The 69708-nt window shown below is 50.8% G+C and overlaps 1 protein-coding gene across 6 annotated transcripts; it reads left to right on the top strand.

Annotated features, from left to right (window-relative positions):
• The first annotated feature begins 607 nt into the window (after window positions 1-607).
• Window positions 608-40837, top strand: LOC112274513 (uncharacterized). 6 transcript variants are annotated; one of them, XM_090245673.1, is made up of 6 exons: window positions 608-1342; window positions 1635-2468; window positions 2626-3733; window positions 3975-4270; window positions 4434-40332; window positions 40506-40837. In XM_090245673.1, the coding sequence occupies exons 2-6, from the start codon at window positions 2292-2294 to the stop codon at window positions 40703-40705; spliced, it is 37680 nt and encodes a 12559-aa protein (XP_090101799.1). In that variant the 5' UTR covers window positions 608-1342; window positions 1635-2291; the 3' UTR covers window positions 40706-40837. The 6 variants fall into 6 exon arrangements, with proteins under 6 accessions (XP_090101799.1, XP_090101798.1, XP_090101801.1 ...); XM_090245676.1 differs by having other exon boundaries at window positions 609-2468; window positions 4434-9872; window positions 10617-40332; XM_090245677.1 differs by having other exon boundaries at window positions 609-2468; window positions 4434-7532; window positions 8277-40332.
• Window positions 40838-69708: the final 28871 nt, after the last annotated feature.

Genomic DNA, 69708 nt, shown 5'->3' on the forward strand with positions numbered 1-69708 from the left:
TCACAAGAAATGGGAATTAAATTACGAAGATTGGCCAATCGAAAGGCAGGCGCGAAGGTCGGAAAGGGAGGTCGTGTCCTGCGGCGCTGAAAACCGGAGGAAGCAGGAAAGATTGGGCGAGGGTTGGGAAGGGGGGAAACGATCGGGGAGTGAGGAGGGAAGGGTTTTGGGTCAGAGGGAAGGAGGAAGGTTGTGCGGGAGGAGACAATGTCAAGAGCAAGGTCGGAGGAGGAGGAGGGTACGGCAGGTCCCAACAAAAACGATGCTGGTGCATAAGAAAGTGGTGATGGCAGCTTGGGCGGTGAATAGTGACCCCACCGGGGCCACTATATTTGAGGAGATAGGATCTCCTCGCATAGGCCTTCGCCTTACACAGAGATAAGGAAGATTGAGGCCGTTGAAATGGACAACAAGAGCGAGGGAAGGGGCCTACAGCCTGACTCCGTCCTTGTTTACCATTCTACTCCACTCCAATAAAGGAGCCTCGCATATGACTTCCTCTTTGCAGACCGACAGCACCAGCACGGCCTGGGCGGCTGTCCAGCCTGGTTCATACGTACGTCGAAAGTTTCTAACCGAATTTATAAAATTTCCCCAACAATTTTACGAATTTACTCTGTAGCGGACCTTGTCTCGGACCCGGTTCCGAACCCTCCGAATCATCCCAGCATTCCATGCTTGGCCATTTTCTAAATCTTCAGAGCTACTGCAATAAAGCCCTCTGCCATCGATTCTGATGCATCCGTCATCTTTCTCTTTGCCATCTGCCATTGATTCAATCCACAAACTCAGATCATCTTTTGGATCCGCTAGTAATTGTGCTTTTAGGATCGATTCAGTCACCTGCAGTTGAGTGATCGATCGAGTGAACGAGTGGGTGCGTGAGTGAGTTCAATCTTCGCTTGCTGGCGCACTTGGATTATCTAAGCGCTTTGCATTTTTCTCCTTCTCGTGTGTCTGCATTGTGTAGGATTCATAACAGTTTATGATCTCCTTTCTCGAGTGTTTTATTGTTGGAGGATAGAGAGTGTTTTAAGAACTAGATCGAGCAGCTCTTAAGCTGACGATCGCCAGTTTTGTTCGTCGCCGGTTTTTTTACACCCAGTTTTTGCTTCATTTTAGTCTCGGAATCTGCTTTATGCACCGCATTGCTACTGACTGCGTTGAGGTATCGTGAGAAGCGAGGGTGACAAGATTTGTTAAGTTCCGAGTGGCGTGGTTCTAATCGCCATCTTCGTGCCTTGCTCCTATTTCTCTGGAAATCATCTGTTTGGACGTTCCTGTCGCAACAGGCTTGGATTTCAGATTTGTCTAGGATCGACAGGAGGGTATCCAAGCTTCTGTACGATTCGTAACCTAACTCTTCGAGTCTATTAATTGAAACATCTAACCGCACTAGTGAACCTTGCTCTTTTATTCACGCAAGCCTCTAGTAGCAGATCGCCGGTATTTGTGTCATCAATCGGCACCCTGCCCAAAACATCGTCTGTCTTGTGCGTCCATTTCGGCGATCATTAACATCCCCACTCCCTCCCCTCCTCTCTTTCCTTGTATCTGAAGAACTCATTACTTATTGATTTTAACAGCATCGTTCGGAAATTTATTGTGGAAACTGTCTATCTTTTGCGCAACAGATTCCTTGAGGGGTAGGGACGCAGCTGCAAGGAGTTGCGAGGATTGATTTCGTATTTTAGATCATTGCAAGCACTTCTACTTTTCATTAGTTGGTGGAAGCATTCTGGTTTCTGTCCAAGTCCGTTTCGCAGGTATTTCAATTGACAAGGTCCACCTAACATTTCGTTGTACATTACAGTCAATAATCCTGCTCATATAGAAACACAGTACCAGGTCTACTTTTTTATAAATTTGAATTGTCCCCTAATAAGGGAGCTAATTTCAGCTGATCGTAGGATCCTTTAACAGCAGCTACCACCCTTATAGTGAATTATAATTTAGTCTATCCAAACAATTTTCTCACTAATTATTAATTCGGATGACAGTCAAGTAGATTGTGTTTTTAACTTGGGAACCATTTCGTCGCCTCAGCCGATATAACTTTGTAGTATGTATTGATAATTCTCGACATTTCATGTCATGGTCTCGGGGTAGTTGCAAATTCAGCGCTCCTACCACTATTTATGCTGACGAAGTGCTACATCTACTCTATCAACCTTAATTTTCTGCATACTTACTCTTCAGCATTTGTTGACTATTATGGGCATTGTCCATAACTTTTAGCCGAAGGTAATTGTGTATACGAGTGTTGTTCTTTGTTAGAACATTTTTGCAGGATGGGGAAGGGAGGAGGGAAGTGTGCGAGTCGCGAACGTGACCTCGGAGCTTCATTGCGGACACCCAGGCTTCCTGCGCCCCGCCCATCTAGGGATTCCATCACTTCAAACAGGGCTTCTAGGGCTAAGGCTATCGAATCCTCTCGTTCGGGTATTAAGGAGCCATTGATCCCCAAGGTATGTTCAAGTTTCATGATCCTGTAGGGAATTGTCATCTGGTTTCAATATCTGAAAACAGCATTGCTTTCAGTTATTTTTACAGCAGAATTCTATATTAACCCGACTAATTACAACCTCGATGTTCTAATGACGTTATCCTGGTGCATCCCTCCAGAAGGAGGAGACATCAAAATCACCGGAAAAAACTCCATTGAAAGACGAGTCTGACAGCGACATCGACACCGATGTCGTATTTGACCAACCTGAGTCCAAGGGGCCAGGCAGTCCCCTGCCAATATCAACCTCATCGGCATCTGAAGGACAGCTGCTGGGATCAACTTCTACACCCACAAAATCTGTGCAGGATGAGTCAAAACCTGCAGCAGCAGAAACTACCACGCCACCTCCTTCCACAAAAGCCTCATTGCAAAGCAGCCCCATTTTAACGAGGCCAAGTGGAAGCGGTGAAGACGACTCAAGAATGCTTACTAGCAGTGCTAGCCACCCTGCTCCAATTCTGCCAGTGGCGGAGAAATCTGTTTCCGAATTTGCATTTGCCGATGTTAGTTCTGAAGTTGCTGGTGCAGTAGCTAGCACATCTGAATCACCTAATTCATTGCCTCTGCCTGTCGCAGGTGTTGCTGCTCAAGAGACGCCTAAGGAAATAACTTCTACACAGACTGGAGAAGCGAATTTGCAGTCATCTGCACCTGCTCAGAGAGAGCCAGTGACGATTCCGAAATCTAAGTATGGAGCTCCAGAGAGGTCTATATCGATTTCTGCAATCCAAGCGAAAACTCCCGAATCCGAATCTAGACGCCTTACACCAAGTGTTAGTCTTCCCCCCAAAACTCGTGCATCACAGACTGAATTACCGGGTTCAGGGACAGAATCGAGGAAACTTGATATGCCGGCTACCCCAATGAAATGTGAGGCCACAGCCACAGAACACATTGCTTCCGTTCCATTGGAAGAGCCAGTGAAGCCCATTTCTGCTGAACAGATTTCAGTGAAGGAGGAATCTTCGTCTTCCACTGTGCAGATTAAGAATCTTGATGTGGTACCGTCAGGGCTTTCTTCCGGAGTAGAGGAAGTGGTTCCTCTGATAGAATCACGAACTCACCCTAAGTCTGAACTTAAGGAGGGTTGGAGTTCGGAACAGGGACAGGTAGTTAAGGATAGTTCTGATTTCACTGATAACTGGGAGCTAGTGTCGAAGGAGCGATCAAGAAGCAATTCACCGGAGCTTGTTGTAGTGACTACGCCTGGGACAACCGTTTCAGGTATTCTGAACATGCTTACTCATTCAGTCTTTCCTGACATGTAGCAGGTGTGTTGATTCTCTTCAAATTGGGTTTGGGTCCTCCAGAGGCTTTGACAATGATGGCTCCATGCCTCAATATTAACCTCATATACTCCCGTACACATAATTATATCGAAACAATACAGGATTATGTAGTGTGAAATTTCTGTGACCACGGGTCCGTGAATGTAACTCTAACCGCTATAAAATGCAATTATTAGCAGAAGAGAGAAGCCTACAACCAACTCAGTCGACCACGGAGCCGGAAATCCAATCCGACGAAAGTGAAAAGAAGTCTCCTACATCACAAGGCGTGCTCGTTGGAGCCTCTGAGGCAGCAATATCTGACGAAGAGGGCGATACTGTGAGGTCACTGGGTAGTGACAACTCAGATGACATCGAAACACGTGATGTCGAGGGGGATGGAGGAGGCTATGTGCTCCTGGGAACACAAGCAAACGAGTCTTCACCAACAACAGAGATTTTCCCTGCAGGCGAATCTCAAGGCACAACTCAGGTACATAAATTATCTACCTACCTAAACGACAACGCTTTTTCATAGAATTCAAAGAAATCTTCATCTGCATTAAGACAAAATTTTAAGTTAATTACGTCTATTGAAGAAAACCATGTCACATCACAACCGAACAAATAACAACTCTTTTACTAACCATAAATAGATTCCACAGGTTGAGCACCCCGAATCACACCCTGCTGAAACACATACTCAACCCAAAACTCAAGAGAATCAAGAGCCGCATGCAGCACCACTGGAACCTAAACAACCTGACCTAAAACAAGCACCAGCTCCCGAATCGATCGACGACACTACAGCAGAGCAAGGCGTAACACCAGCAACCATCCAGAAAAACAGTCCAAACCAACCAAATAACTGGAGAGCTTGGATAGCGCAAGCGGAAACCCAAGCGAAAACAACACCAACAAAACTTGAAACCCAGACAACCAAGCCAACTGATCAAGACAATGAAGCACAATATTCTCAGCCGGAAAACCCTCAGACCAACGAAATCCCGGAAGAACCGCAGAAAAATAAAAAAACCGAGGACAAAACAGCTAAACCAGTTACGCCTACCCCTCCCCTTACAACTCCCCCCCAAGCCCAAGAAAATACCGAACCAAAAAAAATCCCCGACACTCCAAACCAAGGCCAACAAACGAAAACGCAAGAACCCGCTACCGCTGGGCGGGTCTGGAAAGAGCATCCCAAAACACAACCAACACAGACCGAAAACCCACCCCATCAAGAAATTCCGTCAACACTAACAAACGCTAAGCAGATCGCTACCCCAATGGTGGAGGAGGCGAAGCAGGCCGAGGTCGTGCCGGAGGTTGCAGAGCCAGAGGCCCCAGTGGCGGAGGCGGCTGCGCCCGAGGCAGCCGTCGCTGAGGAGGTGAAGGAGGCCGAGGCCGCCCCCGAGGTGGCCCCTGAGGTGGAGTCGCGCAAAGTGGAGCTGCCGGTGGCGAGCGAGGAGGTGGTACCAGAGGCTGTACCAGAAGCGGTACCAGAAGCCGTGGCTGAGGCGGAGGTGGCTGCCGCAAGTGCCGAGGTTGAGGAGGAGGCCGCCCCCGCACCCGTGGCGGAGGTGGAGGCCCCCAAGGCGGAGGTGGCTGCCGCAAGTGCCGAGGTTGAGGAGGAGGCCGCCCCCGCACCCGTGGCGGAGGTGGAGGCCCCCAAGGCGAAGGAGGCTGTGGTCGAAGAGGCCCCCGCAGTGGCGGTGGAAGAGGAGGCTGTCGCTGGGGAGGCCGCTGCCCCTGTGGTGGAGGAGGCGAAGGAGGCCGAGGTCGTGCCGGAGGTTGCAGAGCCAGAGGCCCCAGTGGCGGAGGCGGCTGCGCCCGAGGCAGCCGTCGCTGAGGAGGTGGAGGAGGCCGAGGCCGTCCCCGAGGTGGCCCATGAGGTGGAGTCGCGCGAGGTGGAGCTGCCGGTGGCTAGCGAGGAGGTGGTACCAGAGGCTGTACCAGAAGCCGTACCAGAAGCCGTTTCTGAGGCGGAGGTGGCTGCCGCAAGTGCCGAGGTTGAGGAGGACGCCTCCCCCGCATCCGTGGCGGAGGTGGAGGCCCCCAAGGCCGAGGAGGCTGTGGTCGAAGAGGCCCCCACAGTGGCGGTGGAAGAGGAGGCTGCTGCCACTGTGGTTGAGGAGGCGAAGGAGGCCGAGGTCGTGCCGGAGGTTGCAGAGCCAGACGCCCCAGTGGCGGAGGCGGCTGCGCCCGAGGCAGCCGTCGCTGAGGAGGTGGAGGAGGCCGAGGCCGTCCCCGAGGTGGCCCCTGCGGTGGAGTCGCGCGAGGTGGAGCTGCCGGTGGCGAGCGAGGAGGTGGTACCAGAGGCTGTACCAGAAGCGGTACCAGAAGCCGTGGCTGAGGCGGAGGTGGCTGCCGCAAGTGCCGAGGTTGAGGAGGAGGCCGCCCCCGCACCCGTGGCGGAGGTGGAGGCCCCCAAGGCCGAGGAGGCTGTGGTCGAAGAGGCCCCCGCAGTGGCGGTGGAAGAGGAGGCTGCTGCCACTGTGTTGGAGGAGGCGAAGGAGGCCGAGGTCGTGCCGGAGGTTGCAGAGCCAGAGGCCCCAGTGGCGGAGGCGGCTGCGCCCGAGGCAGCCGTCGCTGAGGAGGTGAAGGAGGCCGAGGCCGTCCCCGAGGTGGCCACTGAGGTGGAGTCTCGCGAGGTGGAGCTGCCGGTGGCGAGCGAGGATGTGGTACCAGAGGCTGTACCAGAAGCGGTACCAGAAGCCGTGGCTGAGGCGGAGGTGGCTGCCGCAAGTGCCGAGGTTGAGGAGGAGGCCGCCCCCGCACCCGTGGCGGAGGTGGAGGCCCCCAAGGCCGAGGAGGCTGTTGTCGAAGAGGCCCCCGCAGTGGCGGTGGAAGTGGAGGCTGCTGCCACTGTGGTGGAGGAGGCGAAGGAGGCCGAGGTCGTGCCGGAGGTTGCAGAGCCAGAGGCCCCAGTGGCGGAGGCGGCTGCGCCCGAGGCAGCCGTCGCTGAGGAGGTGAAGGAGGCCGAGGCCGCCCCCGAGGTGGCCCCTGAGGTGGAGTCGCGCGAGGTGGAGCTGCCGGTGGCTAGCGAGGAGGTGGTACCAGAGGCTGTACCAGCAGCCGTACCAGAAGCCGTTTCTGAGGCGGAGGTGGCTGCCGCAAGTGCCGAGGTTGAGGAGGACGCCTCCCCCGCATCCGTGGCGGAGGTGGAGGCCCCCAAAGCCGAGGAGGCTGTGGTCGAAGAGGCCCCCGCAGTGGCGGTGGAAGAGGAGGCTGCTGCCACTGTGGTTGAGGAGGCGAAGGAGGCCGAGGTCGTGCCGGAGGTTGCAGAGCCAGAGGCCCCAGTGGCGGAGGCGGCTGCGCCCGAGGCAGCCGTCGCTGAGGAAGTGGAGGAGGCCGAGGCCGTCCCCGAGGTGGCCCCTGAGGTGGAGTCGCGCGAGGTGGAGCTGCCGGTGGCGAGCGAGGAGGTGGTACCAGAGGCTGTACCAGAAGCGGTACCAGAAGCCGTGGCTGAGGCGGAGGTGGCTGCCGCAAGTGCCGAGGTTGAGGAGGACGCCGCCCCCGCACCCGTGGCGGAGGTGGAGGCCCCCAAGGCCGAGGAGGCTGTGGTCGAAGAGGCCCCCGCAGTGGCGATGGAAGAGGAGGCCGTGGCTGAGGAGGCCGCTGCCCCTGTGGTGGAGGAGGCGAAGGGGGCTGAGGTCGTGCCGGAGGTTGCAGATCTAGAGGCCCCAGTGGCGGAGGCGGCTGCGCCCGAGGCAGCCGTCGCTGAGGAGGTGGAGGAGGCCGAGGCCGTCCCCGAGGTGGCCCCTGAGGTGGAGTCTCGCGAGGTGGAGCTGCCGGTGGCGAGCGAGGATGTGGTACCAGAGGCTGTACCAGAAGCGGTACCAGAAGCCGTGGCTGAGGCGGAGGTGGCTGCCGCAAGTGCCGAGGTTGAGGAGGAGGCCGCCCCCGCACCCGTGGCGGAGGTGGAGGCCCCCAAGGCCGAGGAGGCTGTTGTCGAAGAGGCCCCCGCAGTGGCGGTGGAAGTGGAGGCTGCTGCCACTGTGGTGGAGGAGGCGAAGGAGGCCGAGGTCGTGCCGGAGGTTGCAGAGCCAGAGGCCCCAGTGGCGGAGGCGGCTGCGCCCGAGGCAGCCGTCGCTGAGGAGGTGAAGGAGGCCGAGGCCGCCCCCGAGGTGGCCCCTGAGGTGGAGTCGCGCGAGGTGGAGCTGCCGGTGGCTAGCGAGGAGGTGGTACCAGAGGCTGTACCAGCAGCCGTACCAGAAGCCGTTTCTGAGGCGGAGGTGGCTGCCGCAAGTGCCGAGGTTGAGGAGGACGCCTCCCCCGCATCCGTGGCGGAGGTGGAGGCCCCCAAGGCCGAGGAGGCTGTGGTCGAAGAGGCCCCCGCAGTGGCGGTGGAAGAGGAGGCTGCTGCCACTGTGGTTGAGGTGGCGAAGGAGGCCGAGGTCGTGCCGGAGGTTGCAGAGCCAGAGGCCCCAGTGGCGGAGGCGGCTGCGCCCGAGGCAGCCGTCGCTGAGGAAGTGGAGGAGGCCGAGGCCGTCCCCGAGGTGGCCCCTGAGGTGGAGTCGCGCGAGGTGGAGCTGCCGGTGGCGAGCGAGGAGGTGGTACCAGATGCTGTACCAGAAGCGGTACCAGAAGCCGTGGCTGAGGCGGAGGTGGCTGCCGCAAGTGCCGAGGTTGAGGAGGACGCCGCCCCCGCACCCGTGGCGGAGGTGGAGGCCCCCAAGGCCGAGGAGGCTGTGGTCGAAGAGGCCCCCGCAGTGGCGGTGGAAGAGGAGGCTGCTGCCACTGTGGTTGAGGAGGCGAAGGAGGCCGAGGTCGTGCCGGAGGTTGCAGTGCCAGAGGCCCCAGTGGCGGAGGCGGCTGCGCCCGAGGCAGCCGTCGCTGAGGAGGTGAAGGAGGCCGAGGCCGCCCCCGAGGTGGCCCCTGAGGTGGAGTCGCGCGAGGTGGAGCTGCCAATGGCTAGCGAGGAGGTGGTACCAGAGGCTGTACCAGAAGCCGTGGCTGAGGCGGAGGTAGCTGCCGCAAGTGCCGAGGTTGAGGAGGAGGCCGCCCCCGCACCCGTGGCGGAGGTGGAGGCCCCCAAGGCCGAGGAGGCTGTGGTCGAAGAGGCCCCCGCAGTGGCGGTGGAAGAGGAGGCCGTGGCTGAGGAGGCCGCTGCCCCTGTGGTGGAGGAGGCGAAGGAGGCCGAGGTCGTGCCGGAGGTTGCAGAGCCAGAGGCCCCAGTGGCGGAGGCGGCTGCGCCCGAGGCAGCCGTCGCTGAGGAGGTGGAGGAGGCCGAGGCCGTGCCGGAGGTTGCAGAGCGAGAGGCCCCAGTGGCGGAGGCGGCTGCGCCCGAGGCAGCCGTCGCTGAGGAGGTGAACGAGGGCGAGGCCGCCCCCGAGGTGGCCCCTGAGGTGGAGTCGCGCGAGGTGGAGCTGCCGGTGGCGAGCGAGGAGGTGGTACCAGAGGCTGTACCAGAAGCGGTACCAGAAACCGTGGCTGAGGCGGAGGTGGCTGCCGCAAGTGCCGAAGTTGAGGAGGAGGCCGCCCTCGCACCCGTGGCGGAGGTGGAGTCCCCCAAGGCCGAGGAGGCTGTGGTCGAAGAGGCCCCCGCAGTGGCGGTGGAAGAGGAGGCTGCTGCCACTGTGGTTGAGGAGGCGAAGGAGGCCGAGGTCGTGCCGGAGGTTGCAGAGCCAGAGGCCCCAGTGGCGGAGGCGGCTGCGCCCGAGGCAGCCGTCGCTGAGGAAGTGGAGGAGGCCGAGGCCGTCCCCGAGGTGGCCCCTGAGGTGGAGTCGCGCGAGGTGGAGCTGCCGGTGGCGAGCGAGGAGGTGGTACCAGAGGCTGTACCAGAAGCGGTACCAGAAGCCGTGGCTGAGGCGGAGGTGGCTGCCGCAAGTGCCGAGGTTGAGGAGGACGCCGCCCCCGCACCCGTGGCGGAGGTGGAGGCCCCCAAGGCCGAGGAGGCTGTGGTCGAAGAGGCCCCCGCAGTGGCGATGGAAGAGGAGGCCGTGGCTGAGGAGGCCGCTGCCCCTGTGGTGGAGGAGGCGAAGGGGGCTGAGGTCGTGCCGGAGGTTGCAGATCTAGAGGCCCCAGTGGCGGAGGCGGCTGCGCCCGAGGCAGCCGTCGCTGAGGAGGTGGAGGAGGCCGAGGCCGTCCCCGAGGTGGCCCCTGAGGTGGAGTCTCGCGTGGTGGAGCTGCCGGTGGCGAGCGAGGATGTGGTACCAGAGGCTGTACCAGAAGCGGTACCAGAAGCCGTGGCTGAGGCGGAGGTGGCTGCCGCAAGTGCCGAGGTTGAGGAGGAGGCCGCCCCCGCACCCGTGGCGGAGGTGGAGGCCCCCAAGGCCGAGGAGGCTGTTGTCGAAGAGGCCCCCGCAGTGGCGGTGGAAGTGGAGGCTGCTGCCACTGTGGTGGAGGAGGCGAAGGAGGCCGAGGTCGTGCCGGAGGTTGCAGAGCCAGAGGCCCCAGTGGCGGAGGCGGCTGCGCCCGAGGCAGCCGTCGCTGAGGAGGTGAAGGAGGCCGAGGCCGCCCCCGAGGTGGCCCCTGAGGTGGAGTCGCGCGAGGTGGAGCTGCCGGTGGCTAGCGAGGAGGTGGTACCAGAGGCTGTACCAGCAGCCGTACCAGAAGCCGTTTCTGAGGCGGAGGTGGCTGCCGCAAGTGCCGAGGTTGAGGAGGACGCCTCCCCCGCATCCGTGGCGGAGGTGGAGGCCCCCAAGGCCGAGGAGGCTGTGGTCGAAGAGGCCCCCGCAGTGGCGGTGGAAGAGGAGGCTGCTGCCACTGTGGTTGAGGTGGCGAAGGAGGCCGAGGTCGTGCCGGAGGTTGCAGAGCCAGAGGCCCCAGTGGCGGAGGCGGCTGCGCCCGAGGCAGCCGTCGCTGAGGAAGTGGAGGAGGCCGAGGCCGTCCCCGAGGTGGCCCCTGAGGTGGAGTCGCGCGAGGTGGAGCTGCCGGTGGCGAGCGAGGAGGTGGTACCAGATGCTGTACCAGAAGCGGTACCAGAAGCCGTGGCTGAGGCGGAGGTGGCTGCCGCAAGTGCCGAGGTTGAGGAGGACGCCGCCCCCGCACCCGTGGCGGAGGTGGAGGCCCCCAAGGCCGAGGAGGCTGTGGTCGAAGAGGCCCCCGCAGTGGCGGTGGAAGAGGAGGCTGCTGCCACTGTGGTTGAGGAGGCGAAGGAGGCCGAGGTCGTGCCGGAGGTTGCAGTGCCAGAGGCCCCAGTGGCGGAGGCGGCTGCGCCCGAGGCAGCCGTCGCTGAGGAGGTGAAGGAGGCCGAGGCCGCCCCCGAGGTGGCCCCTGAGGTGGAGTCGCGCGAGGTGGAGCTGCCAATGGCTAGCGAGGAGGTGGTACCAGAGGCTGTACCAGAAGCCGTGGCTGAGGCGGAGGTAGCTGCCGCAAGTGCCGAGGTTGAGGAGGAGGCCGCCCCCGCACCCGTGGCGGAGGTGGAGGCCCCCAAGGCCGAGGAGGCTGTGGTCGAAGAGGCCCCCGCAGTGGCGGTGGAAGAGGAGGCCGTGGCTGAGGAGGCCGCTGCCCCTGTGGTGGAGGAGGCGAAGGAGGCCGAGGTCGTGCCGGAGGTTGCAGAGCCAGAGGCCCCAGTGGCGGAGGCGGCTGCGCCCGAGGCAGCCGTCGCTGAGGAGGTGGAGGAGGCCGAGGCCGTGCCGGAGGTTGCAGAGCGAGAGGCCCCAGTGGCGGAGGCGGCTGCGCCCGAGGCAGCCGTCGCTGAGGAGGTGAACGAGGGCGAGGCCGCCCCCGAGGTGGCCCCTGAGGTGGAGTCGCGCGAGGTGGAGCTGCCGGTGGCGAGCGAGGAGGTGGTACCAGAGGCTGTACCAGAAGCGGTACCAGAAACCGTGGCTGAGGCGGAGGTGGCTGCCGCAAGTGCCGAGGTTGAGGAGGAGGCCGCCCTCGCACCCGTGGCGGAGGTGGAGTCCCCCAAGGCCGAGGAGGCTGTGGTCGAAGAGGCCCCCGCAGTGGCGATGGAAGAGGAGGCCGTGGCTGAGGAGGCCGCTGCCCCTGTGGTGGAGGAGGCGAAGGGGGCTGAGGTCGTGCCGGAGGTTGCAGATCTAGAGGCCCCAGTGGCGGAGGCGGCTGCGCCCGAAGCAGCCGTCGCTGAGGAGGTGGAGGAGGCCGAGGCCGTCCCCGAGGTGGCCCCTGAGGTGGAGTCTCGCGAGGTGGAGCTGCCGGTGGCGAGCGAGGATGTGGTACCAGAGGCTGTACCAGAAGCGGTACCAGAAGCCGTGGCTGAGGCGGAGGTGGCTGCCGCAAGTGCCGAGGTTGAGGAGGAGGCCGCCCCCGCACCCGTGGCGGAGGTGGAGGCCCCCAAGGCCGAGGAGGCTGTTGTCGAAGAGGCCCCCGCAGTGGCGGTGGAAGTGGAGGCTGCTGCCACTGTGGTGGAGGAGGCGAAGGAGGCCGAGGTCGTGCCGGAGGTTGCAGAGCCAGAGGCCCCAGTGGCGGAGGCGGCTGCGCCCGAGGCAGCCGTCGCTGAGGAGGTGAAGGAGGCCGAGGCCGCCCCCGAGGTGGCCCCTGAGGTGGAGTCGCGCGAGGTGGAGCTGCCGGTGGCTAGCGAGGAGGTGGTACCAGAGGCTGTACCAGCAGCCGTACCAGAAGCCGTGTCTGAGGCGGAGGTGGCTGCCGCAAGTGCCGAGGTTGAGGAGGACGCCTCCCCCGCATCCGTGGCGGAGGTGGAGGCCCCCAAGGCCGAGGAGGCTGTGGTCGAAGAGGCCCCCGCAGTGGCGGTGGAAGAGGAGGCTGCTGCCACTGTGGTTGAGGAGGCGAAGGAGGCCGAGGTCGTGCCGGAGGTTGCAGAGCCAGAGGCCCCAGTGGCGGAGGCGGCTGCGCCCGAGGCAGCCGTCGCTGAGGAGGTGGCGGAGGCCGAGGCCGTCCCCGAGGTGGCCCCTGAGGTGGAGTCGCGCGAGGTGGAGCTGCCGGTGGCGAGCGAGGAGGTGGTACCAGAGGCTGTACCAGAAGCGGTACCAGTAGCCGTGGCTGAGGCGGAGGTGGCTGCCGCAAGTGCCGAGGTTGAGGAGGAGGCCGCCCACGCACCCGTGGCGGAGGTGGAGGCCCCCAAGGCCGAGGAGGCTGTGGTCGAAGAGGCCCCCGCAGTGGCGGTGGAAGAGGAGGCTGCTGCCACTGTGGTTGAGGAGGCGAAGGAGGCCGAGGTCGTGCCGGAGGTTGCAGAGCCAGAGGCCCCAGTGGCGGAGGCGGCTGCGCCCGAGGCAGCCGTCGCTGAGGAGGTGAAGGAGGCCGAGGCCGCCCCCGAGGTGGCCCCTGAGGTGGAGTCGCGCGAGGTGGAGCTGCCAATGGCTAGCGAGGAGGTGGTACCAGAGGCTGTACCAGAAGCCGTGGCTGAGGCGGAGGTGGCTGCCGCAAGTGCCGAGGTTGAGGAGGAGGCTGCCCCCGCACCCGTGGCGGAGGTGGAGGCCCCCAAGGCCGAGGAGGCTGTGGTCGAAGAGGCCCCCGCAGTGGCGGTGGAAGAGGAGGCCGTGACTGAGGAGGCCGCTGCCCCTGTGGTGGAGGAGGCGAAGGAGGCCGAGGTCGTGCCGGAGGTTGCAGAGCCAGAGGCCCCAGTGGCGGAGGCGGCTGCGCCTGAGGCAGCCGTCGCTAAGGAGGTGAAGGAGGCCGAGGCCACCCCCGACGTGACCCCAGAGGTGGAGTCGCGCGAGGTGGAGCTGCCGGTGGCGAGCGAGGAGGTGGTACCAGAGGCTGTACCAGAAGCGGTACCAGAAGCCGTGGCTGAGGCGGAGGTTGCTGCCGCAAGTGCCGAGGTTGAGGATGAGGCCGCCCCCGCACCCGTGGCGGAGGTGGAGGCCCCCAAGGCCGAGGAGGCTGTGGTCGAAGAGGCCCCCGCAGTGGCGGTGGAAGAGGAGGCTGCTGCCACTGTGGTTGAGGAGGCGAAGGAGGCCGAGGTCGTGCCGGAGGTTGCAGAGCCAGAGGCCCCAGTGGCGGAGGCGGCTGCGCCCGAGGCAGCCGTCGCTGAGGAGGTGGAGGAGGCCGAGGCCGTCCCCGAGGTGGCCCCTGAGGTGGAGTCGCGCGAGGTGGAGCTGCCGGTGGCGAGCGAGGAGGTGGTACCAGAGGCTGTACCAGAAGCGGTACCAGAAGCCGTGGCTGAGCCGGAGGTGGCTGCCGCAAGTGCCGAGGTTGAGGAGGAGGCCGCCCCCGCACCCGTGGCGGAGGTGGAGGCCCCCAAGGCCGAGGAGGCTGTGGTCGAAGAGGCCCCCGCAGTGGCGGTGGAAGAGGAGGCTGCTGCCACTGTGTTGGAGGAGGCGAGGGAGGCCGAGGTCGTGCCAGAGGTTGCAGAGCCAGAGGCCCCAGTGGCGGAGGCGGCTGCGCCCGAGGCAGCCGTCGCTGAGGATGTGAAGGAGGCCGAGGCCGCCCCCGAGGTGGCCCCTGAGGTGGAGTCGCGCGAGGTGGAGCTGCCAATGGCTAGCGAGGAGGTGGTACCAGAGGCTGTACCAGAAGCCGTTTCTGAGGCGGAGGTGGCTGCCGCAAGTGCCGATGTTGAGGAGGAGGCCGCCCCCTCACCCGTGGCGGAGGTGGAGGCCCCCAAGGCCGAGGAGGCTGTGGTCGAAGAGGCCCCCGCAGTGGCGGTGGAAGAGGAGGCCGTGACTGAGGAGGCCGCTGCCCCTGTGGTGGAGGAGGCGAAGGAGGCCGAGGTCGTGCCGGAGGTTGCAGAGCCAGAGGCCCCTGTGGCGGAGGCGGCTGCGCCCGAGGCAGCCGTCGCTGAGGAGGTGAAGGAGGCCGAGGCCGCCCCCGAGGTGGCCCCTGAGGTGGAGTCGCGCGAGGTGGAGCTGCCGGTGGCGAGCGAGGAGGTGGTACCAGAGGCTGTACCAGAAGCCGTACCAGAAGCCGTTTCTGAGGCGGAGGTGGCTGCCGCAAGTGCCGAGGTTGAGGAGGACGCCGCCCCCGCATCCGTGGCGGAGGTGGAGGCCCCCAAGGCCGAGGAGGCTGTGGTCGAAGAGGCCCCCGCAGTGGCGGTGGAAGAGGAGGCTGCTGCCACTGTGGTTGAGGAGGCGAAGGAGGCCGAGGTCGTGCCGGAGGTTGCAGAGCCAGAGGCCCAAGTGGCGGAGGTGGCTGCGCACGAGGCAGCCGTCGCTGAGGAGTTGGAGGAGGCCGAGGCCGTCCCCGAGGTGGCCCCTGAGGTGGAGTCGCGCGAGGTGGAGCTGCCGGTGGCGAGCGAGGAGGTGGTACTAGAGGCTGTACCAGAAGCGGTACCAGAAACCGTGGCTGAGGCGGAGGTGGCTGCCGCAAGTGCCGAGGTTGAGGAGGAGGCCGCCCCCGCACCCGTGGCGGAGGTGGAGGCCCCCAAGGCCGAGGAGGCTGTGGTCGAAGAGGCCCCCGCAGTGGCGGTGGAAGAGGAGGCCGTGGCTGAGGAGGCCGCTGCCCCTGTGGTGGAGGAGGCGAAGGAGGCCGAGGTCGTGCCGGAGGTTGCAGAGCCAGAGGCACCAGTGGCGGAGGCGGCTGCGCCCGAGGCAGCCGTCGCTGAGGAGGTGGAGGAGGCCGAGGCCGTCCCCGAGGTGGCCCCTGAGGTGGAGTCGCGCAAGGTGGAGCTGCCGGTGGCGAGCGAGGAGGTGGTACCAGAGGCTGTACCAGAAGCGGTACCAGAAGCCGTGGCTGAGGCGGAGGTGGCTGCCGCAAGTGCCGAGGTTGAGGAGGAGGCCGCCCCCGCACCCGTGGCGGAGGTGGAGGCCCCCAAGGCCGAGGAGGCTGTGGTCGAAGAGGCCCCCGCAGTGGCGGTGGAAGAGAAGGCTGCTGCCACTGTGTTAGAGGAGGCGAAGGATGCCGAGGTCGTGCCGGAGGTTGCAGAGCCAGAGGCCCCAGTGGCGGAGGCGGCTGCGCCCGAGGCAACCGTCCCTGAGGAGGTGAACGAGGCCGAGGCCGCCCCCGAGGTGGCCCCTGAGGTGGAGTCGCGCGAGGTGGAGCTGCCAATGGCTAGCGAGGAGGTGGTACCAGTGGCTGTACCAGAAGCCGTACCAGATGCCGTTTCTGAGGCGGAGGTGGCTGCCGCATGTGCCGAGGTTGAGGAGGAGGCCGCCCCCGCACCCGTGGCGGAGGTGGAGGCCCCTAAGGCCGAGGAGGCTGTGGTCGAAGAGGCCCCCGCAGTGGCGGTGGAAGAGGAGGCCGTGACTGAGGAGGCCGCTGCCCCTGTGGTGGAGGAGGCGAAGGAGGCCGAGGTCGTGCCGGAGGTTGCAGAGCCAGAGGCACCAGTGGCGGAGGCGGCTGCGCCCGAGGCAGCCGTCGCTGAGGAGGTGGAGGAGGCCGAGGCCGTCCCCGAGGTGGCCCCTGAGGTGGAGTCGCGCGAGGTGGAGCTGCCGGTGGCGAGCGAGGAGGTGGTACCAGAGGCTGTACCAGAAGCGGTACCAGAAGCCGTGGCTGAGGCGGAGGTGGCTGCCGCAAGTGCCGAGGTTGAGGAGGAGGCCGCCCCCGCACCCGTGGCGGAGGTGGAGGCCCCCAAGGCCGAGGAGGCTGTAGTCGAAGAGGCCCCCGCAGTGGCGGTGGAAGAGAAGGCTGCTGCCACTGTGTTAGAGGAGGCGAAGGAGGCCGAGGTCGTGCCGGAGGTTGCAGAGCCAGAGGCCCCAGTGGCGGAGGCGGCTGCGCCCGAGGCAACCGTCGCTGAGGAGGTGAACGAGGCCGAGGCCGCCCCCGAGTTGGCCCCTGAGGTGGAGTCGCGCGAGGTGGAGCTGCCAATGGCTAGCGAGGAGGTGGTACCAGAGGCTGTACCAGAAGCCGTACCAGATGCCGTTTCTGAGGCGGAGGTGGCTGCCGCATGTGCCGAGGTTGAGGATGAGGCCGCCCCCGCACCCGTGGCGGAGGTGGAGGCCCCTAAGGCCGAGGAGGCTGTGGTCGAAGAGGCCCCCGCAGTGGCGGTGGAAGAGGAGGCCGTGACTGAGGAGGCCGCTGCCCCTGTGGTGGAGGAGGCGAACGAGGCCGAGGTCGTGCCGGAGGTTGCAGAGCCAAAGGCCCCAGCGGCGGAGGCGGCTGCGCCCGAGGCAGCCGTCGCTGAGGAGGTGGAGGAGGCCGAGGCCGTCCCCGAGGTGGCCCCTGAGGTGGAGTCGCGCGAGGTGGAGCTGCCGGTGGCGAGCGAGGAGGTGGTACCAGAGGCTGTACCAGAAGCGGTACCAGAAGCCGTGGCTGTGGCGGAGGTGGCTGCCGCAAGTGCCGAGGTTGAGGAGGAGGCCGCCCCCGCACCCGTGGCGGAGGTGGAGGCCCCCAAGGCCGAGGAGGCTGTGGTCGAAGAGGCCCCCGCAGTGGCGGTGGAAGCGGAGTCCGTGGCTGAGGAGGCCGCTGCCCCTGTGGTCGAGGAGGCGAAGGAGGCTGAGGTCGTGCCGGAGGTTGCAGATCTAGAGGCCCCAGTGGCGGAGGCGGCTGCGCCCGAGGCAGCCGTCGCTGAGGAGATGGAGGAGGCCGAGGCCGTCCCCGAGGTGGCCCCTGAGGTGGAGTCTCGCGAGGTGGAGCTGCCGGTGGCGAGCGAGGAGGTGGTACCAGAGGCTGTACCAGAAGCGGTACCAGAACCCGTGGCTGAGGCGGAGGTGGCTGCCGCAAGTGCCGAGGTTGAGCAGGAGGCCGCCCCCGCACCCGTGGCGGAGTTGGAGGCCCCCAAGGCCGAGGAGGCTGTGGTCGAAGAGGCCCCCGCAGTGGCGGTGGAAGAGGAGGCCGTGGCTGAGGAGGCCGCTGCCCCTGTGGTGGAGGAGGCGAAGGAGGCCGAGGTCGTGCCGGAGGTTGCAGAGCCAGAGGCCCCAGTGGCGGAGGCGGCTGCGCCCGAGGCAGCCGTCGCTGAGGAGGTGGAGGAGGCCGAGGCCGTCCCCGAGGTGGCCCCTGAGGTGGAGTCGCGCGAGGTGGAGCTGCCGGTGGCGAGCGAGGAGGTGGTACCAGAGGCTGTACGAGAAGCGGTACCAGAAGCCGTGGCTGAGGCGGAGGTGGCTGCCGCAAGTGCCGAGGTTGAGGAGGAGGCCGCCCCCGCACCCATGGCGGAGGTGGAGGCCCCCAAGGCGGAGGAGGCTGTGGTCGAAGAGGCCCCCGCAGTGGCGGTGGAAGCGGAGTCCGTGGCTGAGGAGGCCGCTGCCCCTGTGGTGGAGGAGGCGAAGGAGGCTGAGGTCGTGCCGGAGGTTGCAGATCTAGAGGCCCCAGTGGCGGAGGCGGCTGCGCCCGAGGCAGCCGTCGCTGAGGAGGTTGAGGAGGCCGAGGCCGCCCCCGAGGTGGCCCCTGAGGTGGAGTCGCGCGAGGTGGAGCTGCCAATGGCTAGCGAGGAGGTGGTACCAGAGGCTGTACCAGAAGCCGTACCAGATGCCGTTTCTGAGGCGGAGGTGGCTGCCGCAAGTGCCGAGGTTGAGGAGGAGGCCGCCCCCGCACCCGTGGCGGTGGTGGAGGCCCCCAAGGCCGAGGAGGCTGTGGTCGAAGAGGCCCCCGCAGTGGCGGTGGAAGAGGAGGCTGCTGCCACTGTGGTGGAGGAGGCGACGGAGGCCGAGGTCGTGCCGGAGGTTGCAGAGCCAGAGGCCCCAGTGGCGGAGGCGGCTGCGCCCGAGGCAGCCGTCGCTGAGGAGGTGAAGGAGGCCGAGGCCGCCCCCGAGGTGGCCCCTGAGGTGGAGTCGCGCGAGGTGGAGCTGCCTGTGGCGAGCGAGGAGGTGGTACCAGAGGCTGTACCAGAAGCGGTACCAGAAACCGTGGCTGACGCGGAGGTGGCTGCCGCAAGTGCCGAGGTTGAGGAGGAGGCCGCCCCCGCACCCGTGGCGGAGGTGGAGGCCCCCAAGGCCGAGGAGGCTGTGGTCGAAGAGGCCCCCGCAGTGGCGGTGGAAGAGGAGGCTGGTGCGACTGTGTTGGAGGAGGCGAAGGAGGCCGAGGTCGTGCCGGAGGTTGCAGAGCCAGAGGCCCCAGTGGCGGAGGCGGCTGCTCCCGAGGCAGCCGTCGCTGAGGAGGTGAAGGAGGCCGAGGCCGCCCCCGAGGTGGCCCCTGAGGTGGAGTCGCGCGAGGTGGAGCTGCCGGTAGCGAGCGAGGAGGCTGTACTAGAGGCTGTACCAGAAGCGGTACCAGAAACCGTGGCTGAGGCGGAGGTGGCTGCCGCAAGTGCCGAGGTTGAGCAGGAGCCCGCCCCCGCACCCGTGGCGGAGGTGGAGGCCCCCAAGGCCGAGGAGGCTGTGGTCGAAGAGGCCCCCGCAGTGGCGGTGGAAGAGGGGGCCGTGGCTGAGGAGGCTGCTGCCCCTGTGTTGGAGGAGGCGAAGGAGGCCGAGGTCGTGCTGGAGGTTGCAGAGCCAGAGGCCCCAGTGGCGGAGGCGGCTGCGCCCGAGGCAGCCGTCGCTAAGGAGGTGGAGGAGGCCGAGGCCGTCCCCGAGGTGGCCCCTGAGGGGGAGTCGCGCGAGGTGGAGCTGCCGGTGGCAAGCAAGGTGGTGGTACCAGAGGCTGTACCAGAAGCGGTACCAGAAGCCGTGGCTGAGGCGGTGGTGGCTGCCGCAAGTGCCGAGGTTCAGGATGAGGCCGCCCCCGCACCCGTGGCGGAGGTGGAGGCCCCCAAGGCCGAGGAGGCTGTGGTCGAAGAGGCCCCCGCAGTGGCGGTGGAAGAGGAGGCTGCTGCCACTGTGTTGGAGGAGGCGAAGGAGGCCGAGGTCGTGCCGAAGGTTGCAGAGCCAAAGGCCCCAGTGGCGGAGGCGGCTGCGCTCGAGGCAGCCGTCGCTGAGGAGGTGGAGGAGGCCGAGGCCGTCCCCGAGGTGGCCCCTGAGGGCGAGTCGCGCAAGGTGGAGCTGCCGGTGGCGAGCAAGGTGGTGGTACCAGAGGCTGTACCAGAAGCGGTACCAGAAGCCGTGGCTGAGGCGGTGGTGGCTGCCGCAAGTGCCGACGTTGAGGATGAGGCCGCCCCCGCACCCGTGGCGGAGGTGGAGGCCCCCAAGGCCGAGGAGGCTGTGGTCGAAGAGGCCCCCGCAGTGGCGGTGGAAGAGGAGGCTGCTGCCCCTGTGGTGGAGGAGGCGAAGGAGGCCGATGTCGTGCCGGAGGTTGCAGAGCCAGAGGCCCCAGTGGCGGAGGCGGCTGCGCTCGTGGCAGCCGTCGCTGAGGAGGTGGAGGAGGCCGAGGCCGTCCCCGAGGTGGCCCCTAAGGTGGAGTCGCGCGAGGTGGAGCTGCCGGTGGCGAACGAGGAGGTGGTACCAGAGGCTGTACCAGAAGCGGTACCAGAAGCCTTGGCTGAGGCGGAGGTGGCTGCCGCAAGTGCCGAGGTTGAGGAGGAGGCCGCCCCCGCACCCGTGGCGGAGGTGGAGGCCCCCAAGGCCGAGGAGTCTGTGGTCGAAGAGGCCCCCGCAGTGGCGGTGGAAGAGGAGGCTGCTGCCACTGTGGTGGAGGAGGCGAAGGAGGCCGAGGACGTGCCGGAGGTTGCTGAGCCAGATGCCCCAGTGGCGGAGGCGGCTGCGCCCGAGGCAGCCGTCGCTGAGGAGGTGAATGAGGCCGAGGCCGCCCCCGAGGTGGCCCCTGAGGTGGAGTCGCGCGAGGTGGAGCTGCCGGTGGCGAGCGAGGAGGTGGTACCAGAGGCTGTACCAGAAGCGGTACCAGAAACCGTGGCTGAGGCGGAGGTGGCTGCCGCAAGTGCCGAGGTTGAGGAGGAGGCCGCCCCCGCACCCGTGGCGGAGGTGGAGGCCCCCAAGGCCGAGGAGGCTGTGGTCGAAGAGGCCCCCGCAGTGGCGGTGGAAGAGGAGACTGCTACCACTGTGGTGGAGGAGGCGAAGGAGGCCGAGGTCGTGCCGGAGGTTGCTGAGCAGGATGCCCCAGTGGCGGAGGCGGCTGCGCCCGAGGCAGCCGTCGCTGAGGAGGTGAATGAGGCCGAGGCCGCCCCCGAGGTGGCCCCTGAGGTGGAGTCGCGCGAGGTGGAGCTGCCGGTGGCGAGCGAGGAGGTGGTACCAGAGGCTGTACCAGAAGCGGTACCAGAAGCCGTGGCTGAGGCGGAGGTGGCTGCTGCAAGTGCCGAGGTTGAGGAGGAGGCCGCCCCCGCACCCGTGGCGGAGGTGGAGGCCCCCAAGGCGGAGGAGGCTGTGGTCGAAGAGGCCCCCGCAGTGGCGGTAGAAGAGGAGGCTGCTGCCACTGTGGTGGAGGAGGCGAAGGAGGCCAAGGTCGTGCCGGAGGTTGCAGAGCCAGAGGCCCCAGTGGCGGAGGCGGCTGCGCCCGAAGCAGCCGTCTCTGAGGAGGTGAAGGAGGCCAAGGGCGCCCCCGAGGTGGCCCCTGAGGTGGAGTCGCGCGAGGTGGAGCTGCCGGTGGCGAGCGAGGAGGTGGTACCAGAGGCTGTACCAGAAGCGGTACCAGATGCCGTGGCTGAGGCGGAGGTGGCTGCCGCAAGTGCCGAGGTTGAGGAGGAGGCCGCCCCCGCACCCGTGGCGGAGGTGGAGGCCCCGAAGTCGGAGGAGGCTGTGGTCGAAGAGGCCCCCGCAGTGGCGGTGGAAGAGGAGGCCGTTGCTGAGGAGGCCGCTGCCCCTGTGGTGGAGGAGGCGAAGGAGGCCGAGGTCGTGCCGGAGGTTGCAGAGCCAGAGGCCCCAGTGGCGGAGGCGGCTGCGCCCGAGGCAGCCGTCGCTGAGGAGGTGAAGGAGGCCGAGGCCGCCCCCGAGGTGGCCCCTGAGGTGGAGTCGCGCGAGGTGGAGCTGCCGGTGGCGAGCGAGGAGGTGGTACCAGAGGCTGTACCAGAAGCGGTACCAGAAACCGTGGCTGAGGCGGAGGTGGCTGCCGCAAGTGCCGAGGTTGAGGAGGAGGCCGCCCCCGCACCCGTGGCGGAGGTGGAGGCCCCCAAGGCCGAAGAGGCTGTGGTCGAAGAGGCCCCCGCAGTGGCGGTGGACGAGGAGGCTGTCGCTGAGGAGGCCGCTGCCCCTGTGGTGGAGGAGGCGAAGGAGGCCGAGGTCGTGCCGGAGGTTGCAGAGCCAGAGGCCCCAGTGGCGGAGGCCGCTGCGCCCGAGGCAGCCGTCGCTGAGGAGGTGGAGGAGGCCGAGGCCGTCCCCGAGGTGGCCCCTGAGGTGGAGTCGCGCGAGGTGGAGCTGCCGGTGGCGAGCGAGGAGGTGGTACCAGAGGCTGTACAAGAAGCGGTACCAGAAGCCGTGGCTGAGGCGGAGGTGGCTGCCGCAAGTGCCGAGGTTGAGGAGGAGGCCGCCCCCGCACCCGTGGCGGAGGTGGAGGCCCCCAAGGCCGAGGAGGCTGTGGTCGAAGAGGCCCCCGCAGTGGCGGTGGAAGAGGAGGCTGGTGCGACTGTGTTGGAGGAGGCGAAGGAGGCCGAGGTCGTGCCGGAGGTTGCAGAGCCAGAGGCCCCAGTGGCGGAGGCGGCTGCGCCCGAGGCAGCCGTCGCTAAGGAGGTGAAGGAGGCCGAGGCCGCCCCCGAGGTGGCCCCTGAGGTGGAGTCGCGCGAGGTGGAGCTGCCGGTAGGTAGCGAGGAGGTGGTACCAGAGGCTGTACCAGAAACCGTACCAGAAGCCGTTTCTGAGGCGGAGGTGGCTGCCGCAAGTGCCGAGGTTGAGGAGGAGGCCGCCCCCGCACCCGTGGCGGAGGTGGAGGCCCCCAAGGCGGAGGAGGCTGTGGTCGAAGAGGCCCCCGCAGTGGCGGTGGAAGAGGGGGCCGTGGCTGAGGAGGCTGCTGCCCCTGTGGTGGAGGAGGCGAAGGAGGCCGATGTCGTGCCGGAGGTTGCAGAGCCAGAGGCCCCAGTGGCGGAGGCGGCTGCGCTCGTGGCAGCTGTCGCTGAGGAGGTGGAGGAGGCCGAGGCCGTCCCCGAGGTGGCCCCTAAGGTGGAGTCGCGCGAGGTGGAGCTGCGGGTGTCGAGCGAGGAGGTGGTACCAGAGGCTGTACCAGAAGCGGTACCAGAAGCCTTGGATGAGGCGGAGGTGGCTGCCGCGAGTGCCGAGGTTGAGGAGGAGGCCGCCCCCGCACCCGTGGCGGAGGTGGAGGCCCCCAAGGCCGAGGAGTCTGTGGTCGAAGAGGCCCCCGCAGTGGCGGTGGAAGAGGAGGCTGCTGCCACTGTGGTGGAGGAGGCGAAGGAGGCCGAGGTCGTGCCGGAGGTTGTTGAGCCAGATGCCCCAGTGGCGGAGGCGGCTGCGCCCGAGGCAGCCGTCGCTGAGGAGGTGAATGAGGCCGAGGCCACCCCCGAGGTGGCCCCTGAGGTGGAGTCGCGCGAGGTGGAGCTGCCGGTGGCGAGCGAGGAGGTGGTACCAGAGGCTGTACCAGAAGCGGTACCAGAAACCGTGGCTGAGGCGGAGGTGGCTGCCGCAAGTGCCGAGGTTGAGGAGGAGGCCGCCCCCGCACCCGTGGCGGAGGTGGAGGCCCCCAAGGCCGAGGAGGCTGTGGTCGAAGAGGCCCCCGCAGTGGCGGTGGAAGAGGAGACTGCTACCACTGTGGTGGAGGAGGCGAAGGAGGCCGAGGTCGTGCCGGAGGTTGCTGAGCCAGATGCCCCAGTGGCGGAGGCGGCTGCGCCCGAGGCAGCCGTCGCTGAGGAGGTGAATGAGGCCGAGGCCGCCCCCGAGGTGGCCCCTGAGGTGGAGTCGCGCGAGGTGGAGCTGCCGGTGGCGAGCGAGGAGGTGGTACCAGAGGCTGTACCAGAAGCGGTACCAGAAACCGTGGCTGAGGCGGAGGTGGCTGCCGCAAGTGCCGAGGTTGAGGAGGAGGCCGCCCCCGCACCCGTGGCGGAGGTGGAGGCCCCCAAGGCCGAGGAGTCTGTGGTCGAAGAGGCCCCCGCAGTGGCTGTGGAAGAGGAGGCTGCTGCCACTGTGGTGGAGGAGGCGAAGGAGGCCGAGGTCGTGCCGGAGGTTGCTGAGCCAGATGCCCCAGTGGCGGAGGCGGCTGCGCCCGAGGCAGCCGTCGCTGAGGAGGTGAATGAGGCCGAGGCCGCCCCCGAGGTGGCCCCTGAGGTGGAGTCGCGCGAGGTGGAGCTGCCGGTGGCGAGCGAGGAGGTGGTACCAGAGGCTGTACCAGAAGCGGTACCAGAAACTGTGGCTGAGGCGGAGGTGGCTGCCGCAAGTGCCGAGGTTGAGGAGGAGGCCGCCCCCGCACCCGTGGCGGAGGTGGAGGCCCCCAAGGCCGAGGAGGCTGTGGTCGAAGAGGCCCCCGCAGTGGCGGTGGAAGAGGGGGCCGTGGCTGAGGAGGCTGCTACCACTGTGGTGGAGGAGGCGAAGGAGGCCGAGGTCGTGCCGGAGGTTGCAGAGCCAGAGGCCCCAGTGGCGGAGGCGGCTGCGCTCGTGGCAGCTGTCGCTGAGGAGGTGGAGGAGGCCGAGGCCGTCCCCGAGGTGGCCCCTAAGGTGGAGTCGCGCGAGGTGGAGCTGCGGGTGTCGAGCGAGGAGGTGGTACCAGAGGCTGTACCAGAAGCGGTACCAGAAGCCTTGGATGAGGCGGAGGTGGCTGCCGCGAGTGCCGAGGTTGAGGAGGAGGCCGCCCCCGCACCCGTGGCGGAGGTGGAGGCCCCCAAGGCCGAGGAGTCTGTGGTCGAAGAGGCCCCCGCAGTGGCGGTGGAAGAGGAGGCTGCTGCCACTGTGGTGGAGGAGGCGAAGGAGGCCGAGGTCGTGCCGGAGGTTGTTGAGCCAGATGCCCCAGTGGCGGAGGCGGCTGCGCCCGAGGCAGCCGTCGCTGAGGAGGTGAATGAGGCCGAGGCCACCCCCGAGGTGGCCCCTGAGGTGGAGTCGCGCGAGGTGGAGCTGCCGGTGGCGAGCGAGGAGGTGGTACCAGAGGCTGTACCAGAAGCGGTACCAGAAACCGTGGCTGAGGCGGAGGTGGCTGCCGCAAGTGCCGAGGTTGAGGAGGAGGCCGCCCCCGCACCCGTGGCGGAGGTGGAGGCCCCCAAGGCCGAGGAGGCTGTGGTCGAAGAGGCCCCCGCAGTGGCGGTGGAAGAGGAGACTGCTACCACTGTGGTGGAGGAGGCGAAGGAGGCCGAGGTCGTGCCGGAGGTTGCTGAGCCAGATGCCCCAGTGGCGGAGGCGGCTGCGCCCGAGGCAGCCGTCGCTGAGGAGGTGAATGAGGCCGAGGCCGCCCCCGAGGTGGCCCCTGAGGTGGAGTCGCGCGAGGTGGAGCTGCCGGTGGCGAGCGAGGAGGTGGTACCAGAGGCTGTACCAGAAGCGGTACCAGAAACCGTGGCTGAGGCGGAGGTGGCTGCCGCAAGTGCCGAGGTTGAGGAGGAGGCCGCCCCCGCACCCGTGGCGGAGGTGGAGGCCCCCAAGGCCGAGGAGTCTGTGGTCGAAGAGGCCCCCGCAGTGGCTGTGGAAGAGGAGGCTGCTGCCACTGTGGTGGAGGAGGCGAAGGAGGCCGAGGTCGTGCCGGAGGTTGCTGAGCCAGATGCCCCAGTGGCGGAGGCGGCTGCGCCCGAGGCAGCCGTCGCTGAGGAGGTGAATGAGGCCGAGGCCGCCCCCGAGGTGGCCCCTGAGGTGGAGTCGCGCGAGGTGGAGCTGCCGGTGGCGAGCGAGGAGGTGGTACCAGAGGCTGTACCAGAAGCGGTACCAGAAACTGTGGCTGAGGCGGAGGTGGCTGCCGCAAGTGCCGAGGTTGAGGAGGAGGCCGCCCCCGCACCCGTGGCGGAGGTGGAGGCCCCCAAGGCCGAGGAGGCTGTGGTCGAAGAGGCCCCCGCAGTGGCGGTGGAAGAGGAGACTGCTACCACTGTGGTGGAGGAGGCGAAGGAGGCCGAGGTCGTGCCGGAGGTTGCTGAGCAGGATGCCCCAGTGGCGGAGTCGGCTGCGCCCGAGGCAGCCGTCGCTGAGGAGGTGAATGAGGCCGAGGGCGCCCCCGAGGTGGCCCCTGAGGTGGAGTCGCGCGAGGTGGAGCTGCCGGTGGCGAGCGAGGAGGTGGTACCAGAGGCTGTACCAGAAGCGGTACCAGAAGCCGTGGCTGAGGCGGAGGTGGCTGCCGCAAGTGCCGAGGTTGAGGAGGAGGCCGCCCCCGCACCCGTGGCGGAGGTGGAGGCCCCCAAGGCGGAGGAGGCTGTGGTCGAAGAGGCCCCCGCAGTGGCGGTAGAAGAGGAGGCTGCTGCCATTGTGGTGGAGGAGGCGAAGGAGGCCAAGGTCGTGCCGGAGGTTGCAGAGCCAGAGGCCCCAGTGGCGGAGGCGGCTGCGCCCGAAGCAGCCGTCTCTGAGGAGGTGAAGGAGGCCAAGGGCGCCCCCGAGGTGGCCCCTGAGGTGGAGTCGCGCGAGGTGGAGCTGCCGGTGGCGAGCGAGGAGGTGGTACCAGAGGCTGTACCAGAAGCGGTACCAGATGCTGTGGCTGAGGCGGAGGTGGCTGCCGCAAGTGCCGAGGTTGAGGAGGAGGCCGCCCCCGCACCCGTGGCGGAGGTGGAGGCCCCCAAGTCGGAGGAGGCTGTGGTCGAAGAGGCCCCCGCAGTGGCGGTGGAAGAGGAGGCCGTTGCTGAGGAGGCCGCTGCCCCTGTGGTGGAGGAGGCGAAGGAGGCCGAGGTCGTGCCGGAGGTTGAAGAGCCAGAGGCCCCAGTGGCGGAGGCGGCTGCGCCCGAGGCAGCCGTCGCTGAGGAGGTGAAGGAGGCCGAGGCCGCCCCCGAGGTGGCCCCTGAGGTGGAGTCGCGCGAGGTGGAGCTGCCGGTGGCGAGCGAGGAGGTGGTACCAGAGGCTGTACCAGAAGCGGTACCAGAAACAGTGGCTGAGGCGGAGGTGGCTGCCGCAAGTGCCGAGGTTGAGGAGGAGGCCGCCCCCGCACCCGTGGCGGAGGTGGAGGCCCCCAAGGCCGAGGAGGCTGTGGTCGAAGAGGCCCCCGCAGTGGCGGTGGACGAGGAGGCTGTCGCTGAGGAGGCCGCTGCCCCTGTGGTGGAGGAGGCGAAGGAGGCCGAGGTCGTGCCGGAGGTTGCAGAGCCAGAGGCCCCAGTGGCGGAGGCCGCTGCGCCCGAGGCAGCCGTCGCTGAGGAGGTGGAGGAGGCCGAGGCCGTCCCCGAGGTGGCCCCTGAGGTGGAGTCGCGCGAGGTGGAGCTGCCGGTGGCGAGCGAGGAGGTGGTACCAGAGGCTGTACAGGAAGCGGTACCAGAAGCCGTGGCTGAGGCGGAGGTGGCTGCCGCAAGTGCCGAGGTTGAGGAGGAGGCCGCCCCCGCACCCGTGGCGGAGGTGGAGGCCCCCAAGGCCGAGGAGGCTGTGGTCGAAGAGGCCCCCGCAGTGGCGGTGGAAGAGGAGGCTGCTGCGACTGTGTTGGAGGAGGCGAAGGAGGCCGAGGTCGTGCCGGAGGTTGCAGAGCCAGAGGCCCCAGTGGCGGAGGCGGCTGCGCCCGAGGCAGCCGTCGCTAAGGAGGTGAAGGAGGCCGAGGCCGCCCCCGAGGTGGCCCCTGAGGTGGAGTCGCGCGAGGTGGAGCTGCCGGTAGGTAGCGAGGAGGTGGTACCAGAGGCTGTACCAGAAACCGTACCAGAAGCCGTTTCTGAGGCGGAGGTGGCTGCCGCAAGTGCCGAGGTTGAGGAGGAGGCCGCCCCCGCACCCGTGGCGGAGGTGGAGGCCCCCAAGGCGGAGGAGGCTGTGGTCGAAGAGGCCCCCGCAGTGGCGGTGGAAGAGGGGGCCGTGGCTGAGGAGGCTGCTGCCCCTGTGGTGGAGGAGGCGAAGGAGGCCGATGTCGTGCCGGAGGTTGCAGAGCCAGAGGCCCCAGTGGCGGAGGCGGCTGCGCTCGTGGCAGCCGTCGCTGAGGAGGTGGAGGAGGCCGAGGCCGTCCCCGAGGTGGCCCCTAAGGTGGAGTCGCGCGAGGTGGAGCTGCCGGTGTCGAGCGAGGAGGTGGTACCAGAGGCTGTACCAGAAGCGGTACCAGAAGCCTTGGCTGAGGCGGAGGTGGCTGCCGCTAGTGCCGAGGTTGAGGAGGAGGCCGCCCCCGCACCCGTGGCGGAGGTGGAGGCCCCCAAGGCCGAGGAGTCTGTGGTCGAAGAGGCCCCCGCAGTGGCGGTGAAAGAGGAGGCTGCTGCCACTGTGGTGGAGGAGGCGAAGGAGGCCGAGGTCGTGCTGGAGGTTGCTGAGCCAGATGCCCCAGTGGCGGAGGCGGCTGCGCCCGAGGCAGCCGTCGCTGAGGAGGTGAATGAGGCCGAGGCCGCCCCCGAGGTGGCCCCTGAGGTGGAGTCGCGCGAGGTGGAGCTGCCGGTGGCGAGCGAGGAGGTGGTACCAGAGGCTGTACCAGAAGCGGTACCAGAAACCGTGGCTGAGGCGGAGGTGGCTGCCGCAAGTGCCGAGGTTGAGGAGGAGGCCGCCCCCGCACCCGTGGCGGAGGTGGAGGCCCCCAAGGCCGAGGAGGCTGTGGTCGAAGAGGCCCCCGCAGTGGCGGTGGAAGAGGAGACTGCTACCACTGTGGTGGAGGAGGCGAAGGAGGCCGAGGTCGTGCCGGAGGTTGCTGAGCCAGATGCCCCAGTGGCGGAGGCGGCTGCGCCCGAGGCAGCCGTCGCTGAGGAGGTGAATGAGGCCGAGGCCGCCCCCGAGGTGGCCCCTGAGGTGGAGTCGCGCGAGGTGGAGCTGCCGGTGGCGAGCGAGGAGGTGGTACCAGAGGCTGTACCAGAAGCGGTACCAGAAACCGTGGCTGAGGCGGAGGTGGCTGCCGCAAGTGCCGAGGTTGAGGAGGAGGCCGCCCCCGCACCCGTGGCGGAGGTGGAGGCCCCCAAGGCTGAGGAGTCTGTGGTCGAAGAGGCCCCCGCAGTGGCGGTGGAAGAGGAGGCTGCTGCCACTGTGGTGGAGGAGGCGAAGGAGGCCGAGGTCGTGCCGGAGGTTGCTGAGCCAGATGCCCCAGTGGCGGAGGCGGCTGCGCCCGAGGCAGCCGTCGCTGAGGAGGTGAATGAGGCCGAGGCCGCCCCCGAGGTGGCCCCTGAGGTGGAGTCGCGCGAGGTGGAGCTGCCGGTGGCGAGCGAGGAGGTGGTACCAGAGGCTGTACCAGAAGCGGTACCAGATGCCGTGGCTGAGGCGGAGGTGGCTGCCGCAAGTGCCGAGGTTGAGGAGGAGGCCGCCCCCGCACCCGTGGCGGAGGTGGAGGCCCCCAAGTCGGAGGAGGCTGTGGTCGAAGAGGCCCCCGCAGTGGCGGTGGAAGAGGAGGCCGTTGCTGAGGAGGCCGCTGCCCCTGTGGTGGAGGAGGCGAAGGAGGCCGAGGTCGTGCCGGAGGTTGCAGAGCCAGAGGCCCCAGTGGCGGAGGCGGCTGCGCCCGAGGCAGCCGTCGCTGAGGAGGTGAAGGAGGCCGAGGCCGCCCTCGAGGTGGCCCCTGAGGTGGAGTCGCGCGAGGTGGAGCTGCCGGTGGCTAGCGAGGAGGTGGTACCAGAGGCTGTACCAGAAGCGGTACCAGAAGCCGTGGCTGAGGCGGAGGTGGCTGCCGCAAGTGCCGAGGTTGAGGAGGAGGCCGCCCCCGCACCCGTGGCGGAGGTGGAGGCCCCCAAGGCCGAGGAGGCTGTGGTCGAAGAGGCCCCCGCAGTGGCGGTGGAAGAGAAGGCTGCTGCCACTGTGTTAGAGGAGTCGAAGGAGGCCGAGGTCGTGCCGGAGGTTGCAGAGCCAGAGGCCCCAGTGGCGGAGGCGGCTGCGCCCGAGGCAGCCGTCGCTGAGGAGGTGAAGGAGGCCGAGGCCGCCCCCGAGGTGGCCCCTGAGGTGGAGTCCCGCGAGGTGGAGCTGCCGGTGGCTAGCGAGGAGGTGGTACCAGAGGCTGTACCAGAAGCCGTACCAGATGCCGTTTCTGAGGCGGAGGTGGCTGCCGCATGTGCCGAGGTTGAGGAGGAGGCCGCCCCCGCACCCGTGGCGGAGGTGGAGGCCCCCAAGGCCGAGGAGGCTGTGGTCGAAGAGGCCCCCGCAGTGGCGGTGGAAGAGGAGGCCGTGGCTGAGGAGGCCGGTGCCCCTGTGGTGGAGGAGGCGAAGGAGGCCGAGGTCGTGCCGGAGGTTGCAGAGCCAGAGGCCCCAGTGGCGGAGGCGGCTGCGCCCGAGGCAGCCGTCGCTGAGGAGGTGGAGGAGGCCGAGGCCGTCCCCGAGGTGGCCCCTGAGGTGGAGTCGCGCGAGGTGGAGCTGCCGGTGGCGAGCGAGGAGGTGGTACCAGAGGCTGTACCAGAAGCGGTACAAGAAGCCGTGGCTGAGGCGGAGGTGGCTGCCGCAAGTGCCGAGGTTGAGGAGGAGGTCGCCCCCGCACCCGTGGCGGAGGTGGAGGCCCCCAAGGCCGAGGAGGCTGTGGTCGAAGAGGCCCCCGCAGTGGCGGTGGAAGCGGAGTCCGTGGCTGAGGAGGCCGCTGCCCCTGTGGTGGAGGAGGCGAAGGAGGCTGAGGTCGTGCCGGAGGTTGCAGATCTAGAGGCCCCAGTGGCGGAGGCGGCTGCGCCCGAGGCAGCCGTCGCTGAGGAGTTGGAGGAGGCCGAGGCCGTCCCCGAGGTGGCCCCTGAGGTGGAGTCTCGCGATGTGGAGCTGCCGGTGGCGAGCGAGGAGGTGGTACCAGAGGCTGTACCAGAAGCGGTACCAGAAGCCGTGGCTGAGGCGGAGGTGGCTGCCGCAAGTGCCGAGGTTGAGGAGGAGGCCGCCCCCGCACCCGTGGCGGAGGTGGAGGCCCCCAAGGCCGAGGAGGCTGTGGTCGAAGAGGCCCCCGCAGTGGCGGTGGAAGAGGAGGCTGGTGCCACTGTGTTGGAGGAGGCGAAGGAGGCCGAGGTCGTGCCGGAGGTTGCAGAGCCAGAGGCCCCAGTGGCGGAGGCGGCTGCGCCCGAGGCAGCCGTCGCTGAGGAGGTGAAGGAGGCCGAGGCCGCCCCTGAGGTGGCCCCTGAGGTGGAGTCGCGCGAGGTGGAGCTGCCGGTGGCTAGCGAGGAGGTGGTACCAGAGGCTGTACCAGAAGCCGTACCAGAAGCCGTTTCTGAGGCGGAGGTGGCTGCCGCAAGTGCCGAGGTTGAGGAGGACGCCGCCCCCGCATCCGTGGCGGAGGTGGAGGCCCCCAAGGCCGAGGAGGCTGTCGTCGAAGAGGCCCCCGCAGTGGCGGTAGAAGAGGAGGCTGCTGCCACTGTGGTTGAGGAGGCGAAGGAGGCCGAGGTCGTGCTGGAGGTTGCAGAGCCAGAGGCCCCAGTGGCGGAGGCGGCTGCGCCCGAGGCAGCCGTCGCTGAGGAGGTGAAGGAGGCCGAGGCCGCCCCCGAGGTGGCCCCTGAGGTGGAGTCGCGCGAGCAGGAGCTGCCGGTGGCGAGCGAGGAGGTGGTACCAGAGGCTGTACCAGAAGCGGTACCAGAAGCCGTGGCTAAGGCGGAGGTGGCTGCCGCAAGTGCCGAGGTTGAGGAGGAGGCCGCCCCCGCACCCGTGGCGGAGGTGGAGGCCCCCAAGGCGGAGGAGGCTGTGGTCGAAGAGGCCCCCGCAGTGGCGGTAGAAGAGGAGGCTGCTGCCACTGTGGTGGAGGAGGCGAAGGAGGCCAAGGTCGTGCCGGAGGTTGCAGAGCCAGAGGCCCCAGTGGCGGAGGCGGCTGCGCCCGAGGCAGCCGTCGCTGAGGAGGTGAAGGAGGCCGAGGCCGCCCCCGAGGTGGCCCCTGAGGTGGAGTCGCGCGAGGTGGAGCTGCCGGTGGCTAGCGAGGAGGTGGTACCAGAGGCTGTACCAGAAGCGGTACCAGAAGCAGTGGCTAAGGCGGAGGTGGCTGCCGCAAGTGCCGAGGTTGAGGAGGAGGCCGCCCCCGCACCCGTGGCGGAGGTGGAGGCCCCCAAGGCGGAGGAGGCTGTGGTCGAAGAGGCCCCCGCAGTGGCGGTGGAAGAGGGGGCCGTGGCTGAGGAGGCTGCTGCCCCTGTGGTGGAGGAGGCGAAGGAGGCCGATGTCGTGCCGGAGGTTGCAGAGCCAGAGGCCCCAGTGGCGGAGGCGGCTGCGCTCGAGGCAGCCGTCGCTGAGGAGGTGGAGGAGGCCGAGGCCGTCCCCGAGGTGGCCCCTAAGGTGGAGTCGCGCGAGGTGGAGCTGCCGGTGGCGAGCGAGGAGGTGGTACCAGAGGCTGTACCAGAAGCGGTACCAGAAGCCGTGGCTGAGGCGGAGGTGGCTGCCGCAAGTGCCGAGGTTGAGGAGGAGGCCGCCCCCGCACCCGTGGCGGAGGTGGAGGCCCCCAAGGCGGAGGAGGCTGTGGTCGAAGAGGCCCCCGCAGTGGCGGTAGAAGAGGAGGCTGCTGCCACTGTGGTGGAGGAGGCGAAGGAGGCCAAGGTCGTGCCGGAGGTTGCAGAGCCAGAGGCCCCAGTGGCGGAGGCGGCTGCGCCCGAGGCAGCCGTCGCTGAGGAGGTGAAGGAGGCCGAGGCCGCCCCCGAGGTGGCCCCTGAGGTGGAGTCGCGCGAGGTGGAGCTGCCGGTGGCTAGCGAGGAGGTGGTACCAGAGGCTGTACCAGAAGCGGTACCAGAAGCAGTGGCTAAGGCGGAGGTGGCTGCCGCAAGTGCCGAGGTTGAGGAGGAGGCCGCCCCCGCACCCGTGGCGGAGGTGGAGGCCCCCAAGGCGGAGGAGGCTGTGGTCGAAGAGGCCCCCGCAGTGGCGGTGGAAGAGGGGGCCGTGGCTGAGGAGGCTGCTGCCCCTGTGGTGGAGGAGGCGAAGGAGGCCGATGTCGTGCCGGAGGTTGCAGAGCCAGAGGCCCCAGTGGCGGAGGCGGCTGCGCTCGAGGCAGCCGTCGCTGAGGAGGTGGAGGAGGCCGAGGCCGTCCCCGAGGTGGCCCCTAAGGTGGAGTCGCGCGAGGTGGAGCTGCCGGTGGCGAGCGAGGAGGTGGTACCAGAGGCTGTACCAGAAGCGGTACCAGAAGCCGTGGCTGAGGCGGAGGTGGCTGCCGCAAGTGCCGAGGTTGAGGAGGAGGCCGCCCCCGCACCCGTGGCGGAGGTGGAGGCCCCCAAGGCGGAGGAGGCTGTGGTCGAAGAGGCCCCCGCAGTGGCGGTAGAAGAGGAGGCTGCTGCCACTGTGGTGGAGGAGGCGAAGGAGGCCAAGGTCGTGCCGGAGGTTGCAGAGCCAGAGGCCCCAGTGGCGGAGGCGGCTGCGCCCGAGGCAGCCGTCGCTGAGGAGGTGAAGGAGGCCGAGGCCGCCCCCGAGGTGGCCCCTGAGGTGGAGTCGCGCGAGGTGGAGCTGCCGGTGGCTAGCGAGGAGGTGGTACCAGAGGCTGTACCAGAAGCCGTACCAGAAGCCGTTTCTGAGGCGGAGGTGGCTGCCGCAAGTGCCGAGGTTGAGGAGGAGGCCGCCCCCGCACCCGTGGCGGAGGTGGAGGCCCCCAAGGCCGAGGAGGCTGTGGTCGAAGAGGCCCCCGCAGTGGCGGCGGAAGAGGAGGCCGTGGCTGAGGAGGCCGCTGCCCCTGTGGTGGAGGAGGCGAAGGAGGCCGAGGTCGTGCCGGAGGTTGCAGAGCCAGAGGCACCAGTGGCGGAGGCGGCTGCGCCCGAGGCAGCCGTCGCTGAGGAGGTGAAGGAGGCCGAGGCCGCCCCCGAGGTGGCCCCTGAGGTGGAGTCGCGCGAGGTGGAGCTGCCGGTGGCTAGCGAGGAGGTGGTACCAGAGGCTGTACCAGAAGCCGTACCAGAAGCCGTTTCTGAGGCGGAGGTGGCTGCCGCAAGTGCCGAGGTTGAGGAGGAGGCCGCCCCCGCACCCGTGGCGGAGGTGGAGGCCCCCAAGGCCGAGGAGGCTGTGGTCGAAGAGGCCCCCGCAGTGGCGGTGGAAGAGGAGGCTGTGGCTGAGGAGGCCGCTGCCCCTGTGGTGGAGGAGGCGATGGAGGCCGAGGTCGTGCCGGAGGTTGCAGAGCCAGAGGCCCCAGTGGCGGAGGCGGCTGCGCCCGAGGCAGCCGTCGCTGAGGAGGTGGAGGAGGCCGAGGCCGTCCCCGAGGTGGCCCCTGAGGTGGAGTCGCGCGAGGTGGAGCTGCCGGTGGCGAGCGAGGAGGTGGTACCAGAGGCTGTACCAGAAGCGGTACCAGAAGCCGTGGCTGAGGCGGAGGTGGCTGCCGCAAGTGCCGAGGTTGAGGAGGAGGTCGCCCCCGCACCCGTGGCGGAGGTGGAGGCCCCCAAGGCCGAGGAGGCTGTGGTCGAAGAGGCCCCCGCAGTGGCGGTGGAAGAGGAGGCTGTGGCTGAGGAGGCCGCTGCCCCTGTGGTGGAGGAGGCGATGGAGGCCGAGGTCGTGCCGGAGGTTGCAGAGCCAGAGGCCCCAGTGGCGGAGGCGGCTGCGCCCGAGGCAGCCGTCGCTGAGGAGGTGGAGGAGGCCGAGGCCGTCCCCGAGGTGGCCCCTGAGGTGGAGTCGCGCGAGGTGGAGCTGCCGGTGGCGAGCGAGGAGGTGGTACCAGAGGCTGTACCAGAAGCCGTACCAGAAGCCGTTTCTGAGGCGGAGGTGGCTGCCGCAAGTGCCGAGGTTGAGGAGGAGGCCGCCCCCGCACCCGTGGCGGAGGTGGAGGCCCCCAAGGCCGAGGAGGCTGTGGTCGAAGAGGCCCCCGCAGTGGCGGCGGAAGAGGAGGCCGTGGCTGAGGAGGCCGCTGCCCCTGTGGTGGAGGAGGCGAAGGAGGCCGTGGTCGTGCCGGAGGTTGCAGAGCCAGAGGCCCCAGTGGCGGAGGCGGCTGCGCCCGAGGCAGCCGTCGCTGAGGAGGTGAAGGAGGCCGAGGCCACCCCCGACGTGAACCCAGAGGTGGAGTCGCGCGAGGTGGAGCTGCCGGTGGCGAGCGAGGAGGTGGTACCAGAGGCTGTACCAGAAGCGGTACCAGAAACCGTGGCTGAGGCGGAGGTGGCTGCCGCAAGTGCCGAGGTTGAGCAGGAGGCCGCCCCCGCACCCGTGGCGGTGTTGGAGGCCCCCAAGGCCGAGGAGGCTGTGGTCGAAGAGGCCCCCGCAGTGGCGGTGGAAGAGGAGGCCGTGGCTGAGGAGGCCGGTGCCCCTGTGGTGGAGGAGGCGAAAGAGGCCGAGGTCGTGCCGGAGGTTGCAGAGCCAGAGGCCCCAGTGGCGGAGGCGGCTGCGCCCGAGGCAGCCGTCGCTGAGGAGGTGGAGGAGGCCGAGGCCGTCCCCGAGGTGGCCCCTGAGGTGGAGTCGCGCGAGGTGGAGCTGCCGGTGGCGAGCGAGGAGGTGGTACCAGAGGCTGTACCAGAAGCGGTACAAGAAGCCGTGGCTGAGGCGGAGGTGGCTGCCGCAAGTGCCGAGGTTGAGGAGGAGGTCGCCCCCGCACCCGTGGCGGAGGTGGAGGCCCCCAAGGCCGAGGAGGCTGTGGTCGAAGAGGCCCCCGCAGTGGCGGTGGAAGCGGAGTCCGTGGCTGAGGAGGCCGCTGCCCCTGTGGTGGAGGAGGCGAAGGAGGCTGAGGTCGTGCCGGAGGTTGCAGATCTAGAGGCCCCAGTGGCGGAGGCGGCTGCGCCCGAGGCAGCCGTCGCTGAGGAGTTGGAGGAGGCCGAGGCCGTCCCCGAGGTGGCCCCTGAGGTGGAGTCTCGCGATGTGGAGCTGCCGGTGGCGAGCGAGGAGGTGGTACCAGAGGCTGTACCAGAAGCGGTACCAGAAGCCGTGGCTGAGGCGGAGGTGGCTGCCGCAAGTGCCGAGGTTGAGGAGGAGGCCGCCCCCGCACCCGTGGCGGAGGTGGAGGCCCCCAAGGCCGAGGAGGCTGTGGTCGAAGAGGCCCCCGCAGTGGCGGTGGAAGAGGAGGCTGGTGCCACTGTGTTGGAGGAGGCGAAGGAGGCCGAGGTCGTGCCGGAGGTTGCAGAGCCAGAGGCCCCAGTGGCGGAGGCGGCTGCGCCCGAGGCAGCCGTCGCTGAGGAGGTGAAGGAGGCCGAGGCCGCCCCTGAGGTGGCCCCTGAGGTGGAGTCGCGCGAGGTGGAGCTGCCGGTGGCTAGCGAGGAGGTGGTACCAGAGGCTGTACCAGAAGCCGTACCAGAAGCCGTTTCTGAGGCGGAGGTGGCTGCCGCAAGTGCCGAGGTTGAGGAGGACGCCGCCCCCGCATCCGTGGCGGAGGTGGAGGCCCCCAAGGCCGAGGAGGCTGTCGTCGAAGAGGCCCCCGCAGTGGCGGTAGAAGAGGAGGCTGCTGCCACTGTGGTTGAGGAGGCGAAGGAGGCCGAGGTCGTGCTGGAGGTTGCAGAGCCAGAGGCCCCAGTGGCGGAGGCGGCTGCGCCCGAGGCAGCCGTCGCTGAGGAGGTGAAGGAGGCCGAGGCCGCCCCCGAGGTGGCCCCTGAGGTGGAGTCGCGCGAGCAGGAGCTGCCGGTGGCGAGCGAGGAGGTGGTACCAGAGGCTGTACCAGAAGCGGTACCAGAAGCCGTGGCTAAGGCGGAGGTGGCTGCCGCAAGTGCCGAGGTTGAGGAGGAGGCCGCCCCCGCACCCGTGGCGGAGGTGGAGGCCCCCAAGGCGGAGGAGGCTGTGGTCGAAGAGGCCCCCGCAGTGGCGGTAGAAGAGGAGGCTGCTGCCACTGTGGTGGAGGAGGCGAAGGAGGCCAAGGTCGTGCCGGAGGTTGCAGAGCCAGAGGCCCCAGTGGCGGAGGCGGCTGCGCCCGAGGCAGCCGTCGCTGAGGAGCTGAAGGAGGCCGAGGCCGCCCCCGAGGTGGCCCCTGAGGTGGAGTCGCGCGAGGTGGAGCTGCCGGTGGCTAGCGAGGAGGTGGTACCAGAGGCTGTACCAGAAGCGGTACCAGAAGCAGTGGCTAAGGCGGAGGCTGCTGCCGCAAGTGCCGAGGTTGAGGAGGAGGCCGCCCCCGCACCCGTGGCGGAGGTGGAGGCCCCCAAGGCGGAGGAGGCTGTGGTCGAAGAGGCCCCCGCAGTGGCGGTGGAAGAGGGGGCCGTGGCTGAGGAGGCTGCTGCCCCTGTGGTGGAGGAGGCGAAGGAGGCCGATGTCGTGCCGGAGGTTGCAGAGCCAGAGGCCCCAGTGGCGGAGGCGGCTGCGCTCGAGGCAGCCGTCGCTGAGGAGGTGGAGGAGGCCGAGGCCGTCCCCGAGGTGGCCCCTAAGGTGGAGTCGCGCGAGGTGGAGCTGCCGGTGGCGAGCGAGGAGGTGGTACCAGAGGCTGTACCAGAAGCGGTACCAGAAGCCGTGGCTGAGGCGGAGGTGGCTGCCGCAAGTGCCGAGGTTGAGGAGGAGGCCGCCCCCGCACCCGTGGCGGAGGTGGAGGCCCCCAAGGCGGAGGAGGCTGTGGTCGAAGAGGCCCCCGCAGTGGCGGTAGAAGAGGAGGCTGCTGCCACTGTGGTGGAGGAGGCGAAGGAGGCCAAGGTCGTGCCGGAGGTTGCAGAGCCAGAGGCCCCAGTGGCGGAGGCGGCTGCGCCCGAGGCAGCCGTCGCTGAGGAGGTGAAGGAGGCCGAGGCCGCCCCCGAGGTGGCCCCTGAGGTGGAGTCGCGCGAGGTGGAGCTGCCGGTGGCTAGCGAGGAGGTGGTACCAGAGGCTGTACCAGAAGCCGTACCAGAAGCCGTTTCTGAGGCGGAGGTGGCTGCCGCAAGTGCCGAGGTTGAGGAGGAGGCCGCCCCCGCACCCGTGGCGGAGGTGGAGGCCCCCAAGGCCGAGGAGGCTGTGGTCGAAGAGGCCCCCGCAGTGGCGGCGGAAGAGGAGGCCGTGGCTGAGGAGGCCGCTGCCCCTGTGGTGGAGGAGGCGAAGGAGGCCGAGGTCGTGCCGGAGGTTGCAGAGCCAGAGGCACCAGTGGCGGAGGCGGCTGCGCCCGAGGCAGCCGTCGCTGAGGAGGTGAAGGAGGCCGAGGCCGCCCCCGAGGTGGCCCCTGAGGTGGAGTCGCGCGAGGTGGAGCTGCCGGTGGCTAGCGAGGAGGTGGTACCAGAGGCTGTACCAGAAGCCGTACCAGAAGCCGTTTCTGAGGCGGAGGTGGCTGCCGCAAGTGCCGAGGTTGAGGAGGAGGCCGCCCCCGCACCCGTGGCGGAGGTGGAGGCCCCCAAGGCCGAGGAGGCTGTGGTCGAAGAGGCCCCCGCAGTGGCGGTGGAAGAGGAGGCTGTGGCTGAGGAGGCCGCTGCCCCTGTGGTGGAGGAGGCGATGGAGGCCGAGGTCGTGCCGGAGGTTGCAGAGCCAGAGGCCCCAGTGGCGGAGGCGGCTGCGCCCGAGGCAGCCGTCGCTGAGGAGGTGGAGGAGGCCGAGGCCGTCCCCGAGGTGGCCCCTGAGGTGGAGTCGCGCGAGGTGGAGCTGCCGGTGGCGAGCGAGGAGGTGGTACCAGAGGCTGTACCAGAAGCGGTACCAGAAGCCGTGGCTGAGGCGGAGGTGGCTGCCGCAAGTGCCGAGGTTGAGGAGGAGGCCGCCCCCGCACCCGTGGCGGAGGTGGAGGCCCCCAAGGCCGAGGAGGCTGTGGTCGAAGAGGCCCCCGCAGTGGCGGTGGAAGAGGAGGCTGGTGCCACTGTGTTGGAGGAGGCGAAGGAGGCCGAGGTCGTGCCGGAGGTTGCAGAGCCAGAGGCCCCAGTGGCGGAGGCGGCTGCGCCCGAGGCAGCCGTCGCTGAGGAGGTGAAGGAGGCCGAGGCCGCCCCTGAGGTGGCCCCTGAGGTGGAGTCGCGCGAGGTGGAGCTGCCGGTGGCTAGCGAGGAGGTGGTACCAGAGGCTGTACCAGAAGCCGTACCAGAAGCCGTTTCTGAGGCGGAGGTGGCTGCCGCAAGTGCCGAGGTTGAGGAGGACGCCGCCCCCGCATCCGTGGCGGAGGTGGAGGCCCCCAAGGCCGAGGAGGCTGTCGTCGAAGAGGCCCCCGCAGTGGCGGTAGAAGAGGAGGCTGCTGCCACTGTGGTTGAGGAGGCGAAGGAGGCCGAGGTCGTGCTGGAGGTTGCAGAGCCAGAGGCCCCAGTGGCGGAGGCGGCTGCGCCCGAGGCAGCCGTCGCTGAGGAGGTGAAGGAGGCCGAGGCCGCCCCCGAGGTGGCCCCTGAGGTGGAGTCGCGCGAGGTGGAGCTGCCGGTGGCTAGCGAGGAGGTGGTACCAGAGGCTGTACCAGAAGCGGTACCAGAAGCAGTGGCTAAGGCGGAGGTGGCTGCCGCAAGTGCCGAGGTTGAGGAGGAGGCCGCCCCCGCACCCGTGGCGGAGGTGGAGGCCCCCAAGGCGGAGGAGGCTGTGGTCGAAGAGGCCCCCGCAGTGGCGGTGGAAGAGGGGGCCGTGGCTGAGGAGGCTGCTGCCCCTGTGGTGGAGGAGGCGAAGGAGGCCGATGTCGTGCCGGAGGTTGCAGAGCCAGAGGCCCCAGTGGCGGAGGCGGCTGCGCTCGAGGCAGCCGTCGCTGAGGAGGTGGAGGAGGCCGAGGCCGTCCCCGAGGTGGCCCCTAAGGTGGAGTCGCGCGAGGTGGAGCTGCCGGTGGCGAGCGAGGAGGTGGTACCAGAGGCTGTACCAGAAGCGGTACCAGAAGCCGTGGCTGAGGCGGAGGTGGCTGCCGCAAGTGCCGAGGTTGAGGAGGAGGCCGCCCCCGCACCCGTGGCGGAGGTGGAGGCCCCCAAGGCGGAGGAGGCTGTGGTCGAAGAGGCCCCCGCAGTGGCGGTAGAAGAGGAGGCTGCTGCCACTGTGGTGGAGGAGGCGAAGGAGGCCAAGGTCGTGCCGGAGGTTGCAGAGCCAGAGGCCCCAGTGGCGGAGGCGGCTGCGCCCGAGGCAGCCGTCGCTGAGGAGGTGAAGGAGGCCGAGGCCGCCCCCGAGGTGGCCCCTGAGGTGGAGTCGCGCGAGGTGGAGCTGCCGGTGGCTAGCGAGGAGGTGGTACCAGAGGCTGTACCAGAAGCCGTACCAGAAGCCGTTTCTGAGGCGGAGGTGGCTGCCGCAAGTGCCGAGGTTGAGGAGGAGGCCGCCCCCGCACCCGTGGCGGAGGTGGAGGCCCCCAAGGCCGAGGAGGCTGTGGTCGAAGAGGCCCCCGCAGTGGCGGCGGAAGAGGAGGCCGTGGCTGAGGAGGCCGCTGCCCCTGTGGTGGAGGAGGCGAAGGAGGCCGAGGTCGTGCCGGAGGTTGCAGAGCCAGAGGCACCAGTGGCGGAGGCGGCTGCGCCCGAGGCAGCCGTCGCTGAGGAGGTGAAGGAGGCCGAGGCCGCCCCCGAGGTGGCCCCTGAGGTGGAGTCGCGCGAGGTGGAGCTGCCGGTGGCTAGCGAGGAGGTGGTACCAGAGGCTGTACCAGAAGCCGTACCAGAAGCCGTTTCTGAGGCGGAGGTGGCTGCCGCAAGTGCCGAGGTTGAGGAGGAGGCCGCCCCCGCACCCGTGGCGGAGGTGGAGGCCCCCAAGGCCGAGGAGGCTGTGGTCGAAGAGGCCCCCGCAGTGGCGGTGGAAGAGGAGGCTGTGGCTGAGGAGGCCGCTGCCCCTGTGGTGGAGGAGGCGATGGAGGCCGAGGTCGTGCCGGAGGTTGCAGAGCCAGAGGCCCCAGTGGCGGAGGCGGCTGCGCCCGAGGCAGCCGTCGCTGAGGAGGTGAAGGAGGCCGAGGCCGCCCCCGAGGTGGCCCCTGAGGTGGAGTCGCGCGAGGTGGAGCTGCCGGTGGCGAGCGAGGAGGTGGTACCAGAGGCTGTACCTGAGGCTGTACCAGATGCTATGGTTGAGGCTGTTGTTTCGACCGAATTTCCGTTTGAGGAAGCAGCCGTTCCTTTGGGTGCTGCTTCAGCGGTTGGGGTTGTTTCTGGTGTTAATAAGTCTTCTTCATGTTCTTCGGATGTGGTTGTTCCGGCGATTGCGTTTTCTGAGTTTGGTTTTTATGGATCGAGCTCGTCGTCGGGATTTGGAGATGTTGGTGAGAATGTTAATTCCGTTTGGAATCTTCCATTTTTGAAGAAGAGGCCTGTGGAGGTTGCGGCGAAGAGAACTGATGAGTTTCTTCAGCAGGTTAAAACTAAGGTGAACAAGGTGGTTGGGCTTCCTTGGCCTCCGGCGCCTTTGTCAGCAGCCAGTTCGATTGGTACAGATGAATCTATGGAATGTGGTGTTGGTGAGGCTGGTGAGTTTTCTTTGATTTTTGCCTTACACATCTCTTGTTCTGGTATTGTGCTGTCTTTCTCTTTTATTATAGATTTTTCTTTTTGTTTTTTAACATTAATGGATTTGTTTTAGTATCTTCTTGTTTGTTTTCTTGATTGTTTCGTAACATTTTAAATATTTGTTTCTTGGCAGAAACGGGGGAATTTATTTCGGTGGAAGAGGCCCAACCGTATGCGTCGTTAAGTTCCGAGGTCTCTGTTGAGTCTGCTGAAAAGGACCTTAGCGGTACTACTGGGACTGTAGACATTTCTAAGGTGATTCACTCTCTTGAGAACGGATCCAACTTAGTGGTCGATGGTGGCGATGATTCAGCAGCTGCTGCATCAGCTTGATCTTTATTTTGTTAGTATATTTGTGTCTTCTATATGAGTTGAGAAATAGTTTTTATTTGGAGTGGAGTTTGTGGTATGCACGTGTTCATAACCACTGTTTCCTTTCAATAATAAATTCGGTATTGTAGATTATCTTTTTATCGTCTCGTTTGAATATTATTGTCATATCTCCTGGGAGTGTTGATGTTGCTTTTCATTGGTCTGAGTTTTTCTTGTGTTTATGGTTGTGTGTGGCGATTTAATATGATTGTATTGTTTTACTGGTTGATCTTTTTGCTGTTACTCTTTAGTTTGTGGTTGTTGGTGATGTGTTATTTGTTTATCCATGAAGTTTTTTGAACTCTGATATCTCCTGGTATTTGATTCCTAGTATAGAATATGAATTTCCGGCATATTTTCGTATTTCTCGCCCTCAATGTACTTGCATTGTGGTATGCTTTAGCCAATTCTTTAATGCATCTGTTTCAGTTTTGTCTGCACGACCTTCAAATTGTATTTTTTGTACTTTTTCATTTTAAACTTCATGCTTACTTTTTTATCAATTGCAGAGGAAGTAAAGTTTAAGTGAGTGTTGTATATAATGTGAGCATCAGATTTGTATCTTAATGTATTGTAACTCTGTGCATCGCAATCCCTTACTTTTGTGAACATTTATGAACTTTTATCCCAATTTAGTTTTTTTCGTTGGATTATGTGTCCAGAGAAGGGAACCATGTTAATTCCGACTTTTGATGCAGCGTCAATGTTTATGGGAATATTTAGATATCGTCATGATCTTTTTAGTTGAAGAATTTTTTTGTTTGCATCAGGTTTACCTCTAATTTATTCCATTGCTGTTGACTAGACTTGTCAAGTGCTTACGTATCATTGGACATTCTGGTTGTGTGTTAAATACGAACATGCTCTACGTAATTCAGGCTAATGAATGTTGTGTATGTACCTTTCTATTTGTCTCAAGATGATGTCCACATTGATCTGCATCTTTCATTTTCCCTCATGCCACCTACACATGTTGCAAATACTCAATTATATATATATATATATATATATATATAGTGTGTGTGTGTGTGTGTGTGTTCTTTAATTGATTTAAATCATCCATTATAGAAAAAAATATTAATTATTAGACGTTATTTAATCACCCATGGTTGAAAACAAGACAAAAAATCATTGTTTGAGGGACCTGCAATTTAGCTTGCTTTTGAACTTACAGTCACATGGCACGGCAAGGCCGTGTGGCCTTGTCAACCATGTGGCCTCTTTTAATCACCTTTATTAATTAATATAAGTGAAGGGAAATCAATTAATGATTACAAATCAAATTTTATTAATTATACACCATGGAAAAAATTGGGCTCTCAAAATTTTGATTGAATGCTGAGGATTATTAATTTTAAAAGAATTAATCAACAAAGAAATATAAATTTTTTTATTTATTTCAATGTGGATTTTAATTTGCAAATTTGGATTTGAAATCACTTTGCCAAAAAAATTTAAATTGTTTTGCAACCATGGCGTTGCTTTATAAATCTCTATACTACTATTTCTCTATTTATATTATGAGAATAATGATTGCACTGCTTTTTGATTTAAAGGAATTTAACATCTTCAATAAATCAAACACTTATACCAAATATAATTAATTTCATATTACAGCTCGTAAGTCGGCTGGCACATCCACGTATTCGGCTTATTTGAATGACTATAAGATTCTTTAAAATTCATTACACTTTTAACATTTTGAAAATTAAAGCTATAATTTCAGGTTTCGGTTATATGTTTTCGACTATAAATAGTAAAACGATATTATAGAAGATTGCTATGATATAAGAGTGTAAAATTTAGTCATTAAATTCAAGAATTAAAAAGCAATATGAAACTAAAAGTCATTTGAGATAAGGAAGGTTCGGACAATTTTACACGATAAATCAATCATTAAGTTTCATACGAAATTATTTTAAAATTAACATGAAGAAATGTCCAACAATGTAATCAAAAAGAATATTGTTAGTTAATTTTTTGAGATTAAAGATGGTAGACTTTCATTTTTTCTTCTTTGATTGCTCCTATCTTTCTAGAGGATCAATTTAAATGACTTGAATCTCACCAAATATCATATCAGTACGAAATGTAGACATTCAACAACGTTCACATGAAGTAAAGCAAAATTTTATTGGATACCAACCACCAAATGTGTTCTCATACAGTCAGACAATTGAGCTTTCCAGAAATTTTAAATAATGACATATGTTTACATACACACACATACTTATGTACTTGAACCTTTAAGATTCTTACAAAATATTCAATAAAACATTACAAAGAGTTTATTTCTGTTTTTATTTAAGAAGATTTTGTTGTAGTTCCAGAAATTAAAATTTTAATTTCATCTCTTTTCAATATACTTCATTTCAATCAAATGTGATACAATCTTCGTTTTTTTTTAAAAAAAACCAAAACAGAATATCTTGGATTTGATAATACTCTAAATCTTAAAATTTAACATCGAAAGAAACCCCACAAATACTACGTCAACCAGTGTGAAACCATCATCTTCTTACATGACTACAATCCCAAACCTTTTTTTTTTTTTTTTTTTTTGAATATTCAATAAAACATTACCACCCAAAACCCGCGGTGCATCCACAACAACTAGTTTAATGGTTCATAAAATTGGTAAGGGATATGCATAGATCTGTATTTAAAACAGAAGCGAAGCGTCAGAAAGTAATATGCTTCTAAAGCAATAGGAACTTCATGGTCCCACAGACTATAACAATCTGCATTTAACAGATCGTCCTGAGGAATGAATGCTGTCTAAAATCAGAAACATTACAGGGATCACATCCCACAAGAGCGCGACAGTTGATACCAACGCCTGAGGTTTTCAGAAATGAAGTTTCACGTAAGGCTCTTTCCTGGTGATGACATACTTTTACAGCAAGTGTGGATACGACCCCTCTGGAAGGATCTCACTCCTCCAATATTCCGATTCAATAATTCTTTTCTCGAGACTAGCAATTGTTGAAATGCAAGCGAGTCATGGGAAATTCCGGCAGTAGATCGCGCAAGTCCACGAGCTCGAGTCTGTACCTTGCAGACAGTCCTTCAGGCAGACTCAAACAATCGGCACATGAGGCTGCTAAAATAAAATAAAGTATCATGTATTGAGGAGACGTGCCGAAGAAGCTGAATGGAGCTCTAGAGGTGGTATAAAAGGATTTGGAGCTAAAATTTACAACAGGAATTGGAGCTTTCGTTTCTTGGTGAGTTGCCTTAAGTTGGTAATCGTGAGGTTGTTGAGGTTGTCGACGTTCTGAATTGCGGTAGTTTAGGCTTGTGCTGGAGCCAGGTTTTGGCGCTCGAAAGATTGGAATTAGTCGCAATTTTCTTGAAACATTCGAAGGGTGCTGTGTAGAGGTTTGTCCTACGAAGTTGTCTTGAATTTCGCCAGAATTCCTTGCTAAATTGCCTGCAAAGTTTTTCGCCATGTCTTTCAACAACAGTAGAACCTTGAACCATAGACGCAACAACCACGACGCCGTCCCGCGCGGGTTGCTGACTCCATCGGTGTTTACTTCTAGCTTTACTGCTGAGGGATGTAGTAGTGATGGCAACCAAGTTGTGGCGAAGTACTCGATGCACGAGCCGACTGAGGAGAATGCACACGTCCACATGCTGCTGGATGCCTCGGGATCTACCACTGAAGCAGTGAAGAAGGGTGATGGCAGGCAAGTTTGGGAGCATCTTTTCGAAAACTTCGGGAAAGTGGTCAAGTCCAAAGATACAGGCTTTCGTCCCCACGACAAGATCTGTGTATGGTCGTTCAATAGGCAGACAAAACCGTTGTGCGAAGTTCTCCATGAAGACTTCGCATCGAAGGAGGACGGCATTAAGGCCATGTACAAGAAGCAGATAAATGAAGGCACTGATTACCTTGAAACGCGCTTGTACGATGCAGTTGCAACGGTGACGGAAAAGATTCGTGAAGAACACGAGAAGCACAAGAAAGCAGACTTCTTCCTGGTGGTATTCACCGACGGGATGGACAACGTCAGCGAAAAGGTAACTTTGCAAGATATGATGATCGGTATCCAAAGGATCAACGGTAGACTGCACACGTGCTTCATTACGGCAAACATGAAGCCGGATACCGACTTGCATAAGCAGTTGAACGATGGCAAGATCGAGATTGTACTCATAAAAATTGAGGACACAGCGCTTAACAGTATTGTCGAAGCTTTCAATACTTTTCGAAGTTACATCAAGGTTACTTTGGAGGTTTTCATGAAAAGAGGCAACAACATGACGATGACAAGAATCGCGCACTATGGCCCCGATAGAACTTCGGTGGCAGAGGATATGGCGAGGTTGTTATCAGAAGGAATGCATACATCGTCGTTAACAGATGTTTGGTGCAGTCTGGATAGTCTCCGTCTGACCTGAATATATAAATACCCCAGATTAGCATACGAGTTGGATGATCTACGCTGCCTGCTATCTTAGGAATGTATAACAGGTATCTTTGTAGGAATCAATTTTCTGTAATGTATGAGGAAAAGAAACCAAAAGTAAAGAAAAACGTAGAAAAAGAAAAACAGGAAAGAAAGTTCACATCCCTCAAAGGTAGAAATTATAGGAAAAAACAAAATCCCTAAAAGGTAAGCAAAATCAATCTAAAAATTAGTTAATTGTGGAATTACAAAAAGATCTTTTTGACTAGGATCTTAGTTCATTCGAACCTCACCTCCTTGAGAATAGGTCACTCATGCCTTCTTGTAAGTTGTAGGCCATAACAAAAGATGAATTTCTTTTGGAATGTTTGTAGGAATAAGAAGCTATAATCTTAGCTCTTGAGGATAACAAAGATCTATAATATTTGAGAGAGCATGAAACTTCTTAAAGATTTAATATTAAAAATTATTTTTTTATTTATATTTTAAGATTAATATAGATTTTTTTTTGTAATTGCCACAAACATACATATTAATACCAATATTTATTTAGATAAGAAGAATTTGGTAGAAATAGGTAAATTTGATAATATCTTGTGAAGAAGTTTTATAGACTCAGATTTGATTTCTTAAGTGTTTGTAGGTGATTGATAGATTTAAAACTTGGCTAACAAGTTAGCCATGTGTTGTACATGCTAACCACTTGCTTTATAAGTTGGCCATATGTTACATATATTTATCACTTGCTTTATAAGTTGGCCACTTGTCATATAAATTGGCCATATAGTACTCAAGTTGAAAACTTGTCTTGCAAATTAGACACATATCTTGGAAGTTGGATATGTGTTGGATGGCTTATAGAATGTTGCAAGTTGATTAAATCTTGCTTGGCGGAGTTTTTCTAATCCTACTTTGATAATTAATTATAGATTGGGATTCATTCTTCTCTCTTTTTGTCTCATAAGAATTGAATTGGAGAAAAGAGGGATTCTATGTTGGACTACTTTTGGAGGTATGTCCTTAAGATCTTTTTAAGTCCATACAAATACATCCCTATACTCCATAATTAATGACTTTTAACTTGTCAACTCATCCTCTCTCAATTAAATCCTTACTTTGATGAGTTTTGGATCCTCCTTCAAAGATACATCTATTAATTTGTAATCAAGGTTGTGCACATGAGCTTGTTTTGTAGGGCCTTTATACCAATCATTTGGAATTTGTCGATAAATAACTATGTCATTTCCAACTGTAAGACCACTAGAAGTTTGTTTAAATTGTAAGGGTGGAGTAAGGTTGTCTTTCTCTATTAACTCATCTAACTGGTGAATTTGAGTGCTATCAAAGTTTAATCTAAAGACATCTTTAAAATTGATGTCATCTATCAAAGTTGCTAAATCCACTTCTACTTCATTGTTTTGCCAAGTGACAAAACTATCTATGAAGTCAACACTTATAACCTCATCTCAACTTGAAGTAGGATGAGTTTTTAACCATTGGATGAATTTTCCATCATCTTTCCAATCGTATAGTCCTGGATCCATACAACTTAATGAGATAGGTTGGATTACACTAGAATAAGTCAATTCTTTGCCTCCTAAATTGGTAAATCACATTTTTTTTCTTTTAATTTATTCTGTGGTTGTAGGTTTAGAATCTCATCTTCTGAAGAGTGAGATGAAGTTTTTTCCAAAAATAATCTTTTAAATTGAATGAAGATTTTTGTGAGTTTTTTTGGTGGACCATAAATAATATGGGAATTTTTACCACCCCTATCAATCTTGGCACTTATTGCCCTTAACCATGGTCTATCTACAAGTAGTGGATATGAATTTTTGTTAGAATGCATGTGTATAATATGGAATGTGAGGAAATACTCTTCACCCCCTGTCATCATCCTACAACCACTAATTTGTTCTAAAGGAGTATCTTGGCTTTGATTAGCCATATTAATCACATAAGGAGAGGGTCTAATGATGCTAAGTCCTAATTTTTCCATAGTTCTTACTAGCATAATATTTAATCCACTATTTCCATCCACAATGGTATAAGGTATGATTTTATCCACTATACATACTTCTAACTCAATTGTCTTTACCTCTTGTACCACTTGAATTATTCTAACATGGGCTTGAATTTTTTCCTTGGACCTTTGGCATCTCTTAATAAGCAAGCTTGTTTTAAAGAATTTTTTCATTATTGGAAAAACCTCCAATAATTGAACAATAGTTCTGTCAGCATTGATTTTGTTCAAGTCTTCTCATAAGTCATAAGACTCCCTTTGATCAATTTTTTTTTTTTTTTTTTTTTTTTTTGAGAGAGAGAGAGAGAGAGAGAGAGAGAATGAGATACCACCTTCTAGTTTAGGAATCCTAGGACCTTCTCATTCTTCTTTAGAAGAGATTTCTTCTACAAGGATTTTTTTTTTTTTTCTATCTTAGTTTTTTGAGTGGTAGTGGATTCTAAATTATGGAGCATTTTTCCTGCTTTCCTCATATTATCCATTGCCTCTCTTGTAAATTTTTTTAAATCAAAAAAATTAAGAAAATCTTTTAAATTATTCTCACTATATATTGAGGTAGGATAGAGAGGACTGATATATCTAAACTTTGTGATGAATGCCAAGGCTGGCATGCTAGTAAGTTCTTTATCCTTACAAGGTGCTCCTTCATGAAAGATGTAATGTGTTCGAAAAGACGATGATTGGTCTCTAAGAAGTTGAGAACCTTGTTCTTGAATTGATATATCTAAATACCTTACATCTTGTGGATTTTTTTCCTCATTTTGTTGGGTATATTGAGATTGATCCAGGTTTAATGAAATAAATCCTCTCTGTGTATTTAAACTTGAGAAAGAATGTTGGATTTGACGATTATTATTATAATCATAAAACAAGTTAAGAGGTCTTAAGATATTATCCAGATTTGGATTTCTTGCCTCCTTCAATTGGTCTTAGGGTTATTGTTGATAATTTCTTTATAGAAATTTTAAAAGAATCACCTTGTCAAGTTGCCCACACACATTTGTAGGATAATTTCTCCCACAATTTTTACATACTATTTTATTTTCTATCTAACAACTATCTGGTAGATGTCTTTTTCCACAAAGGTGGTGTACCTTGTATTATTGTCATTGCAGGTTCTTAAAGCCCTGGTTGGAATTTTCTCAAGGTTGGGACTGAGAATTTGAATCTACCATACCTTGGTTTTTATGAAGGGGAGCATACAATTGTGGCCTTCTCTGATTTTATTGGTGATTTTTTTGGTTTGAGTAAAATTGACTTATATGCCCTGATTGGTCGCACTGAGTGCACCTAAGTCCTGAGGTGGATCTATCGGATTCTATAGGAGGTGGAGCTTGGTTTGGATTTTGACTCTTAATTAAAAGAGACATCTATTCTTGCATAACCTTCATTTGTTGGACAAATTCATTTTAGAACCCCTGTTGGCTCTGAACGACTTCATTCTTAGAGTCCTCCTTCCATCTATTTCTATCTTCTAGGTATGTCAATTCAAGAAGATTTGGAGGCAATCTAACCTCTAAAGGTGTTGGATAGTGGTATATAGGTGAAAATTGAGTTTCCTCAGTTCCATATGAATGCCTTTGGGAATTTCCTATGTTTTGAGCATATATTAGAATAAAGCTAGGTATTCTATGATCTTCCTTCTTCTACATTTGTTCTTGCTGCTTATTGATATTTTCAATCACTCAAGCTAATTTTTTGGCATCTTTTAAATTATTTAGTCTTCTCTTGAGGATCTCTCGAATTGTTCCATCATTATTAAATCCTTGAATAAAGAAATGGATGAGGGTATCATCCATGAGAAGAGTTCCTCTAAATCTGATTATTACAAGCTCAAATTGTCAAATGTATTCACTTATTTTTTCTCCTTTTCCTTGTCTCAAAGAAAAAATGGCTGTGAAGGCATTACTTTGTCCTACTTTTGGCCTAAAATTTTCTAAGAATGCTTTCATAAGCATGTCCCAATTCTTAAAGGTTTGAGAGAGATGGTTTCTATATCATTTTTAAGCTCCATGCTTTAGGGTACTTGAAAACCACACAAGATAATAATCCGGATTGGTTATTAAATACGTTGTGAGAAGTTCCATGAATCTTTCTACCTATGCCAATGGATCATTGTATCTAATTCCTTTAAATATAAGGAGGTTGTGGGGCATAGGAGCTGCTTGCAATTCCTCTAGAATTACAATGGACAAACCTCTTGGCTGAACTAAAGAGTTTATAGGTATAGAATTTGGAGAAGCTTCTCTTTTGCAATCCATCGAAGAAGAATTAAGTCTTGACTCTTTTCTTTCTTGATTTATTCCTAGAAAAAAATTAAGAGATTCTCAACTCAACCTTTCTTTTTCTACCACTTGGTTAGGATTTAATTCCAATAGATTGATTATAAATATGTCTTGTGTTATTATAGGTAAACCTTATTCGTCCAACTGTTGGATCTCAATTCTTCTAAATCATGGCATAGATTTTTTAATAGCCTTCTTTAGATTTTCAATGGATGGGACTAATTTAGGTTGTCTAGATTTAGTGGAATGGTACATGTAACATGACTATAGATATAATGTTCACCTAGACTCATAATTTAAACATATCTATCTCTACAAAATCTAGTTAAAATGTTTTGGCTCTTCCACCCGCAATCCACTTAAAGTACCTTCTGACATGAAAGGAAAACAAAACAGAAACAATTAAAGGAGGAATGCTTTCTTAAATATGATCCCAAGCAAGACTATTCTTCATTTTAATTATTATACGAAATTACTGTTGTGTAGAAGTGACTTTAAGCAATCTTAGTTATAAAAAAGAATTCCGTATCGGGATGGCAATGAGTCCAAGCTCTCTTTTTTTCTTAATTTTTTACAATAAAATAGTTAAAGAATTACCTACTATAACAATTAACAACAAAGATTATATTACAAAAATAATTCCTTACAAATAATTCACATCACATTGAAGAAGAACTCACCTAGTTGCATCTCCAGCCAACCTGTTACTTATTAACAAACTTCTAGAATAGATGACTTCTCTCCTTGCTGATCTTGACTAAACGTTTTAAGTAAGGATTTGAAATTTAAGGATAATAGATTCTATCTACCTTCTCCCGTCCACATTTATAAGAGAGATTGGAGACTTATCTCTCTCGTATCTTCTCCCTAGATTCTATCCTCCAATTCCTAGCTCTTGCTCTTTATATTCAAGCAATTTTCTAAAATTTCAAAGAAAGAATAATTGAAAAAGTTTAAAGAATTACTTGGTTGCAAGCTATTAATATAGTGAAAGGCCCTCTACTAGAAATTTAGAAGGATGCAAAGAGATGGTACGAGGGATAGAGGGAGTGATTAAATCCCCCTACTACTAGAAAAAGGCCCTCTACCAAAAATTTAGAAGGATGCAAAGAGATGGTACGAGGGATAGAGGGAGTGATTAAATCCCCCTACTACTAGAAAAAGGCCCTCTACCAAAAATTTAGAAGGATGCAAAGAGATGGTACGAGAGGTAGAGGGAGTGATTAAATCCCCCTACTACTAGAGAAAGGCCCTCAACTAGAAAATTTACAAAGAGAGTGAGTGATGAAACCTTGAAGACGAACTCCACCCTTGATGCTTTGGGAGTGACAACCAATCCTAAGAAAACCACCACATAATGCTAATACTAACAATTAACTACTCAAATTCTATTTAGGGTTAGAAATAACATTATTGCAAAGAAATAAATTAATGAATAAATAAAAAAATATATTAACTTACTTCAATACATAAAATTATCATGCACATAAAAAATTAAAAAATTAAAAATTAAAAAAAATAAAAATAAAAATAATAATATTAATAAATAAAAAGAAAAGTAAGAATTAATATAAAAAGATAAATAAAAGTCAAAATAAAATTCAAAATAGAATAGAATAGAAGTAAAAATAAAAGTAAAAATTAAAATTAAAAATAAATCAAAAGTAAAAAATAAAAATAAAATTAAGAGTTAAAAACCAAATAATACTAACTAAAAATTAATGTGAAATTAAAAGTTAAAAGTAAAATTAATATTAATAGATTTTTTTTATTTTTATTTTAACATTATTATTTTTATTTTTAATTTAAATGGATTTAAATATTTTTATTTTTAGTTTTATTTATTTTTATTTTTATTATTTATTTTGTTTATGTTTTCAATTTAAGTTTAAATTTTTTGTTATAGTTTAATATAATTAAGAAAAAAAAATTCAAGTACAAAGTTAACAGGTACAACATAAAATCAATAATGTAAATGAGTAAAAAGATAGAAATCACTTACCTCAATTGTATTCCGCTTAAGGCAGCAACCCCTCTCTAGTCCAAAAATCGCCAAAATTTTAGTTTTGATTCAATAGCATCAAATTTTGCACCACTAAAATCTCAACTCAAAGGTTCTTGTACTCAGAATTTTCCAATATTAAATTTTCACTAGGCACTAAGAAATGCCTTTCTAAACATGAGATACATGAAACTGCCAAGGCAGTGAACCCCTTTCTAGTCTAAAACTTACTATAAATTTGTATCAATTCCAATTTGAACGTGAAATAGCTTTTTGAAAAGCTAAAATCAACATACACAACTTCAAAAAGTTTCACTATCAAATATGCATCACATAAAAACGAATTGATGAAAACCTGAGAGCAACTTGAAGTATACAAAACTGCCAAGACAATGAACCCCCTTCTAATCAAAAATCCACTAAAAATTAAATTTTAGTCCAATTCAAACGTGTAATAGCTTTTTAGAAAGCTCACATTAAGATACACAACTTCAAAAAGTTTGAAGTTCAAACACGCAACATGTAAAAAATGATTGACGAAAATCAGAGAGTAAATCAATAATCAACTCAACAATGAAATTTTTACTATCTTGTAAAGTAAGAAATATAAATGCTTTGGTTCCACTAATAAAGAAGAGATGTAGAACATTTACCACTAATGATGAGCTACTTGAATTCCTCACTCAACAAAACCAAGTAAGATCAATCACAACAAGCAAACTTCACATTCGCACACACCATTAGAAGCACCATCTCCCGCAAATGCACCAAAATGTGAGTGTAAATTTCACCCCTCTACCCAAATTACAACATGGCCCCAATTAAGAGTTGCTTGTAATGGGTAGTGTAAAGTGGAAGATGCAATAAACAACAAAAGAAGAAACAACACAAACAAGTGAAAGGAATGTATACAAGCAAATACACACTACAAAACTCGGTCACAGTCTGTTCACGGAGTTTTCACCCATAAAAAGTAAAAAAGTAGAAGTAAAAATTATATTTTCAGGAATTTAATTTTTTAAGCTTTCCAATGATGTAAGAAACATGTAAATCCGAGTTACTATGAGTAAGTTATGAAGGTTTAAAAATAACAAGTAAATAAAAAAAAATTAAATAAAAATGTTTTACCTCAAGGGTAACTTGCTTATAGGTCAAGGGTTCGAGCCTCACTAAGGCTCACATGTAGCATATATTAGATGTCTAAAGAGGCCTTGAGGCCTTAGTCTTATCTTCCTACCTATACCCAAGGTGCTACAACCCATATGGGACTTGTACACCTTACTTCCTACAAGGACTAGACTAGCTGTTGGTCCTCCTATTTTCTACTAGTAAAAATCATTTTTTTGTATTTTTGACTTCTCCATGGTATTTAAAAACACCCAATTAGCTTGGTAACTCAATGTGGCCTTCAAATCTTACTCCCCTTCTTCATAATGGCTTTTGAAGTGATAAAATTCATTTTTACCAAGATCTTAAACATTGCTCTAAAAATTCCTAAAAAATTATAAATAAATTCTAAATAAATTCTGAAAAATCATACAATGTTTCTATAATTCTAATAACCATGTAAGACTATATTTTCCTACCTTCGTGATTTTTGATAATAATAAACATCAATTTAACTCCACCATAAATCCTATTTTTTATTTCAATAACTAAAATGACATGAGGTTCTTTCTCATACTTCTTCTAACTACTAATATTTATATTTTTTATAAATAGTACATATAGATAGAAGACCAATATAATTATTGGTCTTAATAAATAATCCCTAATACTCAACAATGAATAAAAATACTAAATCAATAAAGATAATTACCTCCAAGACTTACTAAGATTCCATTTCCACCACTAACATTCTAATTTTCTATTTCTCAAAGGATTTCTACACTACTCACTATATATTGTGATTTAAAGCATTCTAAATGCACATTTTTATCCTAAAACAATGAGTCAATTTGATGACTCATACTAGTATTAAAAATTTTAAGATATTTTTGAAAAAAAAAATACAGATATACTTCTAAAGCATCAATCATATGATTGATTAATTGATTTACAAGGAGATATCATAGACATATATATTTATTCTGATAAGTACTTATATGATTAAATAAAATTAAATAAAAATAAATTAATTTCATAATATCTGTTAGAAAAGCTTTTTAGAAGCTTTTTAGAAGTTTTTTAGACACTGTTTTGACTTTATATGTATTTTTAGTTAATTGATAGGTTAAAAGCTTGTTCAATAAGCTAACCATGTGCCACATATATTGATAACTTACAAAACAAGCTAACTATATGGCATATACATAAAAAACTAGCCTTATAAGTTAAGACATGTGGCTTACAAAGTCAACACATGTTGGAGGTCATATAAAGTGTCACTATATAGCTCTTAGATAGATAGTATATATAAAGATAAAAATGAAGCCTTCTTCACTTTTGTCAATTTTTTTCTTATTTTAGTCTAGATTTAAGAGTCTTTAATTTTCTTATCTTTTGGCAATAGCTATTTTGATTTCTTTTTAATTTAAATATTTTTTTACTTCTATTTTATCATACTTCTTAGAAAAAAGTCTCACTTAATTATTTTCTTTCATTGAATTCTTATCCTTAAAAAATTAATAAAAATACACTTATAATATTAGGGCTTTGTCTATTCTTGATTAAGAGTGGATTATTTCTTTTTTTATAAGGTATAAGAATATTAGAAGTTATAGAATATCCTCTTCTAAATTGATATTTTTTTTAGTATTTTTTTTTTCAAGTCCTCTTTTCTATTTATCATAAGTAATATTAGATATCTTATCTTCTTTAAATGTTATCATGGCAAAGTTTTTTGAAATGAAGATTGCAATAGCAAAAATATAAGAGCAACTGAGGGAATTAATACTTATAATACATCAACTCAATTTACTACCACAAGGGAAAAAAAATGATAGGAAGCAAAGTTATAGAGATTATTGGAGCTACTTCAATATTTGCACCATATCATATCTATTTTCTTATGATAGAACATCCTTCCAATATTAAAAAACTAAGAGTTGCATTGCCTAAGAAGTTTAATGGCATAAGATCTGAGTTTTGAGGATTTATCAATCAAGTACAAATTATAATTGAAATTTAACTCCAAAGCTATCCAACTCTAGGATTGCAAGTTAGATTTATTAATATAGTTCTTTCAAAGTTTTTTTTTTTTTTTTTTTTTTTTCTAAATGATGAAATATAATATTGAATAATCTTGAAGTTTTTTTGAGAGAGTTTTGATCCATGTATGGAACACATGATGCAATTTGTGTTACAACCAATAAGTTCCATATTTCATAACAAGGTAATCAGTCGGTAATATTGTTGGGATAGAGAAAATTTGCCTCAAAAAAGCACTGGGCTCCTGGCTCTCACTATTTATTCAATCAAGTCTTAAAATAAGAAAGACCAAATTTATATATAAAATTTCACTTTTTGAGAAATTACACCAAATACATAAGCCTCAAGTAATCAACAACATCCAAAATATGATAAAATCTTTTAAAACCTTGTATATCCTTATATGGAAATTTTTTTGAACTTCAACACCTCATATCTCTTAATCTGACCATCCAAAAAAACTCAAATTTTACATGAGATATTGATGTATTTTTATTAACTTCTACAATAAATTTCAATTACAAATTCGTTGTAAATCTTGAGATATCTTAAAAATCCTAATAGTTAATTTAAACCCTTGACTTTATACACCTATATGTATTTTTCTTCATATCTCACAAATTATAAGCTCAAATTCTACAAAATTTATATTTATAGCTTTTTAATATAAAATATTATATTCTCCAAAAAGTTTGAGCCAAAATTTTGTTCGAAAACTCAAGTTATGGCTCCAACCATTCCTATAAACGAAACCGCTTACTTATTGCCTTTGATTTGGAAGTGCCACCTTCAACTCCCTATAACTCCTTCACATGAAATCCAAAAGCAACAATTATTTCATGAAAGATATAGGCCTTAAAATTTTTGTTCCAGTCAAACCTTCCAATTTTCAAAAACTAATGTACAACTCCTCATATTCTCAAAAGAGTAATAGTATGTCTTAAATTAATACCTTAACTTCAAATGGCTATATCTTCTTCACCCTAATTCCAAATCCTCTAATTTTTATACAATAATTTTAGTCCAAATTCTAAACTTTATAACTTTGGCTTCTAATTTCCAAATGCCTTCTTTGAAGTTACCAAAACCCTTATTAAGGTCGTAGGCAGCCTCTTCAAAGCCCATTGAGCATGGTATTCGACCAATAGGAATGAAATTTCCCATTCTTTTCCTTCATCTGACCATGCCTTGCTTTCATCCCTCTCAATTAGCCTCCTATTAGTTTAGATTTTTATCGTTAGGCCTCCACCTTCTCCAAAGGCTTCATACTAAATATTTAGATTCTATATTTTTTTTAATGCCAAAATCAAAACAAATAAAAAAAAAACAAAATAAAGTTTCTTATATCAACTCTTTTTAATTTAATCTATAAACCACTCTAACACACATCTATATTTATTAACATATAATATATTTTAACTAATTTTTACATACTATAAGTATTTATAATACAACGTTATATGTTTGACAATTCTAAAAACTTCCAACTAATATCAAATAGAATGATGTTGCATTTGTTAGCCAATTTTTCTACAAATTACAATATGAGGTAAAGAAATTGACGCTCAACTTATTTGATCCTTAAATATTGTATTAAGCAATTGATTTTGTTGTAAAGTATAACAATTAACTTTTTAAATTTTGATCTAAGAATTGAACAAGTATGCCTCAATGTTATTATAATTCAATGGTAATATCAACATCTCTTCAACACATACAATTGAAAGTAAAGATTATATAAATTAATGCCATACATTTCAAACTTCTTATTGAGTAAAAAAAGACTTATTGTCATTAAGAAGGATTATGCTTTTATTATAGAGGATCTAAGTATACTACTTAATATTTTTCAAAAAAGTAACACAACCAAAAAATAAGGAGTATGGTTATCAAAAAAGATAATATGTCAAAAAACAAGTTTATTTTACTACAATAGGAACCATGCAGTTGGAACCTTGTACAATACTTAGTAAAGGTCCTATTCTCTCCTTAGAACCTCTTCTTTGTTTTACAATAAATATTATTTTTAGACCTAAACATCACAAAGCCTCTTCTTTATTACATTCAACAGCCTCAATGTATTTCTTAGATGAAGAATTTGCTAATAGATAAAGCATATCTTTAGTAAAGAAAACTAAATCTATTCACGTAGAAGTTAGAGATGATTGTCTATTATCTTCAAAAGATATTATTCATGAAATCTTTCCTATAGAAATAACAACTAATTATCATATTAGCTTTGTAATATTTAATATCATTAGATTTCTCTGTAATTGAATCATTTTAGATTTATCATGGCTAAAAAAATATAATCCTAAAATAGATTGGATTTCTTGTAGTCTTAAATTTTTTAAAAGTATAACTAAGAGTGTAGATAATTAAATAAAAAGACATAAGTCTAGTGCAACTAAACTTATATTTGTAAGTGTAAGAACTTTCTTGTATGCTACAAAAGAAGGATTATCTTGTGTCATTTATATTGCACTTATTTCTAATAATTAAAAGACTTTAAGTGGCATTTCAAGTCAATATTAAGATTTTTAAGATATATTTGAGAAGAAGAATGTGGATACTCTTTCCAAACATCATCTCTATGACTATTCAATTGACCTTCAAGAAAGAATTCAATTACTATTTGGACCAATTTATAATTTATCACAAAATAAATTAGTTGAACTGAAGAAAATTTAGGCAAGAACTTCATATGTTATTCCAAATCTCTAATATGAACTCTAATTTTATTTGTGAAGAAAAAAAATAGATCATTGTGGATGTGTGTCGATTATCAAGGACTCAATAAAATCACCATTAAGAATAAATATCCACTAACTTTGATATCTAAACTTCTTAATTAGTTGAATGAAGGTAAAATCTATACAAAAATAGATCTATGAGGAGCATATAATTTGATATGCATCAAAAAAAGAGATGAATAGAAGATTACATTTTAAACTATGTATGGAAATTTTGAATATAACATCACGCCTTTTGTACTTATAAATGTACCAATAAATTTCCAACATCTAATAAATGATGTCTTTTGAGATTTTTTAGATGAATTTATTAGCAGTTACCTAGATGATATTTTAATCTATTTTAAGAATATAAAAGGACATGAACTTCATGTTTATCAAGTGTTACAAAAATTAAGTAATATAGAATTCTATGTTGAGATAAAAAAGTATGTATTTTATACTATTCAAGTTGATTCCTTAGAATACATCATTTCAAATGATAAATTTATGATGGATTGTAAGAAAATTCAAACTATTATAGATTAGAAGATCTTAAAAATAGTAAAAGATATCTACTACTTTTTGAGATTTGTTAACTACTATTGAATCTCCATCAAGGACTTCTCTCAAGTTGCAATTCTTTTCACATATTTGACTTATAAAGACAAACTTCAATATAATAAAGAAGCAAAAGCAATATTTGAAGCTTTAAAGACAACCTTTATTTTTGCATCAATCTTGTATTATATGGACTATTTTAAACCATTATTTATAGAAAAAAATGTATTAGACTTTACTTTGGATATCATATTATCATAAATGGAAATATATAATAAACTTCATTTAGTAGTTTTTTATTTAAGAAATTTTTTAGTAGCCGAGATCAACTACAAGATTCATGACAAAGAACTTTTTATAGTTGTGGATTCATTTTAAAAATAGTGCCATCAGTTAAAAGGCATTATTGTACTGTAATTATTTATAATATGTAAAAATTAACTAAAAAATATAATATATTTATAAAAGTTAATATATATTAAAGTAATTACTAAGTTAATTTAAAGAGAATTAATATAAAAAAATTTATTTTGAGGTTTATCTATTTTGATTATAGTATTTAAATTATATAGGATTTAGATATTTAGTATAAAATTTAAATAAAATATTAGAGAGTAAAGAAGAAGATTCAAATCTCTAAGAAGTTTATTTGAAAGGATAAAAGTAAGGTATGGATGAATGAAGGCAAGAGGTGAAGATCTTCATTTCCATCAGTCAAAAGCCATGCCCAATAAGCTCTTAAGAGGTTGTCTATGACCATAACAAGGATTTCAACAACTTCAAAGGAGGCATTTAAGAATCAAAAGCAAGGATTTTAAGATTTAGGATTTGAACTACAATTTTTATATAAATTTTAGAGGATTTGGAGTTAGGATGATGAAATTATAATTGTTTGAATTTAATGTTTTTTTTTAAGATATATTATTACTCTTTTGAAGATATAAGGAATTATATGATAACTTTGGAACATTAGGATGTGCAATCAAAAGGGTGATTTCAAGACCTACTTATTTGCAAAAGAATTGTTATATGTTGAAACTATAAGTTAAAAGCTTAGTCAAGAAGTTAGTCACATATTATACATATAGATAACTTGTGAAACAAGCTAACTATGTAGTATACACATAAAAAACTTGTTTTGTAAGTTAAGACATGTGGCTTACAAAGTCAATATATATTGGAAGTTCTATAGAATATTGTCTTGTAGCTTCTAGGTGGATAATATATATATACAGGGAAGAATAAAGCCTTCTTCACTCTTGTCAACTTCTTTCTTACTCTAGTATAGATTTTTGAGTCTTTAATTTTCTTATCTTTTGGCAATAGCTATTTCAATTTTCTTTTAATATACATGTTTTTTTTTTTTTTTTTTCATATTTTTTAAAAAAAGAGTTTTATTTAGTAATTTATTTTTATTGTATTCTTTTCTTTAATAGAAACTCAACCATCATTTGGATTAATTACAACTTATTGTAAAATGAATTGGTTGCAATAAAAGAATATATTGACAAGAACTTAGCTAAGAAGTTCATATGCTATTCAAAATCTCTAATAAGAGCTTTTATTTAATTTGTAAAGAAAAATGATGGATCTTCGTGGATGTGCATAGACTATTGAAAACTTAATAAGATTACTATTAAGAATAGGTATCTCCTACTTTTGGTTTTAGGACTTCTAGACCAACTCAATCAAGTAAAAATCTATACAATAATAGAACTATAAAGAGCATACAATCTGGTATGCATCAAAAAAAGAAATAAATGGAAGATTGTTTTTCAAACTAGGTATGAATATTTTGAATATAATACCATGCTTTTTAGACTTAAAAATGTACCAACTGCTTTTCAACATTTTATGAATGATGTTTTTTATAATTTTCTTTATATTTTTATTATCCATTATTTAGAAAATATTCTAATTTATTCTAAAAATATAAAAGAATATAAACTTCATGTTTGTCATGTGTAACAAGATATTATATTAAACAACGATCCTATGATGGATCCTAAGAAGATCAAAACTATCATAGATTGAAATATTCCAAAAATAATTAAAGATATGTAATATTTTTTGAAATTTATAAATTATTATAAAACTTTATATAGAACTTTTTTCAAGTTGTGGTACTTCTTACATGCTTGACATATAAAGATAAACTTGAATAAAACAAAGAAGTTGTAGCATCTTTTAAAGCCTTGATGAGAACATTTATTTTTGCACCAATTTTGTATTACATCAATTTTTCTAAGGCATTTTTTATGGAAATAGACACATCAGACTTTGCTATAAGTATTGTTTTGTTACAAATGGAAGTAGATAAGAAGCTCCATTTGATAGCTTTTCATTCTAAGAAATTTTGAGCAACTGAGATTAACTATAAAATCTATGACAAAGAGCTTCTTGTAATTATAGATTCATTTTAAGAATAGTGTTATTATCTAGAAAGAGCTTCTAATCTAGTTACTATATATACTAATCAGAAGAACCTTGAGTACTTCATGCTAAGATGTATTTTGAATTTTTGCCAAGCCTATTGGAATATGTTTTCATTAAGATTTGATTTTATGATAACTTATTAATCCAAAAAATAAAAAAATTTATTAAATTTTCTTTCTAAATATTTTTATCTTATAGCAAAAGAAAAAGATATAGCTTTTTATTAACAAAGAATGATTCTTTTGAAGCTAGAGCATTTTCATCTTCAAGCAATAAAATCAATATTGATTGTTGATTCAACCTTGTCAAGCAAATTCAATCAAATATGTCTTCTTATCTTCTTATTTATGATATCAAAAATAATTTTCTTAAGTTTTATGATACTTTTAAGTTTGAATTTAAAAATAATATTTTTTATTTTAAAGCACAACTATGTGTTCTTTAAGCTTGTCATGACTTTCTAAGAGTTGGATACTTTAAATACAACAAGACTTTAGAGCTAATATCAAGAAATTTTTGGTTGCCTCAAATATAGAAGGCAATTAAAGACTTCGTAAAATCATATGATATTTGTTCAAGATCAAAAATTCCTTGTCATCAACCTTATGGACTTCTTAAGCCATTACTTATTTAAAAAAACCATGGTCTTCTATTTCTATGGATTTTATCATGGATCTTCTAGACTTAGGTTTGTATGATTCAAAATTAATATTAGTAGATTGTTTTACCAAAATGATACATTTTTTAATATGTATAAATTCTATCATAGATAAAAAAAAAAAAAAAAAAAAATGGCTAAACTTTTTCTTGACAACATCTATTGCTATCATGGATTATCCAAGGATATTATATCAGATAAGAAGACTCAATTTGTATGAAGATTTTGAAGAATCTTTTTTAAGATTTTGAAGGTGGATGTAAAGTTTTTTTTATTTTTCATCTTCAAACTGATGGGCAAATAAAATGGATGAATTAAATTCTAGAGCAATATTTGAGATATACCATCAATACTAGAGACATGTCTTAACTTGCAAGAAAATTTATCTATATAAGTACCATATAATTAGCTTTTTTTACAAGCTACCAATACATATATTATGTTGTTAACTTCTTAATCAAGTTTTTAACCTACCAATCTACTATAAATATATATAAAATCAAAACCATGCCTATGAAGCTTTTAAGAAGTTTTTTTAGAATATATTATAAAATTAATATATATTTACCTACTTCTACCTAATCAAATAAATAACTATTGAAGTAAATATATATGTCTATGCCATTGTCCCTCTCTTCTAAGAAAGAATTCTAGCAAAGTCAACACATATTCGAGGTCCTATAGAAGATTGTCATGTTGTCATGTAATGATTTGGCTACCATGTGAAAATAATGCATATATATATATATATATATATATAATTTATTATATAATATAGTGAGAGCCATATTATTAAATTTTAATTGATTATAAAATATGATTAAATTACTCTTTTGAAATAGTTAGTTTAAAAGAGCTATTATTGAAGTTGATGTTATATTGATAATAGTTTTTATATATTTAGATCTACCTTTATTAGATATTAGTGACTCTTGAAATCTTAAAATTTATTAGAAAAAAGATTAAAGAAAGGTTTTTATATAAAAATAGATAGTTAGGCCAATCATATAGATGAATGGAGATGGGTGATGAAATTCTCCATTCTTATTGGCCGAAAGTCATGCCTAATAGACTTCAAAGAAGTTGCTCAAGGCCTTATTAAGAATTAGGGTTTTTTTGAGGCTATTCAAATATTAAAGGTTAGAATTGTTAAGTTTAAGGTTTTTATATGATTTTGGTGAAAAATTTATATAATTTGGAGTTTTTATGAAGAAGATATAGGCATTCAAAATTAAGGTGTCGATTTTATATATAATGTCACTCTTTAGGGCATAATACATGCATATATGAGAATTTTGAATATTGGATTTTATAATTAAAAATTTTATGTAATAGACTATATTTTTTATTCAAAAAAAAAAAAAAAAAAAATGGAGTAGATTTGAAGGAAAAATGATTGCTTGAAGACAATGCTTCCAAATTGAGGTTTGTCAATGAACCAATTTCATGATGGATTTGATTTTAGCCGTATCTTGGGTATTTGAACAAATTTTTGACTAATTTTTTTTAAAAAATATATATTATTATGTTGTTAAGGTATATATCAAATTTTATTATATTTAAATTTTGGATTTTTGAGATATGAAGAAAATAGTATTTAAGTGCTTATAAATTAGGATTTAGAGCACTTGCTAGGATTTCTAAGATACTAAACGATTTACAATAGATTTAAGGTTTAATTTTTTTGATAAAGCTTAAGAATAAATGCTAAATTTTCTAAAAAATTTAGAAATGTTGAATGATTAGATTAAGAGAATGATATTCTAAAGTCGAGAGGAAAAAAAATCCTTTAAAGGAGAAAAATATTTTGAAAAGGTTTTGCTATAATTTAGATATTTTATGCAAAGTAAAGGGATTTTTGGGAGCTAAGACTTTATATGTATGTTAAAGATGGAGATATGGAACTACAGAAAATTATGATATAAAGATGGATTTTTATAAAGAGATTGTATAAAACAAGAGTGGATTATTTCTAAGATCTAAGACACTCTCAATCCATAGCAATATAAATTTTGTCACAACATAGGGTAGTATAGACCAGAACAAAACTAAATATAATTAAATAGAATATAACATTGAAGACAAAACAAAGTAAAAGAGAATAAAATAGATTTGGACAAAAAGTACAAAATTAAACTTTATTAAGAAAAAAGTAGCAAAGACATATCTAATTGGATATCCAAATGGCCTTGGCTAGTCCTATTTATATTTTTTCCAATCCTCTTAGAACTTTCTAGAATGTTCTTAATAGTAGACTCTATCTAGATAACCACCCTAAGTCCTTTTTAGAATGTTCTATAATGAGTCCCATATAGACCACCAACCTAATCTAAATTCTAAAAACTTGTAAAGATTTCTAGAAAATTCTCAAACATGGCTCCAACTACCTATCTCTATGCATCAACAATACAAATATCTTTTCCATACTCCATTACATTATAGATTTTTTTTGAGCTTATAAAAAATTTAACTTATTAGCAAGTAGTTAGTTATGATTTGGTATAGCAAAAGATGTTAGAGTATTTCTAGATGCTTTAGAAAGCCTTGTGTATAACCCTTCTTAAATATAAAAGATTTTTATAATTAGAATATCTTTTTATATTATTTAGTTCATTCATTTTTTATAATAAGAATAAATCACTTATTAGAGCTTGGCCAATAAATTAAATCTAAACTCTCTATAACTAGATACCTACTATATTTCTAAATAAAAAATCATGCTAAACTAAAATATAGCTTTTAATTAGAAAGTATATATAGAAATAAGAGTGAAGCCTTCTTCACTCTTGTCAGTCCCTTTTTAGTCTTTAATTTTATTTTAAGTCTTTCTAGTCATTTTGTCTTCAGTAATAGCCATTTTGGTTCAATATATTACCATCTTTGAATGATTTTTTAGTCTTTTTAAATAATATGAGAGTGTATTGAGATTTTATTTTTTTGAAATTTATGTCCTTGATAAAAGTGTAGATCTCTAAGTCTACTATGTCCTTACAAAATTTTGCTTCAATTAAACTAGATAATTTTTTATAATTATAAAAAATCTCATTGATCCTAAAATTTAAATATTTGAGGTTTTAATCCAATTAAAGTCCTATATTCTTCAATCTAACTATATAAGTGACTTAAGATATTTAAAATACATTTAAGACAAGCACTTTTATAAATCCAAAAATTTTCATCCATACATCTATTACAATACTCACAAATTCTTCATATATGCAAGTTGGTTTTTATTTTTCAAAATTAAAAATCACTAAAAACATCTTTTACTTTAATAAGATCTAAGAAACTCAATTTCTATCCAAATCACTTGAAATTAATGCTAATTTTTTTTTTTTTTTTTTAAAGTTTGCTTTCTAATATTCTTCTACAATCAACAAAAAAATTCCAAATTTGTTATAGTTAAGGAATTTTGTGAGTTGGGGTCTGATTTCAATCTTAATTCACATTTGGTCATCTCCAAGTACCAATTTTTAGATTTTTAATGTAATTTTTGCCACAAATTACTCTTAACTTCTTCCTTAAGATATCAATGTCGTTTATTTTTTTAATCTATTTTTTTCTTAATTATGGCCATAAAATGTAAGTACTAGCCTATTTTATGAAGGGCAAGATAAGCACTTATTAATTTTTTTTACTTCCTTGACTATTATCTATATTTCTAAAATAATTTTTTATTTTTTTTCTAATCAAGCTCTTTAATAATATAATCATTTTTTTATCTTTCATATAATAGCCATATTACAATATAACAATGGCTTAGATGAAAAAAATTATAGTATAGAAGAGGTTCATTAAAAATTATAGTTGCAAATTACTTTAGATAATTATATGTAAAAGATATGGTGGTAGAAAAAATGTCAATATTAAATATTTTCTATTGGTTTATGGCCTCAACTTACTTGAAGTCTTTCTAGAATTGATATATGGTTTTTTTTAGCTCACATATTTTTTTAGTATCAAGAAATTTTCTATTTTTAAAAATTTAGAGTTTTTTTATATTATTGAAATAATTAGATGAATTTTGATTATTTTTTTATAAAATCCAAAATAGTTATTTTTGTTATATGATATATATATATATATAAAATTAAAGAATAGAAAATATTTTTTAAAAATTAAATATCTTATAATAGAAATAATTTGGATTATTTTAACCTATACATTATTATAACCTTTTAAATCACTATTTTCTAAATACAATAAGACTATTATAATACCAATATTTTTAAATATTAATAGATATTAAATATAACTATTTAAATCTATCCAAAAAATTATAAATTTAATATTAAATTGATTTTTTGAGTTTTTTTATACAATCTATAATATATTTATTGAATTATTTGGCTTCTTCACTTAATTTGATTACTGCATAAAGTACTTATAAGTTATTTTTATATATTAGTGGTATGATAAAAGATGTATCTAAAAAGAAATAAATACAAGTATAGAATATTATAATCATATTTAAATTTAAAGATAGTGATAAAATAGCCATTATCTTAAATTTACTATATATATATATATATATATATATATATATACTAATAGTAGTATAGAATATCACTTATAAATATTGATACATCTTTTGATTGTCTCACCAATTGAGATGTGATAATTAGAATTAATAAAAGCAAATATGTTGATTATTTCTAAGACTTAAGTAAAACAAAAAATATAAAATCTATCCCTTCTTTAAGTAAAAGAATCTTTTCAACAACTTAGTAATTATTTTATAAACTAAAGATGTAATGATAGAGGATAAAATATTTCTTCTTCTATTAGTTGTGTTTAAAGTATGGTGACTAATATCATATTTAATATATTTAGAAGTTAAGGTATTGTATATATAGATTTTTATAAAAATCTATTTAAGTAATATTTTTAAATATTTTTTAGATAATTAAATTTTTTTATTTTTTATTTTTGCCTTAAGCAAGTATAGATTAGTAAATTCAACTTCTAAAATATCTTTTTTTAATGAATATGACTAAAGTATTTTTTTTCTAATATTTGAATAAATCCCAAATGTTACTTATAAAATATTTTAAATTATACTTACAACAAAATAATTATTTAAAAATTATTTTAAGATAATGTTTTTACTTCTAAAACATGTGATTAGAAGATTTCACAAATGTCATGGTAGTAAGGACAAAACACCTAAACGAGACGTGTATTCATTCCCGTGATGATAAATTTTGCCAAATTGATTTGTTTTTCAATAATAATAAGACTTGGCTGTCCCTAAGTTGGAATTTCTTTTGTTGCCTTCCACTTGAATTTTTTTCTCCTTTCTTTTTTTATTGTAGTATGTTATAATATTTTAGATATGCCAACCTCCAATCTCCAATTACAAATTTAATTTCCAAGAAAATGTAATGTAGTCTAGTTTGCTAATTTTTCCTAATGTACTTTATCAATTATCTCTAACCAATGCACAAAATTTCCCTTCACAAAACTAATAACTCTTTAAGATGTTGCTACAATTACGTAAAGATAAACTTCATCCTTCACCCTAAATTATAAGATGATATCAATTAAGAGTTTTTTATAATTTGTGGTATGAAGTAAAAATGAAGCTCAAAATAAGAACAAAAGAAGAACAATATATTACAAGTGAAATAATTGCAATCAAAGATTTTTATATTATAAAACTTATTCACAATATTTTCACTGGATTTTTATTTAGAAATAAAAAAAATTAGATATTTATATTTTTTACATAAATAATTTTATTATCTTTCTAATGATATAAAAAATATGTAAATCTAAGTTACCATGAATAAGTTATGAAGGTTTGAAGATAAAAAGTAAATAATAAGAAAGTTAAGTAAAATAATTTTATCTCAAAGATAACTTGCTTAATATATCAAAGGTTTGAGCCTTACCAAGACTCAAAAGTAGTGTATATGTATTTTCTAGAGAAACCTCAAGGTCTTAGTCTTATTCTTCTACCTACCTCTAAGGTGCTACAATCTATATAGAGCTTGTACACTTCTCTTCCTACAAAGAATAGACTAGCTATTGATCCTCTTATTTTTTATTAGTAGAACTAATATTTTTTATTTTTTATTTCACTATATTATTTAAAAATATCTAATTAGAATAGTAACCTTGTATGACCTTAAAATCTTGGTCCATTTCTTTATAATGGCTTTCAAGGTAGTAAACTCGTTTTTATCAAAGTCTTGAAATTTTTTCTAAATTTTTTTAAATAGTTTTTAATAAATTTTAAATAAATTATAAAATTTTAATAATATTATAATAATTCTAATATCAATTTAAGACTAAATTTATTACCTTGGTTTTTTTATAATAATAAAATAAATTTAAATCAACATTAAATCTTATTTTATATATAAATAACTAAAAAGAGATGAAGTTCTTTTTCATACTTCTTCTAATTACTAACTAAAATTTATAGTTTTTTTTTATGAGTAATATATTTGAACAGAAGATTAATATAAATATTAATTTCAATGACTTATTATTAATACTCAATAATAAATAATAATACTAAAGTAAGAAAATTGCCTCCAAGATTTATTATGATTCTATTCTTATTAAATAATTTCTAATAAGACTATTGTACTTTATAAATACTTTTAAATTTTAATAAATAAATTTTTATTAAAAAAAATTATAATCCTAATATCTTTATAATTAAAAAACTTAAAATTGTATTTTGACTAGTTCCATTAATTAAGATCCTTTTATAGAATTCATATCCCTTGTTCAAAGTTGCCTCATTTTGGACACAATAAATTACTACCAAATTAGATATCAAAAAATGCTAATTTTATTGCATACTTTCATCTTTAAATAGGTATATCATAACAAAGCTACTATATTGTCTTGAGACCACTATCTATCAATAAGATATTAAATGCAATGAGGGATTAGGAGTGCCTTATTCCTTGTATCATCCCTAAAACCATGTCATTCATTGCAACTCTATTACTTAATTTTCAATATTCTCCAAAATAATGTATATTTTGATTGGTAACTATTATATCACTATTTTGATGAGGTGAATATTCAATCATTTATTTCATCTTTCAAAAGTGAATAAGTTTATTAAATTTATAAATTTTGAATAAAAAATGTAAATTTTATTTATATAAGAAGAATAATAAATAATATTGGACTTCCACAACTATTATAAGTGCAATGATCTCTTAATTTTGTATTGAAAAAAATCACACTTGTCAAGGTCTTTTACCTTGGTATTAATTATTTTCTTTTTTACAGAAATTACACTAAGTTATATATTACTAGTTAGAGTTTTTAAATTCCCGACTTAGTGATGTTGTGTAATGTAAAAATAAGCCAAGGAATACATTGGAAATCTAGATGTGGAAGGGTTTGATCTGACTTTGAAGTTGGATTTAATATCTAAAAAAATAATGCATAAAGTGCCAAAAATTACCTTTTTGGTAATCTGGAATAAATTAAATTTTTTATTAATTTCTAATAAATTTTATATAAAATTTAAATAATCCTTAAAAACACTATTGAGATCCTAAAATATTCTTAAAGGAATCATAATCAAATCCTAGCCAATTCTAAATAAGTTTTAAATAAATTTTAATTGAATCCTAATCAAATCTTCAGTAAATTCTAAAAAATCTTTAATAAAACTCTAATAAATTCCTAAGTATATCCAAAGGAAACTCTACAATAATCTTAAAAAATTCTAATCAAATCTCAATCAAACCTCAAATAAATTCTAATAAATCTTAGTCAAGTTTTAAATAAATTTAAGGAAAATTTTAAATCTCAATAATTATTATTTTAACCATTGATCTTAATTCAAATTTTTGTACATATTTTAATATAGTAGTTGAAAACAAGCATACAAAATTAAAAAGGAATTAAATCACTAAAGATATAAGATTGTTACTTAAAGAAAAAATTTTGTGAATGAAGATTAATCTCCAACTCCAACTCTATGGTAGTAACAATACTATCATGTTGTAACATGGCTATTTGGTGAAAAAGAAAGAGAAAGATTATAATATAAAGGAGTTATTTAAAAAATTATAGTTTCAAAATATTCTAAAAATATATATTTAAAAGATTTTATGAGATTAAAAATAGTTTAGAAAAAAATTGTCTTCAGTTATGAAGAGCTTCTATTTAGTTTTTATGGCTATTTGCAAGAAAAATAAAATAAATAGACTTAATCCAGCTTGCCTCTTAATATTAATCCAAAAAAAGAAAAAAAAATTAGTAAAGTATCTCATGTTATATGAAATATGTGGGATTTTTTAAAGCCATTGCAAAGTGTGATATGTTAGTTTCTATAGTAAGATCTTGTCTTATTTGATAAATATTTGGATTTCTACAATACAAAAAATATTTTTTAAAATAATCATCATTAAAAAATAAATATGAATAAAAAAATAAAAATAAAATATTTATAATTATATATTTTTATATTTAATATATTTAATATTTTTTTATTCAAATTAATAATAAAATTATAATTAAAGTTTTTGTATAAAAACACCAAATTTCTAATTCAATTAGAAATCATCTTAAAAACTTGTGTGGTATTATTGTTAAGAATAAGAACTTGAAGAATATAATTAAATAGGTGAGATGTATCTCAAAGAAAGATAACATAAAAAAAATGAAAAATCATGTATATTCAAGAAGAAATATGAATGACTATTGCCAAAGACAAGAAAGCT

The sequence above is a fragment of the Physcomitrium patens genome, chromosome 21, assembly GCF_059467195.1.
Source record: "Physcomitrium patens ecotype Gransden chromosome 21, ASM5946719v1, whole genome shotgun sequence".
NCBI classification, from domain to species: Eukaryota; Viridiplantae; Streptophyta; class Bryopsida; order Funariales; family Funariaceae; genus Physcomitrium; species Physcomitrium patens.

What these genes read in the sequence shown, in the direction of transcription:
- LOC112274513 (XM_090245672.1), top strand. Translation starts at nt 2,292, where the DNA reads ATGGGGAAGGGAGGAGGGAAGTGTGCGAGTCGCGAACGTGACCTCGGA. An exon ending in AATCTCAAGGCACAACTCAG is followed by an intron (nt 4,271 to 4,433) that starts GTACATAAATTA and finishes AACCATAAATAG; the next exon opens with ATTCCACAGGTTGAGCACCC. An exon ending in ATGTGGTGTTGGTGAGGCTG is followed by an intron (nt 40,333 to 40,505) that starts GTGAGTTTTCTT and finishes GTTTCTTGGCAG; the next exon opens with AAACGGGGGAATTTATTTCG.